This window comes from Mobula hypostoma, chromosome 6 (genome assembly GCF_963921235.1).
Source record: "Mobula hypostoma chromosome 6, sMobHyp1.1, whole genome shotgun sequence".
Classification (NCBI taxonomy): Eukaryota; Metazoa; Chordata; class Chondrichthyes; order Myliobatiformes; family Myliobatidae; genus Mobula; species Mobula hypostoma.
Window position 1 is genome coordinate 117,671,575 of NC_086102.1, and position 72,089 is coordinate 117,743,663.

General features: G+C 44.6%; 1 protein-coding gene across 3 annotated transcripts; it reads right to left on the reverse strand.

The window, feature by feature from the left end:
* Positions 1-35,137: 35,137 nt before the first annotated feature.
* On the reverse strand, positions 35,138-58,654 carry LOC134347627 (T-cell-specific surface glycoprotein CD28 homolog). Of its 3 annotated transcripts, none has more exons than XM_063049996.1 (5): positions 58,563-58,654; positions 50,241-50,606; positions 45,670-45,776; positions 40,109-40,241; positions 35,138-38,067 (listed from the first exon to the last, which is right to left on the reverse strand). In XM_063049996.1, the coding sequence occupies exons 1-5, from the start codon at positions 58,624-58,626 to the stop codon at positions 38,033-38,035; spliced, it is 705 nt and encodes a 234-aa protein (XP_062906066.1). In that variant the 5' UTR covers positions 58,627-58,654; the 3' UTR covers positions 35,138-38,032. The 3 variants fall into 3 exon arrangements, with proteins under 3 accessions (XP_062906066.1, XP_062906067.1, XP_062906068.1); XM_063049997.1 differs by having other exon boundaries at positions 40,105-40,241; XM_063049998.1 differs by lacking the exon at positions 40,109-40,241.
* Positions 58,655-72,089: the final 13,435 nt, after the last annotated feature.

Sequence of the window (72,089 nt, forward strand, 5' to 3'; positions counted from 1 at the left end):
GAGGCTAGAACTGCAGATTGGTGAGGTTTATAGCATGGAGACAGCCTCTTTCAACTCCCCACAACCTAACACTCACTTGCACACCGGGGACAATTTTCAGTGACCAATTACACCCTCCCCAAACTAACAATTAGTCTTCCTCAGGTCAGCTACTTTTTGAATAGTCGGTAAAAAGAACTTTTTTTTGTTGAAATGAAGGGCTCCTCATTCTGTTCGTAGATGTAAGAGCTGGGGTGAGTGTAGCCCTCTAGGAGGAGCAAGCATTGATCTGTTCCTGATGGAGAGTGGACTCACGAAGATGGGAGAGTGACCGATGGTGATCTCTGCTGCTGCCAAGTCACCCAGCAGTAATTACAGTGGATGCTACTTAATTGGGCCATTGGTTAATCAGGGCAGTTGTTTATTTGGGACAACTCTTAATGAGCAAAAACTAAATGAGAAAATAGCCGGGATTCCCTTTGTTTATTTGGGACACTATGCTGGGACAGGAGACTATTGCCAAGCAGTTTCTAACTACCGCCAGTCGCGTGCATGTGTGTGTCTATTAGACACTACACCATGCTTAGAGTGAACAGTTTCCTATTCCCATTCCCATTCCCATTCTGATATGTCTATCCATGTCCTCCTCCACTGTTGTGATGTGGCCACACTCAGGTTGGAGGAACAACATCTTCTATTTCGTCTGGGTAGCCTCCAACCTGATGACATGAACTTCGATTTCTCGAACTTCCAGTAATGCCCCCCACCTTCTCAGCTTCACCACTCCCCATCCCCTTTTCCCTCTCTCACCTTATCTCCTTGCTTGCCCATCGCCTCCCTCTGGTGCTCCTCCTCCCTTTTCTTTCTTCCATGGTCTTCTGTCCTCTCCTATTAGATTTCTCCCTTCTCCAACCCTGTATCTTCTTCACCAATCAACTTCCCAGCTCTTTACTTTATCCCCTCCCCCTTCAGGTTTCACCCATCACCTTGTGTTTCTCTCTCGCCTCTCCCCCAGTTTTTAAATCTACCCTTCAGCTTTTTTTCTCCAGTCCTGCAGAAAGGTCTCGGCCCGAAATTGGCTTGCTGAGTTTCTCCAACATTTTGTGTGTGTTGCTTAGTTTTTTAATAGCATCAGTTGTGTGTGTGTTGTGTTCAAAAACCAGTGATTTTTGTCATTGTCATTAGTGAGAAATAAGCGGTAAGACAATTCAAAACGGTTTTGCTCACTGTGGTTTCAAGCATTCAGGTTTGAAGATGCCAGAAACAGCTGGGAGTGTAATGAAACGACTTCACTTCTTCAACAAGTTAAGAATTATGAAGGTATCAACAATCAGCTTGGATGTTACAAGGAAAATGAAGATTTGGAGGATGCAATCATTTAAAGCATGGAGGCAGTCCATTATCTGCACAAGGTGTCGGCACTGATTTTGTTCATTTACAGTCAATCGAAAGAACACGGAAAATGAACTGCTCCGTCGATAACTGTTAGGAATTAATGCATGGTTTTATAGTACAGTAGAGGTATTGGCAGCATTCTAATTTGCTCTCTATTTTATTTAAATGCTGTACATTGTTACCCAGTTAAACAGTAGTTTGTTTTTTTATACCCTTTAACTATTTTCATAAAACTCCGACTAATTGGGCAGCTGCTTAATTGAGCCGAAATGTGCTGGTCCCGATGTGTCCCAATGAACTGGAGCCACTGTATCTGAATGGTCATGGAATGCAGTCTAGATTGCCGATGCCACCTCCAACGGGATCCCACCACTAAGCACATCTTTCCCTCCCCACTCTCTGCTTTCTGCAGGGATCGCTCCCTACGCGACTCCCTTGTCCATTCCTCCCCCCCATCCCTCCCCACTGATCTCCCTCCTGGCACTTATCCTTGTAAGCTGAACAAGTGCTACACATGCCTTTACACTTCCTCCCTTACCACCATTCAGGGCCCCAGACAGTCCTTCCAGGTGAGGCGACACTTCACCTGTGAGTTGGCTGGGGTGATATACTGCATCCGGTACTCCCGATGTGGCCTTTTATATATTGGCGAGACCCTACGCAGACTGGGAGACCGTTTTACTGAACACCTATGCTCTGTCTGCCAGAGAAAGCAGGATCTCCCAGTGGCCACACATTTTAATTCCACGTCCCATTCACATTCTGACATGTCTATCCAGGGCCTCCTCTACTGTAAAGATGAAGCCACACTCAGGTTGGAGGAACAACACCTTATATTCCGTCTGGGTAGCCTCCAACCTGATGGCATGAACATTGACTTCTCTAACTTCCGCTAAGGCCCCACCTTCCCCTCATACCCCATCCGTTATTTACTTTTATACACACATTCTTTCTCTCTCTCTCCTTTTTCTCCCTCTGTCCCTCTGACTATACCCCTTGCCCATCCTCTGGGTACCCCCCCCTTTTCTTTCTCCTGGGCCTCCTGTCCCATGATCCTCTCATATCCCCTTTGCCAATCACCTGTCCAGCTCTTGGCTCCATCCCTCCCCCTCCTGTCTTCTCCTATCATTTTTGATCTCCCCCTCCCCTCCCACTTTCAAATCTCTTACTCACTCTTCCTTCAGTTAGTCCTGACGAAGGGTCTCGGCCTGAAATGTCGACTGTACCTCTTCCTAGAGATGCTGCCTGGCCTGCTGCGTTCACCAGCAACTTTGATGTGTGTTGATGGAATGCAGTTTGCTTGGCGATTTCTGGATCTTAAAAAAAAGTAGCACAGTGGTCAGGAGTGTACTGCCTGACCAATACAGAGACACAATTTTCAACGTCCTTCCCAGTGTTCCTGCTCCACACTGACTGAGAGAAGCACCTAGAGGCTGCTCACCACCTCTGCTCTCTGGACAAAACTGTTGTCAATGCTTGTGGACAGCTCACCTCCTGCTTTCTGCGGAGGGCCCCTTCAGCGCCACACTCTGAGGCCAAGAGCAGCTGAAGGCCGGCTGACCTTCTTACAGGATTCCTGCAACCCATCTGTACAGGCAGTTGCTAAGAAGGACAATTTATTTCCCTCCCACGGATGCTGGTCCTCCACTGAGTTCCTCCAGCAGGTTGTGCTCCTCCATTTTCCAGCAACCGCAGTCTGTTGTGTCTTGTCTCTCCACTGAGAAGGGAGTAAGTTAGGGCCTTACACAGCATGGTGGGGACAAAGAACCCCTGTCTGTCCTCTGTGACTCCTCAACCAGATGGATACAAAGGTCACGCACTGGAAGCAACTTTTAATTCAAGGTATTAAGTAGCTCCAACATTTAAAAAATTTAGTTTAATGGATTGTATTGAAGGAACACTTGTGATGACTCAGTCATCTGAATGGAAATGAACTAGCTAACTTTTCAGGCCAATCTATTCATCTGCCCTGTTTCAGAAATAGTGGTTAATTTTTCCATCTTGCTGTGTGCAAAATACTGGCAATTTGTGTAATTAAATCTTTCATTTACAGAAGCATTTTAAAGGTCTTGATTGCCTTGGATTTAACCTTCTATGAGTCATACAGATCTAACTGCCAGTGTAGAATTTATGTAATGACCGACCTCAAAGTTCAAAGGAAATTTATCATCAAGCTACATATATGTCAGCACATGCTGCCCTGAGATTCATTTTCTTGCAAGCATTCACAGTAGATACAAAGAAACCTGATACAATCAGGTACATACAACTACATACAAAGACAGATAGACAACCGATGTGCAAAAGAAGTCAGGCAGACTGTGCAAATACAAGGAAAATGATCATGTTAGTAATACATAAATTAGTAGTAAGTATTATTGAGACCAACCTGGTCTGTTCCTCTCCTGAATGGGTTGAACATTTTCTAAAGATAGGCAGAAAATACTTCTTTTAATCTGTGGTCATTGAAGCTCAGGTGGAGGCTGTCCCTCTTAGAAAACTCAGCCAGACTTAGCAAACATATTTAAATTTTCCATTAGCCAGATCTGTTTGAAACGAAGATCTCCAAGGCAGGTAATGGATGTTTAATGCCAATTTTAATAACGGTGTTAATAATAACTGACTCAACAATTAATAATGTGGTTTTTAGAAGGAACGGTCCAAAGTGCATGGTTGATACATTAACTTACCTACCACAGGTGATGTCAAGGAATGGCCGAGGTGCTAGATAAGACACAGGTATGGGACTAGACAACAGTCCAACTGTAGTACTGAAGACATGCACTTCAGAACGAGATGTAACTGCATCCAAGCATTCCAATACAATATGACTCTGGCAACTGCTTAACAAAGTGCACAATTTCATGGGTATGTCCACAAAAAGGAGGACAAATCTTATCCAGCTGATTACTTGACGAACAGTCTAATCTCAGTCGCAGGTAAAGTGAGGGAAGCTGTCATTGTTAACTCCAGTTAATCATCAACAACTCCACAGTTTGGGTTTCTCCAGAATCACTTGGCTCTATATCTCAACCTTGTTTGAAATATAGATCAAAGAGCTGAAATCCATAGATGAGGGACAGACGTTACTGAGTGTGGTATCAAAGAACACTGTTGAAAATGAAGTCAACGAGCATCATCAAGCATCCAGTGATTGTAGCAGTACCTCACACAAATGGTTGTCGTTGGAGGCTGATCACTACAAATATTTCAGGGTTCAACTAACTTCAGCTGTTTCTTCAGTGGCCTTTCTTCCATCATAAGGTCAGAAGTGGAGATGTTCAGTGATGACTCAACACCAATTCCATTTTATTAGCAACCCCTCACTTCTGCAATGGATCTACAAAGGGTAGCTAAAACTACCCAACACATCACCAGCATTGGTCTACCTGCCATCATGGACATCTATGGAGGAAAGTGCTGGAAAAAGATCAGCAATATCTCAAAGGATCACACCCACCCTGCTTATGGACTGTCTGTCCCACTTCCATCAGGGAAGAGGCTACGCAGCATCCATAATTCAAAAACAGTAATTTCCCCAAAACCCATTAGGCAGATCAACACCTCTCACCTCTTTAGCAAGTATCACAGCTCGTAAACACTTTTTGTAGCCAGCTAAGAGTCTTTCAATTCTTGTTTGGAGGATTTTCACCCATTCTTCCTTGCAAAAGGCTTCTAGTTCTGTGAGATTCTTGGGCCGTCTTGCATGCACTGCTCTTTTGAGGTCTATCCACAGATTTTCGATGATGTTTAGGTCAGGGGACTGTGAGGGCCATCGTAAAACCTTCAGCTTGCGTCTCTTGAGGTAGTCCATTGTGGATCTTGAGGTGCGCATAGGATCATTATCCTGTTGTAGAAGCCATCTTTTTTTCATCTTCAGCTTTTTTACAGACAGTGTGATGTTTACTTCCGGAATTTTCTGGTATTTAATTGAATTCATTCTTCCCTCTACCAGTGAAATGTTCCCCATGCCACTGGGTGCAACACAAGCCCAAAGCATGACCGGTACACCCCCGTGCTTAACAGTTGGAGAGGTGTTCTTTTCATGAAATTCTGCACCCTTTTTTCTCCAAACATACCTTTGCTCATTGCGGCCAAAATTCAGCGTCAGAAGTTTGCAAAGGAACATCTAAACAAGCCTGATGCATTTTGGAAACAAGTCCTGTGGACTGATGAAATTAAAGTAGAACTTTTTGGTCATCTGGCTTCCTTGCTGGTCATGTAGGTGAGTTAGTGGTTGACACAGTCTCTCTTTGTATCTCCTGGTGTCTTAGTTCCTTCAGTATACTCTGAATTGCTGTCAAGTCATCAGCTTTTACAGGATAATGCTTATGGGGTTTAATCATGTCCCCCTCTATCTTAACGCCGGCAACTTTGCTTCTGTCTATCCTACACTGCTGGGAACTGCTGGCAAAGTAACCTGTAGACACCATCCTTGCTCCAGTCTCTGGTGATTGGAGTGGCTATGCTGGCTTGGTTGGAACTCAGCTGGTTGTACGTTTGCTACCCCTAACTTGTCCATGTTATTTCTCCCTTTCCAGAATCGATAATGGCCCTTTCCTCCCTTAGGGTGTCTATTCCAAGGATAGTACCCTCATTATTTGGACAGACCCAGAAATCTACAGGAAGCTGCAATCCCTCAATCTCAAGTACCTAGCACTGAAAACTCTCTGCCTTCATTGTTTTTCCTATGACAACACTGCTGTAGAAAAGCAGCATCCGTCATCAAAGATCCTCACCACCCAGGCCATGCTCTTCTCTCGTGCCTGCCATCAGGTAGAAGTACAGGTGCCTCAGGACTTGTACAATCAGGTTCAAGAACAGTTAGTGCCTCTCAACCATCAGGCTCTTGAACAAAAGAGGGTAACTATACTAATCTATTGAGATGTTCCCACAACCAATGACCTTACTTTAAGGATTCTTTATCTTCTTATTTCATGTTCTTGTATTTATTATTATTTATTTATATTTGCCTCTGCACAGTTTGTTGTCTTCTGTGGTCTTGCTCTTTCATTGATCCTGTTTACAGTTACTATTCTATAGATATGCTGAGTATGCCTGGAGGGAAAAAGTCTCAGAGTTCTACGTAGTGACATATATGTACTCTGATAATAAATTTTATTTTGAACTTTCACCTCCCACACTGGTAATGTAAATCACCTCTCCAGTCATGGGCAAGGGTAGATCAATTATTGATACTGACGAACCCGTGTCCACTAACATTTCACATTGCTGGCTGCCTAATAAACCTCTTGTGTACGTCTGTGGATGACCATTACTGACAATCCATAATCCATAATCTGGTCAGCAGTAAAATCAGAAAGAGAGGGTGCTGCTGTGGACTCTGCCTGCTTTGGTGAGTGATTTTCACACTTCCTCGATTTTCAGGGCACTGCCTCCAACCATGGCCTGACAAGCCACAGCTGTAACAAATCCTCTCCTTTACCCTCCCATGTCTATTCCAGCAGTTCCTTGCTACGTGTCCCGGCTGCCAACACAGAAAGCAAGTCCACTGTGACGTCATGCCCTTGACCCTTGACTATGTTTGCTACAGCCTTCTTATGACTTCTTTTGCCTTTCCTCTGGTCTATCGCACTGGCCCATGAAACTATTGCAGAGATGGTCGATCTCACCACTCTCCCCAAATCTAAAGCTTCCTGGTGGGCTGACCTCAGGCCTTCTTTCAGAGCTTTCAGGAAGACTAGGTTGCCCCTTCCCACTGGATTATCCAACCCGGAATACTCCTCATGTGCTCAGTATTTACGTTCTGCGTATTCGTGGCTGGCTCTTCAGCTCTCTGATTTATTGACATTGTCGTTCCCCTGTTACTCTCACCTTCCCCACTTGCTGCCTCACTTCCCCTTTAAAAAAGCAATCTCTCTCTTTTGGCTGGCATTCCCCGCAGTTGCCCACGTACCATCCTGCACACCCTGGCCATTCCGTCAAATATATTCCTCGGGCACTTCCCTTTTACCACCACATGTATATCTTATGGTGCATCTAGTGAATTTCAACCATTCCTCGAGCTTGCACCAGAATTCTGAATTCCCATATGTGAGTTTAAGTGAGGGCAAATCTGACAAAATGCACTGCTTCTCCCCGGGAGTGAAGGGCTTATGAATGGTCATAATCAGGGTCAAGGGCTGGCTCGGATCATCAGGGTTCTCAACCTAACATTGCCTGACCTCAATAGGTGCCATCCTGACAGATACATCTGGGTAGATCCTCTCTCTGAAATATCTCCACACTAGTTTGAACACTCCTCAAAATATAATTGACGGGTACTGGTTAAACAGTACGCTCTTAACCACAGGTTTCTTAAGGTTGTTGTAGCTGGGGGTTGTAATAGGGACAAGCTCCCACTACCTATTAAATGCTCCCAATGGTGTGTGCACCTCAAATAACCTCTGACAGCTCCTGGTCTTCACGTGTGGTTTAGTTACTAAACCTAGTGGATTAGATTATATTAGATTATGAGGACACGCAGTCCTCTTTTATTGTCATTTAGTAATGCATGCATTAAGAAATGATACAATGTTTTTCCAGAATGATATCACAGAAACACATGACAAACCAACTTAAAAACTAACAAAAACCACATAATTTTAACATATAGTTACAACAGTGAAAAGCAATACTGAAATTTGATAAGATCAGACCATGGGCACGGTAAAAGTCTCAAAGTCTCTCGAAAGTCCCATCATCTCATGCAGATGGTAAACCTCCAGCGCCGCCAACTTGCCGATGCAGCATACTGGAAGCATCTGACCACAGTCCGACTCCGAGTCCGTCCAAAAACTCTGAGCCTCTGACCAGCTCTCCGACACCGAGCACCGAGCACCATCTCTGCCAAGTGCTTCGACCCCGGCCCCGGCAACAGGCAATAGGGCAAAGCTGAGGATTTGGGGCCTTCGTCTCCGGAGATTTTCGATTGCACAGTAGCAGCGGCAGCAAAGCGGGCATTTCAGAAGTCACTCCAGGTGTTCCTCCGTGCTTCTCACGGCTGTCTCCATCAAATCCGGATTGAGCACGGCCCCCTAGTTAACACATACGATATCATTCGGAACGGCCGCACGCGCTGCATCACGCCGCCATCTTCTCCTCCCTCCTTGGAGACCTTTCTACTGACAGGAAATGGGCAAAGGCAGGTTACTGGTGTCTTAAAACCAGTCACTTTGGGCAGATGGGTCTCATCAGCCATGGTTGTCAGCTCATCTAGGGGAAGGAAAACTCTGATCTCAACCCTCCGCTGCCTTGCATCTATACTCAGTCATAGGGACCCTACGTTGAGTTCAATGTTGACTGGCAACTCCTGCGACACTGCTGGGGCCAGACTGTATCGGTCTCTGCCGTTACTTTGGGTTCACCAGATGAGTGGAAGTGCGAAGCTTGCTACATGGACAACAAGCTTGGTCTCCGTATCGTACTGCCTTGGCTTGCGTATCTAAACAACTAGGACACAACATCCGCGGTCGACCCTGACTGATGGAGGCCTCACACACTTAAAACTGCAGAGGATGTATTAGACAATAGAATAGAACAGTACAACACAGGAACAGGCCATTCGTCCCACAGTGTTGTGCTGAACCAGCTGAAAAGCAAATCAAAAGCACCCAACACTAACCTCTCCTACCTACACCATGTCCACATCCCTCCATCTTCCTTACATCCGTGTGTTGATCTAAATGTCTCTTAAAGCGTCTAATGTATTCACCTGTGCCACCATACCAACAGCACATTCCAGGCACCTATGATTCTCTGAAACTCTCACACCCCCCTTGAACCTCCCTCCTCTCACCTTCAGTGCATTAGACGTTAGTATCAGATATTTCAACCCCGGGAAACAGATACTCTCCGTCCACTCTATCTATGCCTCTCATAGTCTTGTAAACCTCTGTCAGATCTCCCCTCAGCCTCCGCTGCTCCAGAGAAAACAACCCAAGTTTATCCAGCCCTTCATGATAGCACATGCCCTCTAAACCAGGCAGCATCCTGGTAAACCCCTTCTGCCCCCTCTCCAAAGCCTCGACATCCTCCCTATATTTGGGTGACACCAGAATTATACACAATACTCTAGAGCTTTATAAAGTTGTAAAGTAGCATCTTGACTTTTGAACCCAGTGCCTCGACAAATAAAAGCAAACATACCATAAGCCTTCTTAACCATCTTATCAATTTGTGTAGCCACTTTCAAGAAGCTACAAACTTGGATACCAAGATTCCTCTGCTCAGCAACACTGTCCTTGCATTTGTCCTATCGAGGTGCAACACCTCACATTTATCTGGGTTAAACTCCATCTGCCTTTTCTCTGTCCATATCTGCAACTGATCATTGAAAGTACTTAAGGCAGAGATTGATTAGTTCTTGATTGGTAAAAGTGTTAAGGATTACAGGGAGAAAGTAGAGGAATGGGTTTGAAAAAAAACCTCAGCCAAGATTCAAATGCAGAGCCAACTCAACAGGCTGAACGGCCTAATTCTGCTCCGATATTTTCAGGTCTAAGAGATGTCCGCAGAACAAGGAGAGACAGGGAAGGAAGGTCAGCAATCAACACATGGTCAACTTAACTGAGAAAGCTTTACAGCATGGAAGGTGTTGCTAGAAGAATTGTGAAGCTAAAGAATTAGTGTGCTCGTTAGAAACTACATACAGAGTAGTTTGAATTAATTTTGATTAATGAAGTCCTTCTCTGTCGTGTTTTATCGTGAGAAGTTCAAAGTAAATTCATTATCAAAATACTGTACGTATATCTCACCGTATACTACCTTGAGATTCATTTGCTTGCAGACATTCACAGTGGAACAAAGAAATACAATAAAGTCAATGCGCCATGATAATGAAGCCGTTAGCACGACGCTATTATAGCTCAGGGCGTCAGAGTTTGGAGTTCAATTCCGACATCCCCTGTAGGGAGATTGTACATTCTCCCTGTGATTGCGTAGGCTGCCCAAAGGTGCTCCGGTTTTGTCCCATAGTACAAAGGCATACCGGTTAGTCGGTTAATTGGTCATTGTAAATTGTTCTGTGATTAGGCTAGGGTTAAGCAGATGAGTTGCTGGGTGGTGTGACTCATTGGGACAGACGGGTCTGTTCCACACTGCATCTATAAATAAATACACAAATTAAATTAAAAACTGCTCTCAAAGACTGAAAAACAACCAACGTGCAAAAAGGACGAACTGTGCAAGTGATAATAATAATAATTATAGACATGAACTTTGGATTGGATAAATGCAGAACATTAAACATAAAGAAATGAGCAATAAAGCTAATGGAATACAAAACAGAGCAGCCGGATACAATACAACCGATGCGTGAATATGAAACATATAAACATCCGGGATATCAGCAAGGAGAGAAAATAGATCACAGTGCAATAAAGGAAAAACTTCTGACAGAATTTACTTCAAGGCTTAAGAAGATCTGCCCAACAAAGCTCAACAGTAAAAATGTTGCAAGGGCAATAAACTACTTCGCTGTACTTACATTAATGTATTCTTTTGGCATAATATATTGGGCCAAAACTGATCTGGAAAATTTACAAAGAAAAATAAGAACTGAAATGACAAATTTCAGAAAACATTATGAATGTGTGTAGGTTAATACTTCCTAGGACAGAAGGGGAAAAAGGAATAGCAGACATTAGAAATTTACACAACAGTCAGATAAAATTTCTAAGGATATGCTTTCACCAACAAAATCAGGTTTCAGCACTCCACACAAGCATATGCAATTCTGATAAGAAGCACACACTACTAAACTTAAATGAGAGCACAACCCAGAAAAATGAAGAAATTAACACTAATGAAGAAAAAGTTAACCAATGGAAGAACATGACCCTCCATGGAAGACATCCCCATGATCTGAGCAGACTAGATGTTGACAAGGAAGCATTGAACGCCTAGCTCAGAATTGGAGAGCTTGACCCAGAAACAGAAGGGTTGCTTGTGGCAATACAGGACCAGGTGGTTAACACAAAAAATGGTCAAAAATACATAATAAAAGACCAACAAATTCAAGATGTATGTAGAAAATGCGAGAAAAACTAGAAAAATCCAATAAATTACAGGATCCTGTAGCAATTCAATATGATCTGATTACTTATACAGACACAATCAAGTGGCAGACATCATTCATCAAAATCTAACTTTATAATTATAAATCAAAATCACTTTATTATCAATACAAGCCTGATCTAGTTTTAGAGTCAGAATACCACAAATTATATTATGATCAGTTATTACAGATAGGACAATCCATAACATCTGTCTGGATATTTTACTATTACTACGTCGACTCAGGCCTAGGGGGCCGATGTCGGGCACGATAAAGGATTCTCCACTTCTCCCTCTCCCTCATCAGTGTGTTCAGTTCATCTACATTAGATGCACCGCTGTCTTCTAGGACCGTGTTGACCATAGTCTTGGGAGGGTACCCAGGGTTCATCCTCCCGTGCTTGGGCTCCCATATGATGACTAGGCTGGCAGGTAGCTTGGGGTGGCGTAGACATTGCCCCGCTAGTTGCAGTCTTCTTGCCTCTATTTTAGTGGTGAGTATCGGTAGGTCATCATAGAGCTTGACGTTCGTCATGTGCTGTTGCCAACTCACGTCAAGAGCCATCTGGAGCATTCGTGTATAGCAACCATCTCGAGACTTTCGCATAGACTTGATGAGTGTCCACGTCTCGCATCCATTCATGAGAATGGACTCTATGACTGCTATGAAATTCCTCTTTTTAAGCCCTCTGGTCAGGTTCAACTTCCAGATTTCCTTCATGTTGTTCATAGCCCTCCACGCCAGCGTCTTCCATATCTTTATGTCCTTCTCCGAACTCATCATTCTTGACCTGAGGTACTTGTAGTCAAAGATTTTCTTAATAGTATCATTCTTTACGGTCTTGAGAGTACCTTCGTTGCATGTACTCTGTCTTTTTAGCGTTTAAGTGAAGTCCAACTTTATTGCACTCAATTTCCACTTTTGTCAGTAGCTGCTGTGCTTCCTCCATCTGCTCAGAGAGCAGGACTATGCCATCTGGAAAGTCGAGATCTGTGAGTGTAACTGGTCTGACCCTTTCGGTTCGTCCTGGTTTTATGGTAAAACCAAACTGGATATAATAATATAGGATAAACAAGCAAGAGCAATTTATTTAATAGATATAATCTTTCCAAACACACATAACTTACAGAAATCAGAAAGTGAAAAACACCAGAAATATGCTGAATTAAAAGAAGAAATTGAAAGACTTTGGAACATTGTCCTGATAATAAGTGGTCTTATCCCAGAGGCACTACACAATAGCATTAAATGATAAGGACCACACAGTAATATCTATGTCAATCTTCAGAAAGCCACAATACTAAACACTACTAGAATAGTCCAAAAGTTCTGAGCAATTGACAGATGCGTCTGTTTCGCTATGCCCATACCTCAGGTTTGACCAGCTTGAGCTGAGAAAAAAAATAACAATAACAAAGAAATAAATCATACTGAGAACATGAGTTATAGAGTCCTTGAAAGTAAGTCCATAGGTTGTGGAATTCAGTTCAGTGTTGGGCTGAGTGAAGTTATCCTCACTGGTTCAGGAACCTGGTGGTTGAAGGGTAATAATTGTTCCTGAAGCTGATGGTGTGGGACCTAAGACTCCTGTCCCTCCTTCCCAATGGTAGGAGCGCGAAGAGAGCAATGGTAGGGGTCCTTTTTGTAATTGGCAATAAGAATATTCCCTCAGATTCCTGACAAGCCTCATAGATAGTGGAAAAGACCTTGAAGGTCAGGTGCAGCAGGATATCTAGTAGCCGGCCTGCTCTTTTAGCCGCTGCATTTTGATGGCTGGTCTAGATGAGTATCTCTTAAAACTGAGTCCCCAAAGGCAATGATGATGGAAAATCTAGCAATAGCAAAGCCTGTAATGCATGGGTCTATTTCTGTTACAGCAATAGAGCAATGTCTCCCTCCCAATGACTGCACTGTGTATTGATCTGTTGTCTATGCATGTACATGGTTCTCTCTCTCGTTGCAATGTGAATCCACCAGTTACATCTCCCGTGTACGTGCTTTTACTTAATCACTATGTAGTTGCACAGACACAACAAATTGGTGACAAATATGGACCTGAATGTCAGAGATTATCACCAACTGCACTGACAGTTACAGGATGAAACAGCAAGAGTTAACCAGTACGAAGGCCGTTATGGATGCCTACGAAGAGACACATGATCAACTGCCTGCGTAGCACACAGTGAAAGATGCAACTAGCAAAGTTAAAGTGAAAATAACTTGGCGATGGCTTCAATCGGGAAAGCTGACAAATTTGACAGCACTAATGAAGTCTGGGAGTGATGGAACTGTATTGTAATGCAAACAAGATGGAGGAGCAAAAGAAAGCCTCTATGTTTCTTAGCTTAATGGGCCCAAGAACGTACAATCTCTTATACAATGTAGTAATCCCTGCAAAGCCAACAAGCAAGACATTCAATGAAATTGTTACAATTTTACCAACTCACCTGAGCCCTACACCACTGGTAATAGCTGAGAGATTTAAATTTTACAAAAGGTATCAGTAAAAGGAAGAAAGCATTTCTGAATACATTGCTGATGCATTAAGGGATAGGCTTGCATGTGACATACATAGTCAAAACACTCAGAAGAGGCTGCTGTCAAAAAGAGACCGACTCTTAGAACGGGCATTGACCATTGCAATATCATTAGAGACTGTAGCAAAGGATGCAGCAGAACTACAGAAAAAAATGTTCCTGAATGATGCAAAAAGCCAAAAATGTTATCGATGTGGCAAATCCCCTCATGATGCAAATGACTATTGGTTCAAAGAAAAGGTTTGCAGAAAGTGTCACAGACAAGGCCACATAGAGAGAATGTTCAAGGCAGACAAAAAGGCAGACAAAAAGTCCAACTGAGTGAAAAGTCTCAAACACAAAACTAAGCAAATGCATAAAGTGACCGAATGTAAAACAGAATCAGACAAGATAGCGTCTGACAAAGGTGAGCTGTCATGCGTAGAACTGCATAGTATTACTGAAGCAGATCACAAAATCACCTGGATCACAATAGATGTGTCTGGTGTAAAATTGAAAATTCAGCTGAATAGATGGTCAGCTTTGTCTATAATTCCAGAGGCTGGCTACAACAAACTGCTTTCTAAGAAGACTTCAGTGATGCTAAAGACCTACATAGGCGAAAAAGTGTCTGCCAAAGGCAAACTGAAAGTAAATGTGACACATGGAGGTAAAACACAACAGTCAAAGCTTTATATATTGAGAAGTGGAAGGCCAGCACTTTTTGGACATGACTGGTTGAGAAAAATCCAACTAGACTGGCACACAATCAAAGTTCTCAATGTGTCATTAGCAGGCAACTGCAGCCCAAATGGTAGCACTAAACAGAGACTGGCACAGCTACTTGATGCTAATAAGATGGTGTTTGGGAAGGGGATTGGTAAACTCAAAGGTATTAAGGCCAGAATTGAATTGAATGAAGCAGCAACACCAAGATTCCATAAAGAGCGTCCAGTGCCTTATGCACTACATCCAAAAGTGAATACTGAACTTCAGAATTGGAGGAGTCTGGAATTCTTTCCAAGACTGAGTGGAGCGATTGGGACACCCATTGACCCAGTGATCAAGAAAGGGAAGACTGGAGCTGTTCGCATATGCGGGGATTTCAAGTGAGCAGCAACCCAGTGCTGCATACTGTGCATCCTCTGCCACGAATAGAAGATATTTTTGCATTTTTGGCAGGCGGAGAGAAGCTTTTCAAAGATTGACTTGTCACAAGCCTATTTGCAAATGGTGATTGAGGAGTCAAGCGGGAAGTTCCTACTCGGCAAAAGGCAATGAACCAAGTGCTCCAAGATATCTCAGAAAACAATGTTACCTTGATGACGTCATTGTGGCTGGCAAGAATGATGAAGAGCACTTTCAGAACTTTGCTAAACTGCTTATCAGGCTGAGTGAGTCTAGTCTGCGGGCAAAGAGAGAGAAATGTGAGTTTTTCAAGAATGAAATCTCTTTATTGTGAACATGTTATTGATAAACATGGCTTACATAAGTCACAAGAGAAGATTGAAGCAGTGCTACAGGCACTCAAACCGGAAAATGTGTCACAACTCAGGTCATACCTGGTCCTTGTAAACTACTACCACCAGCTTCCCCCAAACATAGCAATGGTGCTGCATCCATTGAACACACTGTTGCAGACAGGAGCAAAGTGAGAATGATCAGAAAGATGTGAGAAAGCATTCAAGGAAACAAAGAGACTAATAACAACAGGTGAACTGCTCACCCATTATGACCCATCGCTACCCATCAGACTGGCATTCAAAGTGTCCCCTTATGGCATTGGAGACGTTTTCTCACACACTATGAAAGATGGATCTGAACGTTTGCTTCAATATCACTGACGAGTGCAGAACACAACTACGCACAGATCGACTGAGAGGCCCTCAGTCTAGTATGGGGAATAAAGATCACCAGCCCCGTGTGTCCATTTTCAATCCCAGGAAGTATAACCTCTGGCCACTTCGAATGAGCATTCACAGTGATCAGAAAGATGGAGTCCATGAATGGCCCAGAAAAGTCAATATGTACTCTTTGCCATAGGGAAGGCGGCCACTCGTAGGAGTGTAACAGTGCCAATGGGTGTGCGTTTTGAACTTTTTATCATCTAAAACAAGTTTTGGCCAAGTCTTCAATCTGTTTATCTATTCCCGGCCACTATGCATAGCTCCGTGTGAGACTCTTCACCTTGACTATACACAGGTGTCCTTCATGCAGCCTCTCTAACACTCTGGTGTGCAGTTTAGAGGGAACCACAGAAGGAGATCCACACATCAGCATTCTTTGACATACTGGCAATTGGTCTTGTCTCACTGAGAGGTCTGGGAACATAGGATTACCATGAGCTGGCCATCCTTGCATGGTGATGCCATGGACTTTTGACAATATTGGGTCCCTCATTGTTTTTCTTTGTATTTCCGAATTTCCCAATGCTGTGTGGAACAACTCTGCTGGGTCACAGTATGAAGATTTTCTTCTTCAGTTGCCAACAGTGGAAGATGTGACAAGCCATCAGCGTTGCTGTGTTGTTTGGTACTCTTGAAATCTATGTAATAAGAGTGGGCTCCTAGGAACAGTGCCCAACATTGTAACCAGGTAGTAGACATCACTGGAACTTCCACCCAAAAGACTGAACCTTCAAAACTATGAAGTTGTTATGGACTGTTATTGAGAGGGCATGTTTGTTTGGAATATGGGTTATGAGAGGGAAATGGAATGTTTTTTACATACAGTATACAGTTTTATGTTGCATTAATCTAAAAGGGAAGGAAGTGTAATGTATGGATCTACTTCTTTTAGAGCAATGACCCCCTTAGCACTACATATTGATCTGTTGTTTAAACATGTGCATGATTATCTCTCTCTCTCACTGCAATGTGAATACTCCAGTTAAAGCTATTTCCCCCATGTGTGCTTTTATTTAATTAATATGTAGTTGCAGAGACACAGCAAGGTGGGTTAAAATTGTACTCTTGATGGAGTTGATTATTGCCAGGTGAGTGTGCTGTACATGTTCTTTGGTGTATCAGCAAGTGGGGATATTCCTTGCCCCACCTCTCTCTCCTGCTTTTCACACTTTCAATATTGTATTCAGTTCTGTTCACCCCATTACAGGTGGAAGCTTTAGAGTCAATGCAGAGGAGATTTACTAGGGTGATGCCTGGACTAGGGGACATGAGGATATGTTGAGTGAGCTCCAGCTTTTCTCTTTGGAGCGAAAGAGGATGAGAAACAACTTGATAGAAATTGCAAGATAAGAGACATAGATTGAGTAGACAGCCAGAGACTTTTTGCCAGTGCGGAAGTGGCTAATACAAGCGGGCATAATTGTAATGTAATTGGGGAAAGTATAGGAGGATATCAGAGGTAGGTTTTTTACACAAAGAGTGGTGGGTGTGTTGATCGCACTGTTGGGGATGGTGGTAGAGGCAGGTACATTAGGGAAATTTAAGAGACTCTTAGATAGGTACATGGATGATAGAAAACAGGATGGCTATGTGGGAAACAAGGGTTAGATTGATCTTGGAGTAGGTTATAAGAACATAAAAAATAGGAGCAGGAGTAGGCCATCTGGCCCATCGAGCCTGCTCCACCATTCAATAAGATCATTGCTGATCTGACCATGGACTCATCTCCACCGACCTGTCCTTTCCCCATAACCCTTAATTCCCCTACTAGGCAAAAGTCTATCCAACCTTGTCTTAAATATATTTACTGAGGTAGCCTCTACTACTTCATTGAGCAGAAAATTCCACAGATTCACCACTCTCTGGGAAAACAGTTCCTCCTCATCTCTGTCATAAATTTACTCCGCCAAATTTTGAAGCTGTGTCTCCTAGTTATAGTCTCACCTACCAGTGGAAACAACTTTCCTGCCTCTATCTAATCTATCCTTTTCATAATTTTATATGTTTCTATAAGATTTCCTCTCATTCTCTGAATTCCAGTAAGTACAGTCCCAGGCAACTCAATCTCTCCTCATAGTCTAACCCCCTCACCTCTGGAATCAACCTGGTGAACCTCCTCTGCACCGCCTCCAAAGCCCATTATATCTTTCCTCAAGTAAGGAGACTAGAACTGCATGCAGTACTCCAGGTGCAGTCTCACCAGTACCCTGTACAGTTGCAGCATAACTTCCCTGCTCTTAAATTCAATCCCTCTAGCAATGAAGGCCAACACTCCATTCTTCTTTTTGATAGCCTGCTGCACCTGCAAACCAACCTTTTGTGATTCACGCACAAGAACTCCCAAGTCCTTCGGCAATGCAGCATGCTGCAATCTTTTGCAATTTAAATAATAATCTGATCTCCCAGTTTTCCTTCCAAAGTGGATGACCTCATATTTACTAACATTGCACTCCATCTGCCCACTCACTTAACCTATCTATATCTCTCTGCAGACTCTATGTATCCTCTGCAGTTTGTTTTCCACTCTATTTAGTGTCATCAGCAAACTTAGATACATTACACTCAGTCCCCCTACCAGATTGTTAATATATATCATGAACAGTTGTCGGCCCAGCACCCACCTCTGTGGCACACCGCTTACCACTGATTGCCAACCAAAGAAACACCCATGTATCCCAACTCTCTGCTTTCTATTGGTTAACCAATCCTCTATACATGCTAATACATCACCCCCAACTCTATGCATCCTTATCTTATGGATACGTCTTTTATGTGGCACCTTACCGAATGTCTTCTGGAAATCCAAGTAAATAATGTCCATCTGTTCCCCTCTATCCACCGTGCTCGTTATATCCTCAAAGAACTCCAGTAAGTTTGTCAAACAGGACCTGCCTTCGCTGAATCCATGCTGCGTCTGCCTGATGGATCCAGTTCTTTCCAGATACCTCGCTATTTCTTCTTTATTTGTAGCTTCAAGCATTTTCCCAACTACAGATGTTAAACTAACTTGCCTATGGTTACCCGCTTTTTGCCTACATCCTTTGTTGAACAGTGGCATGACATCCACCTTCTTCCAATCCGCTGGGTCCTGTCCAGAGCCCGGAGAATTTTGGTAAATTATCACCAAAGCCTCTACTATAACTTCTGCCATTTCTTTCAGTACCCTGGGATGCATTCCATCAGGACCAGGGGACTTATCTATCTTCAGGCCCACAAGTTTGCTCAGCATTACCTCTTTAGTGATAGCTATTGTATCCAGCTCCTCACCTCCCATCACACCCGTGACATCTCTCTTTGGCATGTTAGATATGTCCTCCACCATGAAGACCAACACAAAATAATCAGTCAAAGCCTTGGTCATTTCCTCATTACCTAATATCAATTTCCCCTTCTTGTCCTCCAAGAGACCTACATTCATTTTGGCTACCCTTTGCCACTTTATATAATTATAATATGTTAATAGGTCAGCACGACATACTTAACATGAACATTACCATGCGCTATAATGTTCTAGGTCTCTGTTCTGCGGACTCCTTTTCATCTGTCTCCTGCTTTGATTTCTGAACAGAAGAATGACCTATTTATTGTTGCGATGTCAATATTTAGGGGGATGGCTGAGAGGGTTTGGGTTACAGCTGAGAGAGAATAGGCAACGTGGACACAAGTTCTACCCACAGGATCATAGAGTAGTAATTCTGAATTGCAAAATGTAAATCTGCTTAAATGTTGCAATCTTCCAACTCTGACATCGAACAAAGTTGTAGTCATTGCGAATAGTGAACCCAAGACTGAACCAGTTCCTAGGGCTTTGGGAGTTGAATCAATCATTGAAGGGAGAACTGAGGAGTTGGGGTGATAGGGGACAGTGGACAAAAAAATACAGTAGAATCAATGAAAAACTACACACATAGACAAACAACCAAAGCGCAAAAGAAAGCTAACTGTGCAAATACAAAAAAACGAATACTGTAATAAATACATTTTACTGAGAACATGAATTAAGGGGTTCTTGAAAGTGAAGCTGTAGATTGTGAAATCAGTTCGGAATTGAGGTGAGTGAAGTTACCACATTGGTTAAGGAGCCTGATGGTTGAAGGGTAATAATTGCTCCTGAACTTGGTGGAGTGGGAAATGCAATACTCTTGGGTAACATACATCAAAGTTGCTGGTGAACGCAGCAGGCCAAGCAGCATCTATAGGAAGAGGCACAGTCGACGTTTCAGGCCGAGACCTTTCGTCAGGACTAACTGAAGGAAGAGTGAGTAAGGGATTTGAAAGGGGGAGGGGGAGATGCAAAATGATAGGAGAAGACAGGAGGGGGAGGGATAGAGCCAAGAGCTGGACAGGTGATAGGCAAAAGGGGATACGAGAGGATCATGGGACAGGAGGTCCGGGAAGAAAGACAAGGGGGGGGGTGACCCAGAGGATGGGCAAGAGGTATATTCAGAGGGACAAAAAGGAGAGTGAGAGAAAGAATGTGTGCATAAAAATGAGTAACAGATGGGGTACGAGGGGGAGGTGGGGCCTTAACGGAAGTTAGAGAAGTCGATGTTCATGCCATCAGGTTGGAGGCTACCCAGACGGAATATAAGGTGTTGTTCCTCCAACCTGAGTGTGGCTTCATCTTTACAGTAGAGGAGACCGTGGATAGACATGTCAGAATGGGAATGGGACGTAGAATTAAAATGTGTGGCCACTGGGAGATCCTGCTTTCTCTGGCGGACAGAGCGTAGATGTTCAGCAAAGCGGTCTCCCAGTCTGCGTCGGGTCTCACCAATATATAAAAGGCCACATCGGGAGCACCGGACGCAGTATATCACCCCAGTCAACTCACAGGTGAAGTGATGCCTCACCTGGAAGGACTGTTTGGGGCCCTGAATGGTGGTAAGGGAGGAAGTGTAAGGGCATGTGTAGCACTTGTTCCGCTTACACGGATAAGTGCCAGGAGGGAGATCAGTGGGGAGGGATGGGGGGGACGAATGGACAAGGGAGTTGTGTAGAGAGCGATCCCTGCGGAATGCAGAGAGAGGCGGGGAGGGAAAGATGTGCTTAGTGGTGGGATCCCGTTGGAGGTGGCGGAAGTTACGGAGAATAATATGTTGGACCCGGAGGCTGGTGGGGTGGTAGGTGAGGACCAGGGGAACCCTATTCCTAGTGGGGTGGTGGGAGGATGGAGTGAGAGCAGATGTACGTGAAATGGGGGAGATGCGTTGAAGAGCAGAGTTGATAGTGGAGGAAGGGAAGCCCCTTTCTTTAAAAAAGGAAGACATCTCCCTCGTCCTAGAATGAAAAGCCTCATCCTGAGAGCAGATGCGGCGGAGATGGAGGAATTGCGAGAAGGGGATGGCGTTTTTGCAAGAGACAGGGTGAGAAGAGGAATAGTCCAGATAGCTGTGAGAGTCAGTAGGCTTATAGTAGACATCAGTGGATAAGCTGTCTCCAGAGACAGAGACAGAAAGATCTAGAAAGGGGAGGGAGGTGTCAGAAATGGACCAGGTAAACTTGAGGGCAGGGTGAAAGTTGGAGGCAAAGTTAATAAAGTCAACGAGCTCTGCATGCATGCAGGAAGCAGCGCCAATGCAGTCGTCAATGTAGCGAAGGAAAAGTGGGGGACAGATACCAGAATAGGCACGGAACATAGATTGTTCCACAAACCCAACAAAAAGGCAGGCAATAGCTAGGACCCATACGGGTGCCCATAGCTACACCTTTAGTTTGGAGGAAATGGGAGGAGCAAAAGGAGAAATTATTAAGAGTAAGGACTAATTCCGCTAGACGGAGCAGAGTGGTGGTAGAGGGGAACTGATTAGGTCTGGAATCCAAAAAGAAGCGTAGAGCTTTGAGACCTTCCTGATGGGGGATGGAAGTATATAAGGACTGGACATCCATGGTGAAAATAAAGCGGTGGGGGCCAGGGAACTTAAAATCATCGAAAAGTTTAAGAGCGTGAGAAGTGTCACGAACATAGGTCGGAAGGGATTGAACAAGGGGGGATAAAACAGTGTCGAGGTATGCAGAAACGAGTTCGGTGGGGCAGGAGCAAGCTGAGACAATAGGTCGGCCAGGACAGGCAGGGTTGTGGATCTTGGGTAGGAGGTAGAAACGGGAAGTGCGGGGTGTGGGAACTATAAGGTTGGTAGCAGTGGATGGGAGATCCCCTGAGCGGATAAAGTCAGTGATGGTGTGGGAGGCAATGGCCTGGTGCTCCTTAGTGGGGTCACGATCGAGGGGTAAATAAGAGGAGGTATCCGCGAGTTGTCGCTGCGCCTTGGCAAGGTAGAGGTCAGTACGCCAGACTACAACAGCACCCCCCTTATCAGCGGGTTTAATAATAAGGTTAGGATTAGTGCGGAGGGAGTGGAGAGCAGAGCGTTCCGAAGGAGTGAGGTTGGAATGGGGACAAGGTGCGGTGAAGTCGAGACGGTTGATGTCCCGTCGGCAGTTAGCAATAAAGAGATCCAGAGCAGGCAGAAGACCAGAGCGGGGTGTCCATGAAGAAGAGGAGGGTTGAAGACGGGAGAAGGGGTCATCGGTGGGGGTGAAAGAGTCCTTGCCGAAGAAGTAGGCTCAGAGACGGAGACGGCGGAAGAGGAGTTCCGCATCGTGGCGAACACGGAACTCGCTGAGGTGTGGGCGAAGGGGGACAAAGGTGAGGCTCTTACTGAGAACAGAGCGTTCTGCCTCTGACAGTTGAAGGTCGGAGGGGATGGTAAAGACCCGGCACGGATGAGAGCTGGGATCAGAGGGGGGAGGGGGGAGGCTGGGGGTGTCAGTGGAGAGGGGAGGGTTGCGGTGAGAGGAAGATGGAGCCTCTGAGGGCCCAGGAGCTGACGATGGGATCTGAGGGAGACGGGCTGCGGAGTGGTGGTGGGGGAAGGGGAGACTCTTGGGTAAAATAGATTTGACCTTTTAGCATCTTCAGTGGGATTCTTAAAGAATTTTTATTTGCTGCTACGAAAGATAATGGGTGCAGAATAACATATCAACCTTGATCTCAGGATGTGACATTTTGTTTGATTGAGCTTAACGGAAAGTTATGATTGTCAGTTTGATAACAGATTCTACTTTGTCAATGCTTATCTTATTGAACAGTGCAATGCCTGAAAACAGAGATGTTATCCAGTGAATCTGAGGGACCAGTCCTTAAAGCTTGAGGTAACTCTTTCTCATGCATCAAGGTGGTCACGGCTCTATGAGCTGTGTGGAGTGTGCAGAGCGGTCATCAGTAAGATCAATCCTCTACAGACCTCCAGTCAGTTCTTGCCACGTGTCGTCCCCTGCAAATGCAGTTTTAGAGACAAAGCCACTAACCAAGCCTTGGGGTTGATTTGAAAGTTCTCACTTTATATCTTGAGCTCATAACCACAGCAGGAGTTGAAGAATCTCCCTAAGTTTGACATCTGATCTAACCCGCAAGGGTAGCATTTTCTAACACAAGAGATACTGCAGATGCTGGAAGTCCAGAGCAACACAATTATTCCCCCTCCCTCTCGTCACTTTTTCCATTTCCCTATTCTGGCTCTTCTCTCACCCCTTTCTCTTCTCCTCTCCTGCCCATCACCTCCCTCCTCCTCCCATCGTCCACTGTTCTCTCCTATCAGATTATTTCTTCTTTAACCTCTACATTTTCTACCTATCATCTCCTAGCTTCTCACTTCATTCCCCACCCTTCCCCACCCACCCAACGCCTCCTTCACCCGGTTTCACCTAACATATGCCTGCTTGTCCTCCTAATATACCCCTTCCCCAACCTTCTTATCCTGGCTACGTGCCCCTTTCCTTTGCAGTCCTAATGAAGGGTCTCAGCCTGAAATGGTGACTGTTCATTCCACTCCAGGGACAGCTGTTGCTCACTTCTTCCTCATATGTCATTATTATGAAAGAAATAGTTAATATTTAAATGCAAGAATTAAACCTATACAATAGAGATGGTCCATGAAGTGACTGAATCATCATGAAAACCACCCCTGGTTCAGCAACGTCCTTCTCTGGAGGAAGCAGCTGGTGAGGCCCTGCTCCATCACAGTGCTGGCCATCCTGGTTCAGCTCTGACAGTGTGGAGTTTGCACATTCTCCTCGTCACCCTATGCATTTCCTCCCTCATCCCAACCAGTTGGTAAGTTTATTGCCCTCTGTAATTTGCCCTTAATGTGTAGATGAATGAACACAGAACACAGAACATAGAATGTTGCAGCACAGTACAGGCCCTTCAGCCCACGATGCTGTGCTGACTTTTTAATCTACTCAAAAATCAATCTAACCTCTCTCCTACATACTGCAACTCTTGATTTTTTTCTTTTCAAATCTTTTTATTATTAGTATCCAAAATTAACACGAGTACATCAAAGTAAGCAACACTTACAGTGACTCAGGAGAAAAAATATTATTTTAAAGACTGAAAAAATTTTGGTGATAAAAAAAACACCTACTAAGCAAGAAAAGTGGGAAAAAAAAGAAACCCCATTAGGTGTTCAACCCCAGAGCCATGCGTCATACAAAATGCTTCTAAAGATAAACATCAAACTGCCAGCAAGAAAATAAAATGTGCCAAAAATTTACAATTAGATCATGGAGGAAATCTATTAATTAACTCAAATGATAATAACGAGCAAATGAACCCCATCTTTTCTCAAAATCAAACATAGGTTCAAAGGTTCGACTTCTAATTTTCTCCAAACCAAGACGTAGCATCACTTGAGAGAACCATTGTGACAAAGTGGGAGCTGATGTATCCTTCCACTTCAACAAAATGGCCCTCCTAGCTATCAATGTAACAAATGCAATGACATGTGGGCATGTGGCCAAGTGGTTAAGGCATTGGTCTAGCGACCTGAAGGTTGTGAGTTCGAGCCCCAGCTGAGGGAACGTGTTGCGTCCTTGAGCAAGGCACTTAATCACACATTGCTCTGCGACGACACTGGTGCCAAGCTGTATGGGTCCTAATGCCCTTCTCTTGGACAACATTGGTGTCGTGGAGAGGGGAGACTTGCAGCATGGGCAACTGCTGGTCTTCCATACAACCTTGCCCAGGCTTACGCCCTGGAGAGTGAAGACTTTCCAGGCGCGGATCCATGGTCTTGCAAGACTAACAGATGCCTTCTTCTCAGACACAGAAATACCACAGATATTTTGAGGAATTATTCCAAAAAGCACAGTTAATCTGTTAGGTTGTAAATTAATTTTAAGTGCTTTAGAAATTGTCGAAAAAACTGACTTCCAGAACTGTTCCTGTATAGAACAAGACCAAATCATGTGTGTCAGTGTAGCTGTCTCAGTTTTACATCTATCACAATAACTATCAACTTTAGGGAATATTTTAGACAGTCTCTCCTTCATCAAATGGTAACGATGTACAATTTTGAATTGAATCAGTGAATGACTAGCACAGATCGAAGAAGAGTTAACCAGCTTCAGAATCCGCGTCCAATCCTCCATCATAAAAGTCAAATTGAGCTCCTTTTCCCAATCTAGTTTAATCTTAAATAAAGGACGCTTATCCCATTGTAATAGTAATTATAAATTCTTCCAATAGAACCCTTCGTCGAAGGGTTCATACTCATAATAGTATCTAACAGGTCAGCATCCAATCTATAAGGAAAATTACTTAAGTATTTTTGTAAGAAATGTCTAACTTGAAGGTATTGTAAAAAGTGTGAGTATGAAAGAGAATATTTATCCATTAATTGTTCAAAAGACATCAGTCTATCTACTTTAAATAAATCCAAAAAAAAATTTTCCAAAGTAAAAAAATTGGATCACTCAAAGAAGGCTTAAAAAAGTAATTTCAATAAATTAAACTACAAAGTTTAAATTTTCTAAGAATAAAAGAATTGTGGAACTGGAGCCAAATTTGTAAAGGATGCTTAATCACGGGGTACAAGTTTAAATTAACAACTTCAGCTAATTATATAGGTAAAGCAGCTCCCAATAACGAGGTTAAATAAAACTGTTTCACAGCTTTCAATTCCAAGTCTACCCAAATCAGCCAATCATTCTTATCAACCCAATACTGTATAACCAAAAGGACATATATCGCACATTAACAGCCCAGTAATGCATTCTTAAATGAGGCAAAGCTCCATCCTTTTTCAACTTTTGTAAGTGACATTTGCTAATTCTTGGTCTTTTATTATTCTAAATAAAAGATAAAATAATAGAATCAATCCAATCAAGAAACTTCTTAGTCAAAAAAACAGGGATATTCTGAAATAAATACAAAAACTTTGGTAAAATCATCATTTTGACTATATGTCTGCGACCAACAAGTGAAAATGTAAGTGGACTCCATCTACTAAATAAATACTTCATAGAGTCTACCAAGGGAACAAAATTGGCTTTATAAAGATCCTTAGCAACACACATCAAAGTTGCTGGTGAACGCAGCAGGCCAGGCAGCATCTATAGGAAGAGGCGCAGTCGACGTTTCAGGCCGAGACCCATATAAAGATCCTTATATTTTTTAGTGATTATAATACCTAAATATCTAAAAGAATCCGTAAATTGGAAAGGAGTATTCTAAAAGCATCGGTAACTTTGAAAGGAGTATTATCATATATAGAAACAGATTCGTTTAAAGGAAACAATTCACTTTTACTCAAATTTATTTTATATCCTTAAAAATCTCCAAATTCATTAAATAATTTTAGCAAGGCAGGAATAGATTCCTTGGGATTAGATTTATAAACCAATAAATCGTCAGTGTAAAGAGAAATCTTACGAATAGTCTCGTTCACAAAAATCCCATAAACATTTTTAGCTTTACGAAGAGCAATAGCAAGGGGTTCTAATATTAAATTAAATAACAAAGGAATAAATGGACAACCTTGTCTTGTCCCTGTGAAAGCTAAAAAAAATGAGACCTACAGTTATTAGTAATAACAATAGGTCATCCATGTGCCTATCTAAGAGTTTCTTAAATGTCCCTAATGTACCTGCCTCTACCACCACCCCTGACAGAGCACTCCACACGCCACCACTCTGTTTAAGAACTTACCTCTAACATACCCCACCCCATACTTTCCTTTTTAAATTATGTCCCCTGATGTTAACCATTTTCACCCTCTGGTGCTATTTGGGGGCTGTTGATGGGAATGTGGTGGAAATAAAATGGGCCTAGTGTAGGGTAGCTTTAGCATAAATGGGTGGTTGATTCGGGCTGACCAGCAGGCTGAAGCTGTTGTCTCCATGTTGCATGGTTTGATGACTTGCCTGCTCTAGCCTGTAGGTGACTCCACATCACTGATTGGATTACAGTGATGACTGGCAGCAGACTGTAAGCATGTAGATATTAAGAAAGAGGATGCGCTGAAGCTTTTGGAAAGAATCAAGCTGGATAAGTCACCGGGACCAGATGAGGTCTTCCCCAGGCTACTGTGGGAGGCAAGGGAGGAGATTGCTGAGCCTCTGGCAATGATCTTTGCATCATCAATGGGGACAGGAGAGGTTCCGGAGGACTGGAGAGTTGCGGATGTTGTTCCTTTATTCAAGAAAGGGAGTAGAGATAGCTCAGGAAATTATAGATCAATGAGTCTGACTTCAGTGGTTGGTAAGTTGATGGAGAAAATCCTGAGAGGCAGGATTTATGAACATTTGGTGAGGTATAATATGATTAGGAATAGTCAACATGGCTTTGTCAGGGGCAGGTCATGCCTTACGAGCCTGGTTGAATTTTTTGAGGATGTGACTAAATACATTGATGAAGGAAGAGCAGTAGATGTAGTGTATATGGATTTCAGCAAGGCAGTTGATAAGGTACCCCATACAAGGCTTATTGAGAAAGTAAGGAGGCATGGGATCCAAGGGGACATTGCTTTGTGGATCCAGAACCAGCTTGCCCACTGAAGGCAAAGTGTGGTTGTAGATGGGTCATATTCTGCATGGAGGTCTGTGACCAGTGGTGCCTCAGGGATCTACTCTGGGACCCTTACTCTTCATGATTTTTATCAATGACCTGGATGGAGGAAGTGGAGGGATGGGTTAGTAAGCTTGCTGATGACACAAAGGTTGGAGGTGTTGTGGATAGTGTGGAGGGCTGTCAGAGGTTACAGCGGGACACTGATAGGATGCAAAACTGGGCTGAGATGTGGTAGATGGAGTTCAACCCAGATAAGTGTGAAGTGGTTCATTTTGGTAGGTCAAATATGATGGCAGAATATAATAATGGTAAGACTCTTGGCAGTATGGAGGATCGGAGGGATCTTGGGGTGCGAGTCCCTAGGACGCTCAAAGCAGCTGCACAGGTTGACCCTGTGGTTAAGAAGTCATACAGTGTATTGGCCTTCATCAATCATGGAATTGGATTTAGGAGCCAAGAGGTAATGTTGCAGCTATATAGGGCCCTGGTCAGACCCCACTTGGAGTACTGTGCTCAGTTCTGGTCGCCTCACTACAGGAAGGATGTGAAAACTATTGAAAAGGTGCAGAGGAGATTTACAAGGGTGTTGCCTGGATTGGGGAGCATGCCTTATGAAAACAGGTTGAGTGAACTTGGCCTTTTCTCCTTGGAGCCACAGAGGATGAGAGGTGACCTGATAGAGGTGTATAAGATAATGAGAGGCATTGATCGTGTGGATAGTCAGAGGCTTTGTCCCAGAGCTGGAATGGCTAGCATGAGAGGGCACAGTTTTAAGGTGCTTAGATGTAGGTACAGAGGAGATGTCAGGGGTAAGTTTTTTACGCAGAAAGTGGTGAGTGTGTGGAATGGGCTGCCGGCAGCGGTGGTGGAGCCGGAAACGATAGGGTCTTTTAAGAGACTCCTGGATAGGTACATGGAGCTTAGAAAATTAGAGGGCTATAGGTAAGCCTAGTAATTTCTAAGGTAGGGACATGCTTGGCACAACTTTGTGGGTCGAAGGGCCTGTATTGTGCTGTAGGTTTTCTATGTTTCCATGATGCAGTTGACTTCCTCTCCTCTGATGTGGCCCAGCAAACCACAACAAACAGATCAGGGGGCAGTAAATATCAGTCAGCTAAACCACACCCCCCTGGCGGAATGAGAAAGCTTTTGTCCAGTTAGATAGGTCAGGGTGTATTAAGGGACTAAATTCTTGAAGTGCAAATCTGAACAGGACATGGCAGAGGAAGACTTATCATGATGTGGATAATGATTCCTTCAAGAGAGGACTGGACCTGTCTGCATAATTAATACACACAAGATGCTGCAGGAGCTCAGAAGGTCGGGCATCATCTGTGGCAAAGAGTAAACAGTTGACCTTTAGGGCCGAGACCCTTCATCAGGACTGAACGTCGACTGTTCACTTTTTCCCACAGATGCTGAGCTCCTCCACTATTTTGTGTGTGTCACTTTGATTTGCAGATCGTCTCTTGTCATTTTAAAATCTTTTTATTAATATAATCTTCTACAGCTATAAAATACAGAAAGTCAGCAAATTAATATATATATAATTAATAAAGCTGAAAAAAACCCATATATATGCAAATGAAAAAAAATCTTATAACGGAAAAGGAAAACAAGAGAACCCCAGCTAACTAAAAAAAACCCCACTCACTATAAAACAAAAAAAAGGGAAAAAAAAACCCATTAAGAACCAACTCCCGGAGCGATACATCTTACAATCATTTTTATATATGTATAAAAAAAGGAAAAGAAAACAACAACACGAAATCACATTTATACAATATAAAATTGGAAGGAAACAATGTAAATTGATTCAAATTAAATGATAATGTTTAGCAAAAGAGCCCCACCTTCTCTCAAAATCAAATCGGGGGCCAAAAGTTCTACTTCTAATTTTTTCCAAACTAAGACTTAACATTACTTGGGAAAACCATTGAGTTAGTGTAGGAGCAGAGATATCTTTCCACTTCAATAAAATAGCTCTTCTTGCCAACAATGTGACGAATGCAATTACATGTTGGTTTGATTGTCTCTTGTCTGTGCACCTATCTGTTGTTGAGGCAGGCTGCAGACGCTGGGTGTTCAGAAACAGACACGGTTCCTGCCCGCCATTCCAGCTGCATGATGAGTCTGAGAGGAAATAGACATTTGTAAATAGGCCTGGGTCTTCTCCATTTTTTTTCCAGGAGAGAATTTGGGAGGGATCAATGAGCACGGTAGCCTAGCAGTCAGCACATCAGACAGCAGACAGCTGTAAGATCAGGGTCGATTCCTGGGGCTGTCTGTAAATTCTCTCTGTGACTGTGTGGGTTTCCTCCTACATTCCAAAGATATACTGACTAAGCTTAGTGAGTTGTGAGCATACTATGTTTGTGGGCTATCATCCAGTACAAACCTTGTCATCCTCACAATCAGCACCTTTCGCTGAATATTTCGATGTACATGTGACATACAAAGCTAATCTTTAATCTTTAAATGTGCATTGTGGAAAACAATAACTCCCAATTATATGTTCATTGTCTATGTATTGATTGTACATATTGATGACATGGGTTCAGGTCGCAAGTTAACAGTAATTCATGAAGATCAATCTGATCTGCACAGACGTTATTGAAAATAGACACATTCTCTTGGTCCCATCTGCCCCTTGTTCACCTTCTCTGTACCTGAAAACTGGCATGCTTTTCTTCTTAATAACACACACGAAATGCTGGAGGAACTCGGCAGGTCAGGCAGCATCTATGTTAAGGAATAAAGAGTTGACGTTTCTGGTTGATACTCTTCATTAGGACTGGAAAGGAAGGGACACAAAACCAGAATAAATAGGAGATGAGAGAGGAAAGAGTACAAGCTGGAAATTGGTGGGTGAAGCCAGGTGAGGGGAGAATATTGGTGGGTTGGGGAGGGGGGATGAAGTGGGACATTGGGAGATGATAGGTAGAAAAGGTAAAGGGCCAAAGAAGGAATCTGATAGGAGAGGAGAGTGGACCATGGGAGAAAGGGAAGGAGGAGGGGCACCAGAGGGAGGTGAGGATAAGGGAAGGGGTAAGAGGGGAGCCAGAGTGGGGAACTGAATAAGAGGGAAGAGGGAAGGGGGAACACATTTCCAGAGGTCAGAGAAATCCATGTACATGCCATCAGGTTGGAGGCTATACAATTTGAAGATGAGGCGTTGCTCCTCCAACCTGAGAGTGGTCTCATCATGGTGGAAGAGGACACCATGATCTTCTTCCTACTTCTGACAAAGGCTCTTGGATCTTTAGTATTAAGCCTACTCCTCTCCACAAATACCATCAGATTTGCTGACCATTTCCACGCTTTCTACTTTTACTTCAGACATGCAGCATCTGTGGACATTATCTGTACATAAAATGTAAATGGAATATTGGAATTAGAAAGTAAATGAAATTTCTCTAACTTTCATCAAGGTCTACCCCCTCTCTGTTCTTGTCTTTTCATTCTCCATTCTGGCTCCCCTCTTACTCCTTCTCTTCTCTTCACCTGCCCATCACCTCTCTCCGGTATCCCTCCTCCTCTTTCTCCCATGGTCCAGGTGCCTCTCCTAATAAATTATTTCTTTGGCCCTTTACCTTTTCCACCTATCAGCTCCCATCTTCTCACTTCTTCCCTCCTCCCCCTACCCACCTATCCCCCCACCACCTGGTTTCACCTATCACCTATCGCCTTCTAGCTTGTTCTCCTCCCCCTCCACCATTTTTTATTCTGGCTTCTTCCCCCTTTCTTTCCAGACTGATGAAGAGTCTCCACCAGAAATATCGACTCTTTATTCCTTACCATAGATGCTACCTGACCTACTGAGTTCCTCCAGTATTTTGTGTATGTAAATGGAATATTGACCTTTCTTTCAAAGGAGTTGAGGTACAGGGTCTACAGTATGGAAGCGTTTCCTTCACCAACCAAGTTCATGCCAACCATCATTTAACTAATAATTAAGTAAATGGTCACTTAACTAATCCGTTATTAATTCCATTTATTTATTCTTTTTTCTGGCATGTGCTTGCGTGCGTGTGCGTCTGCCTGTCCGTCTGTGCGTCCGAGATGACGTCTTTTTCATGGCTTTTACAAGGCGCAGAGCGAGAGAGAGAGAGAGAGAGAGAGAGAGAGAGGCTGTGTGGGGCGCCACTCATCACACAGACATTTTCGCAGTATTTTCCCTTTATTTTACGAGGTCGAGTTGCGATCTCGACACTCAACCCGGCACAGATGGAAAGCATACTTGGGGGTGGACCCGACTGGTTTCGAACCTGGGAACCTCCGCTCCCGGGTCCAGCACTGATGTCGTTGAGCCACCAGCTGGCCCCCATTTATTTATTCTTGACATTCCTGTAAACTCCTCCCAGATTCTACTCCTCACCTACATGGGGGGGGGGGGGTTGCAATTTAGAGCGACCAATTGACCAACCAACCTGCACGTCTCTGGTCTCGGCGTGTGTGTCTGGTGGGGTGGGGGGGGGGTTGGAAATCCAAAGCTCACGCAGTCTGGGGGAGAACATGCAAACTCCACACGGACAGTGCCCGAGATCAGCATCGAACCCATGTCTCCGGCATGGTGAGCCAGCAGCTCTACAGCTGCATTACTGTGCTGCCCTCTCCTAAAATGTGAATTGTCATTGCTGTTGTCCAAGGTGCTACTGAGGCAACATTTACAGTACTCTGAGCAATGTTGGTTTCCCTGTTTATGGAAAGATATTGTTTCATTTGAGGCAGTTTAGAGAAGTTTCACTCGGAAGGTTTCCAATTTGGAAGGCTTCTCCTACAAGGAAGGGTCCTACAGACTGGAAATCTGCTTGTTGAATTACACTCAATAGCCACTTAGCTAGCTACCTCCTGTACATAACAAAAAGCTAAATGAGTGTATGTCCATGCTCTGTTGCTGCTGTAGCCCATCTGCTTCAAGGATCGACATGTTGTGCATTCAGAGATGTTCTTCTGCACACCACTGTTGTAACATGTGGTTATTTGAATTACTAAACAAACTCTGCTAGATCTTAAACGTGAGGAGATTCTGCAGATGCTGGAAATCCAGAGTAACACACACAAAATGCTGGAGGAACTCAGCAGGTCAGGCAGCATCTATGGTAGGGTTTCCCAGACTGGGGATACACAGATCCCTCAGTTAATGGCATAAGAAAGGTTGGGAACCCCTGATCTATGGAAAGGAATAAATAGTTGGCATTTCAGGCCGAAACTCTTCCTCATTTATTCTAGATTTGAACTTTTGTTACAGACCTTGGTCAGACCCCACTCAGTTCAGTTCTGGTCACCTCACTACTGGAAGGAAGTGGATATTATAGAGAGAGTGCAGAGGAGATTTACAAGGATGTTGCCTGGATTGGAGGGCGTACCTTATGAGAATAGGTTGAGTGAACTCAGCCTTTTCTCCTTGTAGCGACGGGATGAGAGATGACCTGATAGAGTTGTATGGGATGGTGAGGGGCATTGATCGTGTGGATAGCCAGAGGCTTTTTCCCAGGGCTGAGATAGCTAGCATGAAGGGGCATAGTTTTAAGGTGCTTGGAAATAGGTACAGAGAGGATGTCAAGGGTAAGTTTTTCACGCAGAGAGTGGTAGGTATGTGGAGTGTGCTGCTGGTGGTGGAAGCGGATACAATAGGATCTTTTGGGAGCCTCCTAGATAGGTACATGGAGCTTACAAAAATAGAGGGCTATGTGCTAGGAAAATACTAAGCAGTTTCTAAGTAGGTTAAAGTGGTCGGCACAACTTTGTGGGTCGAGGGGCCTATAATGTGCTGTAAATTTCTATGTTCTATGTCACCTTCCTGTCAGCTTGAACCAGTCTGGCCATTCTCGTCTGACTTCTCTCATTAACAAGGCAATTTTACCCACAAAACTGTCGCTCACTTGATTTTTTTTTTGTTTATCACACCATTCTCTGTAAACTTCAGAGCCTGTTGTGTCTGAAAATCCCAACGTTTTCTGAAATACTCAAACCACTCTGTCTGGCACCATCAATCATTGCACAGTCAAAGTCACTTGGATCACATTTCTTCCCCATTCTGATATTTGCTCTGAACAACAACTGAACCTCTTGACCATGTCGGCATGTTTTTTTAATGCATTGAGTTACTGCCACATGATTGGCTGATTAGATATTTACATTAACGAGCAGGTGTACCTAATAAAATGGCCACAGAGTATATAAGAATGAAAAGCGAGCTTGCTGAAACATGCAGGGTACTTGGGAGCTGCAGAGAGTAAATGCGAAGTAGATGTTTCTTCTAATGGGAGAGTGCAGAACCAGGCACCGTGGCCTCAGGATAAAAGGCACCCAGTTCAGACTGAGATGAAAATATCTTTTATAATGTATAACTTTAGAATTATTTGCCACAGGGATCCATGGGTTATTTAAGGCTTTCTAGTCAATAAATAAAAGTCAAATACAAGGGGCGATTGCTAAGTTTGTGGCCTAAGGTAGAAGGAGTCAATTTTAGAAAACCTAGCACATTTATTTTTCAGCATAGTCCCCTCCTACATGTACATACTTAGTCCAGTGGTCATGGAGCAGACGGATCTTGGACCTCCAGAAAGTGTCCACAGCAGGGGTGATTGATAAGTTCGTGGCCGACAGTAGAAAGAGATGAATTATACAGCTCTTGTTACATGCATGTGCAGTTCAACTCTTTCAGTGAAAATGCAGAAAGTTTGAAGCTAATAACTCATCTCCTTCTACCTTGGGCCACAAACTTATCAATCACCCCATGCTGTGGACCACTTCTGGAGGTCCAAGACACCGACTTCTACAAAGAAGGGATCTGTATGCTCCACGACTGCTGGACTAAGTGTGTAAATGTAGGAAAAATAAATGTGCTAGGTTTTCTAAAATTGACTCCTTCTACCCTAGGCCACAAACCCTAGTTACCCTTTGCAAGTACAAGTTAAGGATTTTTAGTCAATAAGTAAAGTGAGGGTGATGGAGATCATGGTCTTGAGGGATGTTGAATCAGCCATGATTCTGCTGAATGGTGGAGTTGGCTCGGGGACCAGATAGCCTACTCCTGGTCTACGTCTTGTGCATCCTATAAATGGATCTGGAATCATTGATCAGCATGGACTAGATCCAGAATATTCACTGCATTCCCCTCTCAAATGCCCCACCAAGAGCACTCAGAACTGGAGTGATGCAAGTTATGTGCCCCTAAACCGACCCCATGAGGTGCTTTCAAAAATGTTTGGTTTTGAATGCGACTGGCATGTATGTATTTAGACTTTGAAGTAGTTTTGCAAGGTAGTGAGCTGCTGAGATTCCATGCAGCCAGGCTGACTTGCAGTCACCGACACACCATTAAATCTGGTTATATCTCCCTTTTCCCATTTGAGGTTGGATTTGTGAGGCAGCACTCTGCAAACAGTACAAAGAAATCAAGGCATTCAGGTAAACCCAAAGATCTGTTTATTCTTAGTGCATGGGATAATCAATGCAAATTTACAGTCCTGATGATCAGAACGTGTAGAACATCATGTCTAAAATTTGCAATAAACGTGCAATGACACCAACAACAAATTGGCTGCAGAAAAGAGCATATAATTTAGATGCATCCGAAAACAGTGGTGGACAAAGCCCTTGTTGTATTAGTTTTGTGTGTCTTTGAAGGTCCCATAGTCTTGGAGGTGGTCTTCATGACTTTCCTCCTCTGTCCCGTTTGAGGACGCCGTAGTGGAGTCTCTTGCACTCTCTGGGTAAGGACGTGTTCACGATGCCGGATTGTCAGAGAACTTCCCTCTGCACAGCCTCTTCTGTGCTGGGCAGGTGTGTTGCTGCTCACCAGGTAGCGTATACCTCAGGGGTGGTGACTATCACTCAGAGGCGAGCATCAGTGTCCTGCTCATAAAATTTCACAACAAGAGGACCATTTCCAAGCAAGTATACTGCACAATGATTCTGGTATTTACAGACAGCTAATGCTTTATATAGTTTTGAAGGATTTAAAAAAAACTTGTCAGGTTTTGTTATGATACTTGTAGCTATATACACATGCACATTGTCTGAAGGTCACAGAACTAGGGAGATCTGAAGGGGAGTCTGAATTCACTGACATGGTTATAGACACAACAGAAAGCTCTGCATGCTGAAGCACTCACTCCATGTGCATGCAAGATATCACACAGATGATGGATATATTAATACAGTTCTAACCTGAAGACCAGCAGAACACAATCTCCTCTTGACTGCAATCCGATGAGAGCTTATTAACTTAAAACACTGCTTCCCTCTCCACAGACGCTGCCTGACCAGCTGAGTGTTTCCAGCATTGTCCGTCTATATGTAAGATTTTCAGTATCTACATATCTAGCATTTGCTGTTATGTTCTTGTACCAGAGTCTATATATGGGTGTATCGTCTTATGAACAGGAGTGGGAGTGGACCATCAGCCCCTCGATCGTGGCTGATCTATGGGCTGGCCTCAGTTCCTTTTATGTACCAGAAACCCACAACCCTCAGATCCTCAGTCTTTCAAACAGTCATCCACATTCACATTAAATACACCTAGTGATCTGCCCTCCAGACCTCCAGGGCTTCACTAGTAGGGCAGCGGCCATGTTTTAATATACCGCACAAGGTTTATGAGGATGGAGCCTGGATTAGAGGGCATGTGCAGTAAGGAGAGGCTGGATCTGGAGCAGTAGAGGCTGAGGGGTGACCCAGTAGAAGTTTATAAGATTATGGGAGGCATAGACAGTATCTTTCTCTCAGGGTCAAAACATCCAATAATGGAAAGCATGCATTTAAGGTGAAAGGGGGAAGGTTCAAAGGACATGTGCGGGGCACCATTTTGTTTACGCTGAGAGCGGTTCATGCCTGGAATGTGCTGTTCGGGTTTGTGCTGGAGGCAAATGTGATAGAAGTTCATAGATAAGCACATGAATGTGCTTGGAATGGCAGGATATGGACATCATGTTGGTAGAAGGGATTTAAGTGCTTGTTTAATCAGGTCAGATAGCATTGTGGGCATAAGGATTTGCCCCTGTGCAGTTCTATGGTCCAATGGTTTTCATGGTAATATACTTCAGTTGTTTCTTTCTATTTTAACTGTATCTCTTAAAAGCATTGCTTTTATGGGGTTCATTTCCGCAGGAGGCCAGTGCCCTGTGGTTGATCATCCTTCATCCCGATCTCTAGTAGGTTGAATCACAGTAGGAAATGGGCCACTCAAATAGACGTGCGGTTACAGCAGAACCAAAAGGATTTTGATGTCAGTGTTTCTGAGTATTCATTATGGCTCACTTCAGATTTTCCTTTAAATGGTGAACAATTTTAGGAGAAAAGGCCTTGGAAATTTCAAGTACTCATTTTGTGAAGTACCATAAAACAGATACAGAATCCAATTCAACATTATTGCTCTTGAGCTGAAGGACTGGAATACAGATGGGGATTCATCTCTGGAACTGAGGGAAGATACTGAGGCAGAATATTAGCTACAACTTCAACGAATGGCATGGCACCCTCAAACAACTTCTTCCTGCCTTCGACAGTGCTTGTCTATAAAACGCTGAGCACTGTCGGCCCCAGGCACAGTTCCTAAAGAGGTGTGCATTGGGCTTGGTGTGGCTGCAGCACAGATTGGTTAAGTGACATGGAGGGGCTTTACAGAAACAGCTGGGACTCCTTTGAATTCAGGATGTGCAAGAAGGGGAAGGAAGGAGAGATGGAAGAAGGCAAAAACAATCTCTTTCTCACTTGTGCAGTAACTGGGTGGAGAAATCCTCTTCCTACCAGGTCACTGCCAGATGCTGGAATGACACGTGGAGGAAAGGATACAAAAGGGAGGCGTGGAAAGAAGCAGAATAAAGTCAGATAATTATCTTCTTGCAACATGGCTCCCACACCAATGCGTACAGACACTTGTACCAAGAGAATTCCCATCAGCCTCTGCTGCTCCGGAGAAAACAGGCAGGAGTTTGTTGGAGTGCAGGATGTGGGAGGGTCTGGTGTGAGCCTAGCCTCTGACAGGATGTGCCCATTCTCCATCCTTCAGAGTGATGGAGTTGTAGCTGGGATTACACTGTGCCTTGGTCTCCTTGTTCGATCCCAACCCACGCTTTGGCAGGCACTGAGAGAGTTAAACTAGCAGTGTTTGTTTTCCCTTAGGTTTGTTATCAAGGCAAGAGACAGGAAGGAAGCAGAAGGGAGTGTTTCATCAGGGACCCTGCTCAGGTCTCTTCAGGAGAAGTCTCAGATACATTCCTGGCTGGTGCTTCACATGGCATTGGGCTTATGTGCGATTGACTGCAATTTTCGTTTTCTACCAGAGGCGTGACTGGGAGGTTCCATATTTACATATTCACTGTTCTGTTCCTCTTGGTCTTTTTTCATTATCTAGAGAAAGAGGGAAACAATAAAGACTCTGTCAGTGTGGGTGTGTCCCTTTCCCTTGACAGCCCTTCAAACCCAAGTGGCAGATGACTAGCAGACTCCCACCATCACCTGACTGCTCTTAACTGTCTCTCTACACCTAAAACAAGTTTGAGCTCACTGCCTGGAGAGGAGACAAGGAGCCCAGATTGTGATTAAGAGGTAAAAGAGCCTGCTGATGCTGACTGCAATCTGCTACTACATGTTGTGATTAAACAGGCTGCAGAGACGTGCTCCAGTAACTTCACGTTCACAAGGGCATCAGAAATGCTCTGAGCTGTCTGACCATTCAGTTATGACAGGCTCCATTTTCCTTCCTGAGTTCCATATCCTGGTATCTTAACCCGATAAAACCCCTGTCGATGTCAGCCCTGAAAGCCCAATGAGTCCCCAGTATCCCAGAGCTTTGAGGAGCAAAACTTCAGGATGTCTGCTCCACTTTCATGGGCAAGATGCTTCTCGACATTTCCTGCTCAATGCCCAGTTCAAAGGTGACAGATCTTCCCACCAGGCGAAGCTTTGTCTGTCCCTGTCCTGGACTCGCTCACCAGAGGAAATGGTTCCCTATCAAACCCTAATGCAACATACACCGTGGCCATTCTTTGATCTTTGAGTTACTGCTGCTCTCCTGCCAGCTTGAACCAGTCTGGCCGGTCTTCTCCGGTGTCTTTCATTAACAAGGTGTTTTCACCCAGAAGTCTGCCACTCACCGGAGGTTTTTTCCACCATTTTCTGTAAACTCTAGAAACTGTCGTGCATGATAATCCCAGAAGATCTGCAGTTTCTGAGATACTCAAACCCCCTTGCTTGGCACTGACAATCATTGGACGGTCATCAAAATCACCATTCTGATGTTTGGTCTGAGCAATAACTGAACCTCCTGACCACATCCATATGCTTTTCTGCATTGAATTGCGGCCACGTGATGGGCTGATTAGTTATTTGCATTAATTAGCATGTGCATAGGTGTACCTAATACAGTGGCCAGTGAGTGTATGTGACTACATTATGCAAATGATCCTCAAACAGCTAAAGTTAAAGCAAAAAGGCTTCATAATTCAACTTTTTCAGCCCTGAACCCTAAATATTATTGCTGGCTTGCCCAGCTGAGATAAGTACTGTCAGAGAGCCATTTCTGATTAGCTATAGCTGAGCACTCAAACCTCTTTACTTCCCTGAGTCCCCTGATTTTCTTGTCCAAAGTACCTGCAAGTTCTGAAAGATCTTTGTACAGTGAAAGATGCTGGCAAGCTGCCAGGTTATGAACAAAGGGGGTGTCTCCCATACAAGAGAGGACTTGTACACTAACCTCCCCCACCCCCCACCTCACATATCAGGATGTGACTCCAAGTTCATATTCTTTGGTTCTTGTAAGGATAACAAGTGTCGGAGATCATGGGTCAATTTGCCTCATAATGCTGAGTAGACAGAGAGGGCAGGGGAAGGAGGGAGGGACAAAAAGCCAGAAGTTTAAATTAAGTGCGCATACTATTCCTGGGAATCTGGTGGTATTCCCTGTCCAACCCAGACTGAAGGTGAGAGTAAATAAAGGGAGAGTCAGCAGTGAGCTGGCAAAGGGTGTTGGTTATTGCATTGATGATCTGGTAACCTAGAGAATGACAGCTCAGATCCCAGCAGGGCATTGGAGCTTTGGAATTCCATGAATGGAAATTCTGGGAATCAGACGCTAGCACTAGTTAGTCGTTGGCCCAGCAAGTCCAGTCACCCATTATAATCGAGGGGTCTGTCTTCCTGACCTGAATTCTGGGGTACAGGCTTGTCCAACTGGCCAGGGATGGCAGCTGGTTTGAAACCAATGTATGGGGCTTTGAGCTGCCTTCTATGGCTTTACAAGCCACTTGGTCCTGGTGGTTTGGGAAGCAACCCTTAGGACATCTTCAGACAGGGAGTCTGGCTCACCAAACTGTGGCGGGACAAGGGTCGGGTGGAGTGGTTGTGGGGGGAGACTGCAGCGCTAGGTCAAGTGTGCCTCAGACGTACTTGCCTTGCCTTGGGCCTGTCTCCCAGCGCTGGCCATTCCACGTAGCAGTAGCGGGTTCGTCAAAATTGTGAATCAGTTCACATTTCATGTCAACCGCCTCCTTCATCCCGAGAATGCACGCAGTGGCGCCAAGAGGCTGTGGAGGGGGAATCGAACACAGAGCGGAGAAACAGGTTAGCGCGGGAGAAGCCACTGGAGAGGCAGAGAGCAGGGGGTTGTGGGAGGAGGGATGTGCTGGGGAGGGAGAGGACTCCCTCAGAAATCTTATGGTTTCATTTTCAGGTATTCACACTCCGCTCTGCTTGTGCTGAGGGATCTCCACTGGGCTTGGATGTATGGCCTTGAGAGTGAGCACATTTGTTCTCGGACCAACTGTGGACTGGCAGGGGAATGATGAGAGCAGAACTAGTAAACTGATACAGGATGGTTGCCCTCTCCTCTCTGCATCTCCCAAGCCTTTCCTCTGGAAAGCTGGCGTTGAAAATGCTGGGGGCATGAGAAATGCCAGAGACTGGCCCCACTTCATGTGTGTGTGTGCCTATGTCTGTGCAGATGTTTATGCATCTGTGTGCTTATCTTTCTGTGTCTGTGAAAATGCACGTGCGTCTGTGTTTGAGTATCTGTGTTAACATGTGTGTCTCTGTTTGTGTTAATGGATGTGTGTCTGTGTCTATGTGCCTCTGTCTCTGTGTGTCCGTACGTGTGTGCGTGTGCGTGTGTGCGTGTGTGTGTGTGTCTGAGTGTGTGTGCGTATCTGTGTGTGTGTGTGTATCTGTGTGTGTCTGTGTGTGCGTGTGTGTGTGTGTATCTGTGTGTGTGTGTGTGTGTGTGTGTATATATCTGTGTGTGTGTGTGTATCTCTGTGTGTGTGTGTGTGTGTGTGTGTGTGTGTGTGTGCGCGCGTATCTGTGTGTCTGTGTGTGTGTGTATATCTGTGTGTGTGCGTATCTGTGTGTGTGTGTGTGTGTGCGCGCGCATGTCTGTGTGTGTGTGTGTGTGTATCTGTGTGTGTCTGAGTGTGTGTGCGTATCTGTGTGTGTCTGAGTGTGTGTGCGTATCTGTGTGTGTGTGTGTGTGTGTGTGTGTGTGTGTGTATATCTGAGTGTGTGTGCGTATCTGTGTGTCTGAGTGTGTGTGTGTGTCTGTGTGTGTCTGTGTCTGTGTTACTTTGTCCCTCTCTCTTTGTCTCCCTATCTTCGTCGTCTTGAGTTTGACCTATTAGAAAGGGGAGAGAATGATAGCACTTTCTCTAATCATTTGCCCGTTTAAAAAGTTTGATGGTATCTGCCAGGTTGGGCTTGTTTCTGGAGTTGTGTATGTTTATGTTGTGCCTGGAACAATTGCCAGTAAATTAGCCTGCAGTAGGGCACGAGAGGGGTTGGTTCTAACGTCTGTGATTCCGGTAGCTGACAGCATCCTCCTGTCCACAAACATCTCACCCTCCAGGCCTCTGTTACCCCGGCGCTCACCTTCATTGTATGTGTTGTATGTTGCAGGTGAATTCAGAATTAGTCCATTGTGACCAGAGTCGCGCCCCTTGGGATTTCAGGTCGGGGGAGGGGGTGGGGGCTGTGGGATGGTGAAGAATTCAGTGCATTTGGAGTCACGGCTCCACATCAAGTCTCCCCAGTTTTATCACAGTATTTTTCTCATTTTCTGGATAGCAGCGCGCCAATGGCCGTTCCACCTCCCTTAAGCAGCCTGTAAGACCCATCTCTACAGGGTGAGGTGAACAGAGCCAGACCCTTTTGCCATGAAAGATATTGCAGCTGACCCTTTCCCCAGCTGTAGTTGTTGCTGATGTGTGTTTGAGCCGGTCATTACACTCAGAGGACACTTTATTAGGTACGCCTGCTCGTTAATGCAAATATCTAATCAGCCAATCACGTGGCAGCACCTCAGTGCACAAGAACATGCAGGCATGGTCAAGACGTTAGATGCTGTTCAGACTAAACATCAGAATGGGGAAGAAATGTGATCTGATCTAAGTGACTTTGACCATGGAATGATTGTTGGTGCCAGACAGGGTGGTTTGAGTATCTCAGAAACTGCTGATCTCCTCGGATTTTCGCACACAACAGTCTCTAGAGTTTACAGAGGATGGTGTGAAAAACAAAAACAAAACTTCCAGAGAGTGGCAGTTCTATGAGCAAAAATGCCTTGATAATGAGAGAAGTTAGAGAGAATAGCCAGACTGGTTCAAGCTATCAGGAAGGCAACGGTCACTCAAATGACCACACCTTACAACAATGGTGTGCACAAATGAATCTTTGAATGCACAACACATCGAACCTTGAAGGGAATGGGCTAGAGCAGCAGAAGACCACTCCGGGTTCCACTCATGTACTTAATAAAGTGGCCTCTGAGTGTAATAGACCATAAGACACAGGAGCAAAATCAGTCAAGTTCTACTCCGCCATTCCATCAAGGCTGATTTATTATCCCTCTCAGCCCCATTCTCCTGACTTCTCCCTGACTTCCTGACTAATCAAGAACCTATCAACCTCTGCTTTAAATATACTCGCTGACTTAACCTCCACAGTCGTTTGTGGCAATGAGTTCCACAGATTCACTACCCTTTGGCTAAAGAAATTCCTCATCTCTGTTCTAAGTGGATGTCCTTCTATTCTGAGGCTGTGCCTTCTGTCTCTAGACTCATCCACCATAGGAAACATCCTCTCCACATGTTCTCTTTCTGGGCCTTTCAATATTTAATAGGTTTCAGTGAGATTCCACCCCCTTTCCCCACCCCCCCCCCAAATCTTCTAATCTACAGTGAATACAGGCCCAGAGCTTTCAAAATATCCTCATATGTTAACCCTTTCATTCCTGGATTCATTCTCGTAAACATACTCTAGACCCTCTCCAATGCTAGCATATCTTTTAGATAAGAGGCCCAAAAGTGCGCACAATATTCCAAGTGCAGACTGAGCAATGCTTTATAAAGCACTAGCATTACATCCTTGCTCTTACATTTTAGTTCTCTTAAAATGAATGCTAGTGATTTATTTGTTTTCCATACTCAACCTGCAAGTTAACCTTTAAGGAATTCTGTACAAGGACTCCCAAGTCCCTTTGCATCTCTGATTTTTGAATTTTCTCTCCATTTGGAAAATAGTCTACGTTTTTATTCCTTTGAGCAAAATGCATCGCATACACTTCCCAACACTATATTCCATCTGTTACCTCTTTGCCCATTCTCTCAACCTGTCTGAGGCCTTCTGCTTCCTCAAAACTACCTGCCCTCCACTTATCTCCATATAGTGTGCGAACTTGGCCACAAAGTCAGCAACATCATCCAAATCAATGATATATAAGGTGAAATGGCGTGTCCCTGCGGAACACCCCCTAGTCACCAGCACCCAACCAGAAAAGGGTCCTTTTATTCCCACTTTTTGCCTCCTGCCATTCAGGCAATCTTCTATCCATGCTAGTGTCTTTCCTGTAATACCACGGGCTCTTATCTTGTTAAGCAGCCTCATGTGCAGCACCTTGTCAAGGTCCTTCTGAAAAGCTAGGTAAACAGCATCCACTGACTCGATCTACCCTGCCCATTATTTCCTCAAAGAATTCCAATAGATTTGTCAGGCAAGTTTTTCTCTTAAGGAAACCATGCTGATTTTGGTCTATTTTCTCATGTGCCCCAAGTACCCTGAAACCACATCTATCATAATGTACTCCATCATCTTCCCACTAAAGTCAGGCTAGCTGGCCTATAATCTCCTTTCTTCTGCCTCCCTAGAGTGGAAAGACATCTACAATTTTCCAGTTCTTCGGTACCATTCCAGAATATGAGCCAACTCAAGTCTACGCAAAGGGGAATGAGCTTTTAGTAGTGTAACACGCTGTAAGGGTTTCACTGCTAATGTAATGGCTTCTCTGAAATGTTCCACTGCTAACGTAATAATTTCTCTGCAGCAGCAATGTTTGGGTTATGACTAGAGATAACTGGGCATGCTAGCCAATGAGTGGGATGTTGTTCTTTCTTGTGTGTCTTGGAGCCAGGAATTAACAGTCTTTTGCCGGGGAGAGGTGAGGAGAGAAGATGCGAATGGAGAGAGTTGGTAGACTGCCAGATGGAGTGGACCTGGAACGAGGGTCCGAAGGTCAGCGACGCTCAGAGGTCGATGGTGGACCAATGGCCTTATCAGTGAGCTCCAACTTTGTACATTGGACTGTTTCATGAGAATGGGCTCTTCTTCTTTTTTGTTTTCTTTACTAACCATATAGTCAAATTAAGAATTCTATAGCTCAATCGTTTAATCGCATATTGTGTACTGTTTGTTATTTCGTGGTACTGATTTGTAACAGGAGACACATCGCACAGCATCCACCCAAACAAGATTTCTTAAGTTTGGCCAGGCCGGAGGGGGCTATCATCCCCTAGATTAAGCTGCTAGCCGAACTGAGAGTTACAGTAGCAACATAACTTCCAGCCCATTTACAACTGGGAACTCAGACCAGATTCATCACGAACGATAGCCCTCATTCATTACCTCAGGATTGACGTGCAGTATCCTGTACTGGTTAATGTGTTTTTGAATGACTTGGCTCAGTAATTTGCACAGATCTCCGTAATACATACACAGTATTCTCTAACCCATTAACAAGTATTTAATAACCGGTACACCAGAGCCAATCACCTGTATGCAATAATAAACTAATTGTGCTGATTAAGAGTACACATTGAATCTGTACTCGTTAACCCGTGCTGCACAAAATTCAATAACTTTACTAATTTTGAGATACAGTATGGACCAGGTCCTTGCAGCCCAACGAGCTGTGCCAGCAACCCACTGATTTAACGTTATCCCAATCACAGGACAATTTACAATGACCAATTAACCCGCTAGCTGGTGCGTCTATGGACTGTGGGAGGAGGCGGAGCACCCGGAGCAAAACCCACGCGGAAAGAGGGAGAACGTACAAACTCCTTACAGGCGGTACCGGAATTGAACCATGAACTCAGGAATGCGCTGGGCTGTAATAGCGTTGCGCTAACCACTGAACTACTGGGGTATTGTGTGCTTAGTAATCAACACCTAGTACTTACGAGCTGAGCACACTTCCGTATTTGGTAACTTTAGGACCTAAGTTATAGAGAAAGGTTGAGCAGATTAGGGCTTCATTCCCTGGAGCGTAGAAGAATGCAGGGAGATTTGATAGAGGTATAAGCAAGTATGAGGGTCTCAGATAAATGCAAGCAGGCTTTTTCTACTGAGGTTGGGTGAGACTAGGACCAGAGGTCATAGGTTAAGAGTGAAAGGTGAAATATGTAAGGGGGAGCTTCTTCACTCAGGAGGCGATGTGAGTGTGGAATGAGCTGCCAGTGGGAGTGGTGGATGGGGGTTCAACTGCAATATTTAAGGGAAGTTTGGATAAGTACATGGACGGGAGGGCTACGGTCCAGGTGTGTGTCAAAGGGACTAGGTAGAATAATAGTTCGGCTTGGACTAGATGGGCTGAAGGGCCTGTTGTCTGTGCTGTAGGGCTCTAGAACTCTACTTGTAGTTTGTCGAGGTAAATCCAGTGCTAGCAGTGCTCCAGTTCCCACCAGTCCTTACCCAGTGCAGGTAGGTGATGATGATGCTGTATAGCAGGAGAATTCCCACGAGTCCTAGGACGATCAGAGTGGCATGGGTGACTTGAGGACACCGCCTCGGATTTCGATCTGGCGGGAAAAAAATGAACACAGTATATTGCTTAGACACCCACCCCATAAAACAGTGAGCACAGGGTCAGCAGGAGCTTCAGACGCTCAGAGAATAGGGAAAGGTTTGTGGAGAAAATGGAGAACGGGGTCAGGGAAACACTGATGAGGTGTCAGTGCCAGTGTCTATCAGTGTTTTCACAAGAGATTCTGCAGATGCTGGAAATTGTCAAAGTCAAAATAAATTTATCATCAAATTACTGTATATGTCACCAGCTACTACCCTGGATCCCCATCAATTTGCCTATTGCACCAACAGGTCAACAGAGGATCCCATCTCCACAGCACTTCACTCTGCCCTGACCCACCTGGACAGCCCCAACTCTTACATCAGAATGCTGTTCATTGACTTTCGTTTGGCATTCAGTACTGTGATCCCCTCCAAGCCGATCGCCAAACTTCGCCAGCTTGGTATCAGCTCATCTCTCTGCAATTGGACCTTGGACTTTCTGACTAACACACCACAATCAGTTAAGTTAGACAACCTCTCCTCCCCCTCCACTCTCACCCTGAATACCGGCGCGCCTCAAGGCTGTGTGCTGAGCCCTCTTCTGTACTCCCTTTTCATCTATGACTGCGTTCCTGTACATGGTTCTAACTTCATAATCAAGTTCGCAGACAACACCACGGTGGTTGGCCTGATCAGAGGGGATGACAAGACAGCCTACAGGGACGAGGTCCAGCACCTGGCCGTGTGGTGTGCTGACAACAACCTGACCGAGAAGACCAAGGAGATCATTGTGGACTTTAGGCATGCTAGGAGTCACACTCACGTCACATCTACATCAATGGAGCTGTAGTGGAGCGTGTATCAAGCTTCAAATTCCATGGTGTCCACATTTCCGAGGATCTCACCTGGTCCCTGAACTCCTCCATCCTGATCAAAAAGGTGCAACAGCACCTTTATTTGCTGCGGAGCATCAAGAAAGCTCACCTCTGTCCCAGGATACTGACGGACTTTTACCGCTGTACCATTGAGAGCATACTCACCAACTGCATCTCAGTGTGGTATGGCAATTTTCCCATATCGGACCGCAAAGCACTCCAGCGTCTGGTGAAAACTGCCCAGTAGATTATCAGCACCCAATTGCCCACCATTGAGAACATCTACCATAAATGCTGCCTGGGCAGGGTGAAAAGCATTATCAAGGATGCATCTCACCCTAACCATGGACTTTTTACTCTCCTCCCATCCGGTAGGTGTTACAGGAGCCCCTGCTCCCACACCAGCAGGCACAGGAAGAGCTTCTTCCCTGAGGCTGTGACCCTGCTGAACCTCACATCACAGCGCTAAGCAGTATTTCACCCATATTGTGCTGTAGCACTTACTTTTTATTCGCAGTTATTTTGTAAATAACGCTATTCTTTGCATTTCTGGTTAGATGCTAACTGCATTTCATTGGCTTTGTATCTGTACTCAGCACAATGACAATAAAGTTGAATCTAATCTAATACTACCCTGAAATTAATTTTCTTGCACGCATTTACAGGAAAGTAAAGAATACCATAGATGTATGAAATCTATACATAAATAAAGACTGGCAAACAATGTGCAAAAGAGATCAAATTGTGCAAATGAAAAAGAATTGTGTGTGTGTGTGTGTGTATACACAATACGTATATATGTCTATTATGTGTATATATGCATGGTATATATATTTTTGCACACATATACTGTATATAATACACACATGAACTGGAGAGACCTTGAAAGTGAGTCTGTAGGTTGCGGAAATGTTGAACAACACCCACAAGTTACTGGAGGAACTTAGCAGGTCAGGCAGAGGCTTTTCCTCCGTCTCTGCTCTCTCCACAGCTGCCCGGGCAGGTCTGCACGAGCCGTAAGAATACTTTTTACAGTTGAGCCCCGTGGCTGTACAAGTGCAGGTGGCTGTTTGCTCTGAGAGGTAGCTGATGCTCATGCCAGCACTGGTGTGTGGTTGAGCAGGACTGGAGCATTGCCAATGTGAGCAGATCCGCACCTGCTCAGGGGAAAATAGGCCTTCTCAGTGAGCTAGCTTTGAACCTGGTGGAAACATTTCAAACCATGAAGGTGTATATAATGTTTTGTAATATTTTTATAGGACATAAAAAGGGGCCATGAGGCCCTCACAGCACTCTCATTGACCTTGTGCTCAGCACACCAGATCCGGTGGAAAGGTTGATGAGCCAAGGCGCACTCGAAGAGAACTCCATCAGAGCCAGGTTATTGTGATCTGCTGTGCACAATCAGCAGCTTGATGGAGTTTGATTCAGGACATAGAACATTGCAGCACAATACAGGCTGTTTTGGCCCACAATGCCTTGCCAACCTTTTAACCTACTCTAAAATCAATCTAACCCCCTCCATTTTTCTGTCATCCATTGTACCTACCATTGGGCACGTGGCCAAGTGGTTAAGGCTTTGGACTAGCGACCTGAAGGTCGTGAGTTCGAGCCCCAGCCGAGGGAACGTGTTGTGTCCTTGAGCAAGGCACTTAATCACACGTTGTTCTGCGATGACACTGGTGCCAAGCTGTATGGGTCCTAATGCCCTTCCCTTGGACAACGCTGGTGTTGTGGAGAGGGGAGACTTGCAGCATGGGCAACTGCTGGTCTTCCATACAACCTTGCCCAGGCCTGCGCCCTGGAGAGTGAAGACTTTCCAGGCGCAGATCCATGGTCTCGCAAGACTAATGGTACCTACCTAAGTGTTACTTAATTGCCCCTGATATATCTGCCTGCAGCACCACCCCATGGCAGGGCATTTCTTGCACCCACCACTCTCTGTGTAAAGAACTTACCTCTGACATCCCCTCATACTTCCCTCCAATCACTTTACAATTATGCCCCTTGGTATCAGCCATCCCCTCCTCACAGGCTTGGAAAAGTACAGTATATGGCTATGCATGCTACCTAATATTATAATCTGAAACACCTCTATCAAGTTGCTTCGCTCCAAAGAGAAAAACCCCAGCTTGCTCAACTTATCTTTATCTCTCTAATCCAGGCAGCGTTCTGGTAAATCTCCTCTGCACCCTCTCTAAAGCTTCCACATCCTCCCTGTAATAAAGGAGGAAGTTGATAAAGAGCAAAAACACCTGGGAGCCAGTGGAAAGGAAATGAGGGAGCATGGCCAGGGGGATAATATTGCCAGAGTCCACATGGTGAGCCAGTATTCTGCATGGTCATTGCTCTTCCTAGTGAGAAGGACAATAGGTTATGGGAAGCTTAGAAATTACAGGAGCAGGCTGCTGGGGCACTGAGAACAGATCTTCCAGTAATTCTTTCAGTTAGTCCTGACGAAGGGTCTCGGCCTGAAACATTGACTGTACCTCTTCCTAGAGATGCTGCCTGGCCTGCTGCGTTCACCAGCAACTTTGATGTGTTTTGCTTGAAAGTCCAGCATCTGCAGAATTCCTCGTGTGAAGGACAGAATGCAGGTAAAGCATACTACCATCTCAAAGAAAACATTACTTCAGCCCAGTTTCATTTTCTTTCCTCCTCTTAGACCGTAAGACATAGGAGCAGAATTAGGCAATTTGGCCTATCATTCCATTATGACTAAGTTGTTATTGCTCTCAGCCTCATTCTCCTGCCTTCTCCCCACAACCTGTGATGTCCTTACCAATGAAGAACCCATTAACCTCTACTTTAAATGTACCCATTGACACCCTCCACAGCTGTCTGTGGCAATGAATTCCACACATTCACTATTCTCTAGCTAAAGAAATTCATCCTTATCTCTGTTCTAAAGGGATGTCCTTGTATTCTGAGATTGTACCACCTTGTCCCAGACTCCCCCACTATAGGAAACATCTTCTCCACATCCATTCTATTTCGATCTTTCAATATTTTGTAGGTTTCAATTTAATCCCCCTTCATTCTTTTAAATTCCAGTGAGTATAGGCACAGAGATATCAAATGTTCCTCATAGGTTAACCCTTTCATTCTTAAGATAATCTCGTGAACCTCCACCTGATCCTTTTCAATGCTAGCACAAAACTGCTTACATTACTCCAAGTGTGATCTGACCAAAGCCTTTAAAGCCTCATCATGTAACAACCTTTTCTTATCTTTTACTTTCTCTCTAGCATGCTCCATTTCTCTCTCCACTGTGTCTCTGGCCTGATCCTTGCTTTTCATTGCCTTCTTATCTTTCAGTCTCTGTCCTTGACTCCATCAAACCAACCTCCCTCTGGAAATGGGTCTCATAAGCTCTTTGTACAAAGCCCTAAACAGTCTACTGTACCTAGGCTGAGGGAAAGACCACAAATACTTCTGAGAATTGGTCTCCACGTACTAGTCATTTAATCACCCTACTCCCCATGCCCTATCGTAGCCCCTTCCTTTCATTCTTACCCTCTCCTGCCTCTTGCTCAAAAGCTAACACTTGGGGTTTGTGTTCAGGCCACGGGTTTGTTCTCAGTTTTTCTACGGACTTACCAATCACATCTGGCTTGATGAAAATCCAAGACCCATTCCCGGTGTCCTCTGTGTAGGGAAATGGATGCATTTTCTCCACGTGGCAGAAGTACCAGCCAGACCTGTTCATGCCAATGAATCTTATCAATATGCTGCCTTCGTCTGGCTGAATCTCACACAGCACAGCACCTTTCGACTCGAAGGGCAGCATGCTCGTGTTAAAAGAGCCAGAGCAGACTTCATTTCTTTTCCCCGGCTTATCTTTGAAAATGGTGACCCGGAATGTCTCGCCTCTCTTGTCTCCAGTGATGTTGTACTTGCACTGCAGAGTGACGTTGTGTTTTTCAACGATGACTTCTCTGGGCTGAGAAACTTTCATCGCTAGTGCTAGTGCAGAGGATGAGGTTGTTGGAGAAAGGAAAACAAAAGCACAACTTAACATTAATTAAAAGTGGTCACTAAACACTGAGGGTGATATTACACAACAGCTCAAGGAGTGTAGTTCAAAATCAGTTGTCAGTGAGAAACCAGTGTATGTGGTTTCAAACTCCTGGGTGTGCACATCCCACACAACCTCTCATCCAAAACACAATCAAGAAAGCTCACCAAAGCCTCTATTTAATGAGGAAGCTGGAGAGCAGGACTTCACACATCGATACTCACATCGCTGGTGGTGACGAGAGGGTGTACAGGAGTGAAATATGCCATAATCTTATCTCATATTTGGAACAATAAAAATCCTAGATTGAGTAAACCCTTATTGCAGAAATTAAAAAAGAATGGTGGTATGGCATTGCCTAACTTTAGAATGTACTATCAGGCAATTAATATTCGATATATTACTTTTTGGATTCACTATTCAGATATACATGAATGTCCTTCATGGTTGGATTTGGAGGAGAAGATTATGGCATATCTCACTCCTGTACGCCCTCTCGTCACCACCTGTGATGTGAATCCTGGTCTAATTAATGTTACCCTCATCAACCAGCACTGTCTAAATCAGTTGCTTTGGCACAATCCAACTGGACCAACCCAAGTCAAAAGCAAACTGCTTGCCATAGTCTACCTTCTCATGGGCCTTGCTTTTCCATTTCCTTTTCTGCTTCCTTCATGTTTTAAATGTTTTTAATATGAAATGTTAGCTGCATCTCTCTCCAAAAATGCTAGGTATTTAACAGCAAATTTTGCTTCTCATTTCAGATTAAAGATGTAGCAAGTTTTAAAACAAGGTGCAGAGAGGAGGGGCAAGAAGAGGAGAGCGTGACAGAGGACTGCAGGGAGGTGAAGGAATGGTTGAAGGTGTAACCTACAGTGAGGTTGGTACTGGGCCATTAAAGGAGACAAGTGATGGGCCCAGAGCAGTTAAAAGGAGGCGGTAGATCAGAGCACCTTCTACCCACCTCATGAGTAGCAAGGTCTGTGAGAGGGAAGGCTGTGGCAAGCAGATCGGCTTCACCTTGGGTCAGAAAGTTAAGGGGAATGAGGGAAGATGATGACAGATTATCAAAGAGAGAGTAGTGGGATTGTGATCTAATCTAGTGTTAGTCACTTCAGAGAACCGGTTTTCTGCAGCTACTGTCCGCTGGCACAGAGACCAACAACAAGGAATGAGCTGTGTGTGGACAGGCTGATCCTCGTTGTATTGATTACTGCTGGTTAACTTTTTGAGATCTGGACGTTACCGGCAGGGCCGGCAGCGTTCGATGTAGAAGGTGTGGCGGTAGTTTGAACTGTTGCTGTGCTGCTGGTGAAAATGCTCCCTGCCTCCTCACATTCAAAAGTAGGCCAGTAAACCACACACCTGAGATAGTGGTCAAGGCAATTCATACAGATGGTTTAAATTCGCAACGTTTGGGGTATAAGCACTCCAGTAAGGAATGGACATTCACCACTAACAAGGCTGCTGGAGAAGTTGTGCTGGCATGTAAGGTCAGGTGCGACAGTAGACTGGGAGACGTATTTCTGAGACAGAGAGCCGTGTGATGAGGGGCAGCCTACAACTGGTGGTTTCACATGCATGTCACACTTTTCACTGTATCTTGAGACATGTGACAATAATAAGCCAATACCAATGCTAATACCCAAGGTCTCTGTCCTCCATGCTCTTGTTGTAGTGAAGGTTGTGAGCTGGGTAGCAAGGGTACATTTTGTAGACTGTGTGCACTGTTGGCACTAATAGAAACATACAAACATAGAAAACCTACAGCACAATACAAGCCCTTCGGCCCACAAAGCTGTGCCAACCATGTCCCTACCTTAGAAATTACCTAGGGTTACCCATAGCCCTCTAATTTTCTAAGCTCCATGTACCTATCCAGGAGTCTCTTAAAAGACCCTATCGTTTCCGGCTCCACCACTGTTGCCGGCAGCCCATTCCACACACTCGCCACTCTCTGTGTAAGAAACTTACCCCTGACATCTCCTCTGTACCTACATCTAAGCACCTTAAAACTGTGCCCTCTCGTGCTAGCCATTCCAGCCCTGGGAAAAAGCCTCTGACTATCCACACGATCAATGCCTCTCATCATCTTATACACCTCTATCAGGTCACCTCTCATCCTCCGGCTCTCCTAATCATATTATGCCTCTCCAAATGTTCATAAATCCTGCCTCTTAGGATCTTCTCCATCAACTTACCAACCACTGAAGTAAGACATACTCGTCTATAATTTCCTGGACTATCTCTACTCCCCTTCTTGAATAAGGGAACAACATCTGCAACCCTCCCTCCAATTCTCTGGAACTTCTCTTGTCCTCACTGATGATGCAAACATCATAGCTGGCTCAACAATCTCCTCCCTCGCTTCCCACAGTAGCCGAGTTCACTCAACTTATTCTCGTAAAGTATGCTTCCCAATCCAGGCAACATCCTTGTAAATTTCCTCTGTATCCTTTCTATGGTTCCACATCCTTCCTGTAGTGAGGTGACCAAAACTGAGTGCAGTACTCCAAGTGGAGTAGACCAGGGTCCTATATAGATGCAACATTTCCTCTTGGCTCCTAAACTCAATCCCATGATTGATGAAGGCCAATGCACCTACAGTGTATTGTATTCAGTGTTCACATTATGGGCTCCAACCTGCCTGCACATGGTCCATATCCCTCCAATCCCTGTTTGCTCATGTACCTGTCTAAATACCTCTTTAATATTGCTATCATAGCTGCTAACATCACTTCTCTGACAGTGTGTTGCCTCTCTCTATGTAAAAACAATGCTTAATAAATCTCCGTTCACCCTCTCACATTAAGGTTTTGACCTCTGGTACTTTATCATTTCTACTCTGGTGTGTGATTTTTCACTGACTCAATTGTTTCTTTGTATTTTCTGTGAATGCCCAGTATGAAGATGAACCCCAGCATAGTATGTGGTGACGTACGTGTGCTTTGATAAAATATTTACTTTGAACTTTGAAAGAGACTCTGACTATCTACCCTATCTATGCTACAAATACTTATAAATAGTTTCCCCTTAGCGTCAAACAATTCAAGTTTGACCAACCTCTTCTCATAACTAGTAAGCTGTAATCCAGGTGATATAGAAACATAGAAACATAGAAAACCTACAGCACAATACAGGCCCTTCGGCCCACAATGCTGTGCTAAACATGTACTTACTTTAGAAATTACCTAGGGTTACCCATAGCCCTCTATTTTTCTAAGCCCTTTGTACCTATCCAGGAGTCTCTTAAAAAATCTTACTGAATCCGCCTCCACCGCTGGCAGCCCATTCAACGCACCCATCACTCTCTGTGTGAAAAACTTACCCCTGACACCTCCTCTGTACCTACTTCCAAGCTCCTTAAAACTATGCCCTCTCGTGTTAGCTATTTCAGCCCTGGGGAAAAGCCTCTGACTATCCACACGATCAATGCCTCTCATCATCTTATACACCTCTATCAGGTCACCTCTCATCCTCCATCGCTCCAAGGAGAAAAGGCCGAGTTCACTCAACCTAAAAACAGTATAAAATCAAGGAGATAATGCTGAAGCTTTATAAGACACTGATCAGGCGGCACTTGAGACCCATCTTCTCCAGATAGCCATGAAGCAAAGGAAAACCATGGGAGTCGTTCAAAGAGAAACATCAAACCCATTCCCCCGCACAAAAAAGAATGGCAACATGATTGTCAACCCCCCCAATCCCCCTCCCCTGCACAAAATACAACAAGAACATTGACCCCCAAATCCCCTCCCCTGAACAAGAAAAAACCAACAAACTGCAACCCATCAACCCCAAACCCCCATCCCTCACACATAAAAACAATCAGAAAGAACGGTATCTTTGTAAACATTTTCCGTTTTTTTTCCGAAGCCTTGGTATCCTTCCTGTAATGAGTTGACCAGACCGCACACAATGTTCCAAATATAGTCTATTGAAAGTTTTATATAGCTGCAACATGATTTCTGGAGCTTTATACTCAGCACCCAGACTGACGACAATTATGCCTTATCTCTCCTTTGTCATCATATCTATGTGTGTTGTCACTTTTAAAGAGCTACGGGCATGCACCCATGATTCCTCTGTACATCAGTGCTCCTAAGGTTCCCACCAGTCACCTAGTTAAAAGGAAGATACAAAGATCTCTTTAAGACCCCAGCCATCTCCTTTCTTGCCTCTCTTACTTGGGATCATCAGGCCATTAAGATTCATCTATCTGCTGTTCTTCAAAAGCCTCAAATCCACCATTGCCAACATGCTGTAGAGCATCAGCGTACCCCTCTCTGATCTCAATATCCTCCATGTCTTTCACCTTGGTGAAATACTCATTTAGTACCTAGCCCACTTCCTCTGGCTCTAGACGGAAAATATCTGCTTCCTCCTTGAGTGGTGCTACCTCCTCCTTAGTTGCCCTCCTACTTTAATGTATGTACGAGGCCCAGCTTTTGCCTCTTCAAAGTAATCTCCACTCTGATAGTAAACGCCTACATTGGAGCAGGTTGTTCACTTAACGGGATAGATTGCAGTTGAACTTTATGTAACTCTGTGGAGCTGCATTTTCTCCCATATCTGTGATACTCTACTTGGTAGAAATGTCTCAGCTGTAGGCATTGAAGTGGAAGGTCTGTGCAATGTACTTTAGTGAGATATCAAACCAAAGATTCCATTGCATGTTTCTCTCATCCTACAAACTAGACATCTATTGGGACGTAACCTGACTGGAAACCAACTCAGTTACGGGCAATCCAAACCAAATCAAAACTAGCTCAAAACCCGACTTGAACAGCCAATCCTAACCAGAAGGAGCTAGGTACATTCTGAACCCAACCTGAATCAAAATAACCAACACACACATGATGCCGGAGGAACTCAGTAGGCCAGGCAGCATCTAAGGAAAAGAGTAAACAGTTGCCCTTTTGGGCTGAGACCCTTCAGTTGGACTCATCTATGGAAAAGAGTACAGTCAACGTTTCGGGCCGAGACCCTTCATCAGATGCTGCCTGGCCTGCTGAGCTCCTCCAGTTTTGTATGTGTTGCTTGGATTTCCATTATCAGCAGATTTTTCTCTTGTTTGTGACTCAATCAAACTAAACAGATTTGTTTAATTTGATCTAATCCAGACTAGATCATACCATAGCCAATCCGAACCAGAGTGAACCAAGGCCAGTCTGAAACCAAACTGAACCAATGCACATAACCAGGTCCTGCTGGCTGCAGTCAGGTAGCCAGGCCATAACAAAACAAATACTGAGCCTTACAGTTTTACTTCACAAAGAGCAAGCCTGAGCCAATTTGGACCAGACCTGAGGATTTATGCCAAAACTTGCAGTTAGGATACCTTGGGCTTGTGTCAGGTAACTAGGTACTGCAACAAACTGCTGATTTCCAATTTTTTGGGGGGATGCTCTACAATTGTTCATAACTGCCTTGGTCCAAAATTCCACTGGGCTCCTTGGTCAGTTAATCCTATAGGACTGTGCTTGTACCCAAGGTCAGAGAGCAGTTTCTTATTCATGTGACTGTGAACAAGGGTCTGCCAATATTCCCTGTCTGGGAGCTTCCTATGGGAAGGTGCTCTAGGCTATCCATGGGACTGCATCCAGGCAGGGACTCAAACCATAAGGAGAGGAGGGAAGAAAATGGATCTGATGGTGTGATGTAGGCCATTACCTAAGCACAGCTGGTTTGCAGAGGGGAGGGAGAAACCTCTTGGTGCATCACCGATTCCTGTGCTCAGCCAACATTCCCAACACCTTGAACCAAGATCTAAGCTTCCACAGAGCCACTTATAATAATAGATAATTTCTCAAACATTACACTGACATTATCCAAGGGTATTTTTAGAAACATGATAGGCGTGGATAATTTTCATCAGCTTCCACTGAGCTCCCCAATTACCTCACACATTCCCATTCCTGTCAATGCCTTTAGCTAGATGTCAGCCATTTCCCAGTGGTTGTCGGTTGCTGACCTGTTCCTGGGAATTGAATGCAAATCGGTGTTGTTATTGCAAGCTTGGAGTAGCTCTCTTTTGGACGAGTCATTTATCTTCTTGGATGTATGTATAAGACCCAAGAGATCAGAAAGGGGATTGTTCAGTTATTCTGGTCAATACTCATCTCTTAGTCAACATTAGAAGTATTGGTCACTAATCTCATTGCTATTTGCTTGCGTGTGTACTTGGGCACACTGTTGCCCTAATGCGATGTGTTTCCATCGACTGTAATGTGAATTTGGAAGGCCGGAATTTATGAAAGCTGCTGTAGGGATGCAATCCTTGGGCTTTACTGAGTGGCAAGTGGAGAAATAGGTTAATGCTTTTAAGAAATGCACAATTTTGACTTCTGCTCACATTTGAAGTGCACAACAGCAAATATTTCTTGAGAACCATTTGGACCAAGACTCTCAAAGTGCTGAGATTGATTGGTAAATTATTGAAAATGCAGTGTGGGAGATCCAATGCTAACTCTCAATTTGGAGCTATTGTTCAAGTCAAGTGTTTTTGCCCTTTCCACTTATTTCTGGAAAATTTGCTTTTCCCAGTATATCTTAGTTCCAGAAGTGTGAAATCTCTCCCTCAATGACCATTTGTGGTACATATTCCAATGACAGGCGCAAAAAGTGTGTTTATCACTTTTCCTCATGGATTAGTTTCCTAGTTACCAATCACCATCTGATCAATACAGCCCTACGTTACTTATCATCTCAAAACCGTCCAGATTTTCGAAGTACTCCAATAATTTTCCCTTAACCTTTTCTTCTGGTCTGGCCAAAACACAAGAGATGCTACAGATGCTGGAAACCCACAAATGCTGAAGGAACTCAGCAGGCCAGGCTGCATTAACGGTTTGGGACCGAAGACCGTCAGAGCATCCTAATAAACCTTTCATCAGAACCCTTATGCAGGACAGAAACAGGCCTTTCATCGCCAACCATTAATTATCCATCTGCACTGATCCCATGTACCATAGCCTTCTGTGGATATAGATACTTCTTAAATATGATTTAGTACGGTACTTTTAAACTCCCCCCAAGAGATTCCAGCAAACCAGCGTTGCTTTCTTTCCCCAGCCCAATATTGTAGGTATACAACCAACCTTGGAGCATCTTGCCATTTTCACATAAGGCTGGGCAAATTCGCTACAGCCTCACTACCACTTCAATAAAGGGCCGTGCGTCATGTCCCTGCAGAAATTAGAGCATCTGTCTTTTCCCAGTCCTGATGAAGGGTCGGAACTCAAAACACTGACTCTTTACTCCTCTCTATAGATGCTGCCTGACCTGCTTATTTCCTCCAACAGTTTATGCGTATTACTCTAAATTTCAAGCATCTTCAGAATCTCTTGTGTTTATGTCTTTTCCGAGCACCTTTTAATAGCTGGAAATGCTCTATTTGAATATTCTGATTCTGATATAACTTCTAAAACAGTCCAATCTTGAGAGGGCCACTCAACAACTCGTGATCACCACTACCCCCGACACAGCAGCACTTGGGAGCATCTGCCCTGGACTATGGGCTCAGATCCATAGAATGAAGTTAGATGTCGTAATTCAGGCAGACACCTCTGCGTCGCATCCCACCGTTTACTGATGAGGATGCAGGACAGCTCCTTTAATTCACCTTTCGGATAGCAAATATCTCTGACCAGGCCTATCCTTCATTGACTTTATGAATTTGGTGGTGACATACCACCGAGCTGAGTCTAGCACCGATAAGGCCTGATGATGTCCTGCCAGGAGACTATCCAAGCCCATATGACCCCAGCCCGATTATTCACAGAGAAAAGAAGCACATGGCAGAGATGTAGGAAACCGGAATGCACATCATTCCCAAAATGGATGAGGTGCCTGATCTCCGCCGAGTACATCCTCAGAGGAGACTAAAAGAGAGGTAAAATTACCTGGGGCCTTCAGGCCAGTTAGAAGGCAGATGAGCGAAATAGCCAGCTGATACAGGTCCTTCATGATGCCGGTGGTATATTGTTCTCTGGGTGGAGTGACACAATAAGTACTGCACCCTCACACCCTTACAAACACTTGGCAGCTGACAGGATGTGGTCTGTCAGGGCTCCTTTGTCCTAGTTATCAGCAGTACGGGGGAGGCTGATGCAGGAGATTTCAGTTCAAAAATTTTGATAAACAGCATGTGGTGCAATTCAACATTTCCTCTTCGGCTGTAAATTTGGATTTTCAACTGATTTTTGAAGGACCCAAATTGGAAGGCATAACTGTTGTAACGTGTGCACTTATGTATAAGACCATAAGGCATGGGAGAAGAATTAGGCCATTTGAGCCATTGGGTCTGCTCTGTCATTTCGTTATGGCTGATTTATTATCCCTCTCAACCCCGTTCTCCTGCCTTCTCCCCATAACCTTTAATGCTCTTGCTAATCAGGAGCCTATCAAACTCCGTTTTAAATATACCCTCCGACTTGGCTTCCAGAGCCATCTGTGGCAAAGAATTCCTCAGAATCACCACCCTTCGGCTAAAGAAATTTCCCCGTATTGCACGTATGCCAAACTCCTGTCTATAACATCACCTGCCCGAGTACTGGCCACCCATTCATCTCCTGGTATTGCACTTCAGATCCTCCCATCTTCCACTGCCTCACCTACCTGTGCTGGGAGGGGTCTTCACCTACTGGACTGGGAGGGGTCCTCACCTACCTGTGCTGGGAGGGGCCCTCACCTCACCTCCCTGTGCTGTCCTGCTGAGCTCCTAGGCTCTGACTTGAGTTGCTTCATCTAAACTCCATCCTTCACCCTAACCCTTCCCCCACCCTCCAACTCACAGACCCCATCCTCAAAAAAAAAACAAGAAATTGGTCATTCATGAGTTTCCTTGATGCATTCATGCTGACGCTGTTCAGTCCTTTTATTCTATTCTATATATTCTGTTACAACATCCCTCATATTCAATTTTCCCTTCCCTTGACAGGCTGGTAGTTTCCTGCTTTCTTCCTTAAATAGAGGCTTCACATTGGTCACTCTGCACTCCATGGAGCCCATTCCAGAATCTCTATAGCTCTGGAAGATGATGACCAATGTGTCCACTTTCTCTAAAGCCATCTCTTGCAATGTGCTGGGATGTACTGTAGATTTAAAGGTTAGCTTTATTTGTCATAGGCACATCGAAGCATATGGTGAAATGAGCCGTATTGCGTCAAATGACCTCAGAGAGGATGGTGCTGGGCAGCCTGCACAGTGTCGCCAAGCTTCCACCACCAACATAGCGTGCCCTCAACTTACTAACCCGGATGTCGTTGGAATTTAGGAGGAAACCAGGCTCCCTGTGGAGACCCACACAGTCACAGAGAGAGTGTACAAACTCTTTACTGACACCGGTGGGAATCAGACCTTGAGGTAAAGCATTGTGTTAACTTCTACCATTGTGCCACTCTTGCTTATCAGGCCCTTGGGATTCATTGGCTTTCAGACTCATCATCTCTTGTAGTAAACTTTTTAAATTAATTCGAATTTCCTTCAGTCACTTGTTCTCACCAGACACTTTATTATATTTTCTTTTGTGAAGGTAGACTAAAAGTTTTCGTTGAATTTCTCTGCCATTTCTTTGTCTCCATTACAAATCTTCCTATCTGGGTCTGTCGGAGGGCTGTATCTGTCCTTTACCCTTCAGTGTTCACATCATCACAACGGTAGACAAAACCACCCAACACATCACTGGCACCAGCCTATCCAGCATCACGTCCAAGTCAGTGATGCGGTAGCCTAGTGGTTAGCACAACACTTCACAGCACAGGCAACGCAGGTTCAATTCCCGCTCCTGCCCGTAAGGAGTTTTGTATGTTCTCCACATGACCACCTTGGTTTCTTCTGGGTTGGTAGGTTAATTGGTCATTGTAAATTGTCCCATGATTAGGCTAGGATTAAATTGGGTCATTGCTGGGCTGGAAGGATCTATTCCACTCAATAAATAAATTTAAATAAATACAGAAAGGTGCCAGAAACAATTCCTGACAGATCCCACCCACCCTCATGGACTGCTTGTCCCATTCCCAACATGGAGGAGGCTACATTGCATTCACTGTCAGGACCACCAGACTCAAAAACAGTTACTTTCCCCAAGCAGAAAGGCTGATCAATACCTCCACCCATTAACCCACCCCACCACACCCCAGCCACAACTGCTTTATCATTTCCTGTCAGAATCGCCTTACGTACAGACACTCCCGTGTATATAGGCTATCTTTATTATGCTTATTGCGTGTTTTATATTATCGTGATCTTTATCTTAATGTGTTTTTATGTGCTGCATCAGATTTGGAGTAACAATTATTTCATTCTCCTTTACACTGGTGTACTGGAAATGACATTAAGCAATCTTGCATCTGGTTTTCATGTATCTGTCTATTTGCTTTCGTTGAGGTTGCAGAGCAGGACATTGGTTGGAGCAATGTAGTTCAGACTCAACAAAAGGAAGGCAATATCATTGGTACCAGGGCCAGAGACACTTGACATTTTGGAGAGTTTACTAGAGCTGCAAACTTTATGAAGACGTTGTGAAGGCCTCGAAGAGACATTTGACCCCAGCGCCTTCATGAATTACAGGTTTGGCTGTAGCAACAGGGACCAAAAGGAACAAGGGGTGACTATGGCATCAGTAAAAAGAGCATTGGCAAGAAAGTTGCAATTTCTGCCCAGCTTTTGACTGAGTATTGTGGGATCGCTCAATTAGCAGAATGATCGATTGGAGAATTTGATGCTTTTTAACTGGGTGGACCTAACATTTGAGGGAGTTTAACTGTAAACTGGAGACTATTCTGGGTTGTAAGGAGACAAACTCATAAGAGATAATGGTGGCATGATGGTCTTTGTGGACATCTTCTGCACTGACCAAACCCATATGCAGCATGCTCAGAAAAGGAAGCAGTCCTTGTTGTGAGTTTTATGGAAATCACACAAAGTAATGTGCCCATTCCAGATGGTCTAATGCTACAATTGTCATGGAAGTATATGCTCCACTTGTTTGTTAATGCAAATATCTAATCAGCCAACCAGCTGGCAGCAATTCAATGCATAAAAGCATGCAGACATGGTCAAGAGGTTCAGTTGTTGTTTAAACCATACATCAGAATAGGGAAGAAATGTGATCAAAGTGACTTTGACCATGGAATAACTCTGGGTACCAGACAAGATGGTTTGAGTATCTTAGAGACTGCTGATCTCCTGCAATTTTCATGTATAAGTCCCTAGAGTTCACGTTAAAAGGTGCAAAAAAACAAAAGAGACATCCAGTCAGTGTCTTGTTAATGAGAGAGGCAGAGGAGAATGGCCTGTGGTTCAAGCTGACAGACCATAAGACCATAAAATATAGGAGTAGTAGGCCATTTGGCCCATCGAGTCTGCTCTACCATTTCATCATGGCTGATCCAATTTTCCTCTCAACCCCAATCTCCTGCCTTCTTCCTGTATCCCTTCATGCCCTGATGAATCAAGAATCTATCAACCTCTGTCTGCCTTGGTATACATAAAGAGTTGGGCTCCACAGTTGCCTGTGGCAAAGAATTCCACTGATTCACCACCCTCTGGCTAAAGAATTTCCCTCTTTATCTCCATTCTAAAAAGGTGCCCCTCTATTCTGAGGCTGTGTCCTCTGGTCTTAGACTCTCCCACCATAGGAAACATCCTCTCCACATCGCACTCTGTCAAGGCCTTTCACCATTTGATAGGTTTCAATGAGATCACCCGCCATTCTTCTGAATTCTAATGAATACAGGCCCAGAACCATAAGACCCTCTTGATAAGACAAGCCATTCAATCCTGGAATCATTTTCATAAACTTCCTTTGAACTCTCTCCAGTTTCAGCCCATCCTTTCTAAGGGGACCAAACCTGCTCACAATACTCCAAGTGAGACCTCACCAGTGCTTTATGAAGTTTCAACATTACATCCTTCCTTTTATATTCTAGTCCCTATGAAATGAAGGCTAACATCGCATTTGCTTTCCGCACCACAGACTCAGCCTGTAAATTAACCTTTATGGAATCCTGCACATGAACTCCCAAGTCCCTTTGCACCTCAGTTTTTGGTATTTCCTCTTCATTTAGAAAATAGTCAACCCTTTCATTTCATCTACCAAGGTGAATGACCAAACACTTCCCGACACTATTCCATTTGCCATTTCCTTGACCTTTCCCCTAATCTGTCTAAATCTTTCTATAGCCTCTCTACTTTTCAAAACTACCTGCCCCTCCAGTTATCTTCATATCATCTGCAAACTTTGCAACAAAGCCATCAATCCCATCATCCAAATCATTGACAGATAACTAAAAAGAACTAGTCCCAGCACAGACCCTGTTGAACACCAATAGTTACCAGCAGGCAGTCAGAAGACTCCCTTTACTCCCACTCTTTGCCTCCTGCCAATCAGCCACTGCTTTCTCCACGCTAGAATCTTCCCCGTAATACCATGGGTTCATAGTCTGTTAAGCAGCCTCATGTGTGGCACCTTGTCAAAGGCCTTCCGAAAATCCAAGTACAACAACTTCTTTGTCTATCCTGCTCATTACTTCTACAAAGAATTCCAATAGATTGGTCAGGCAAGATTTTCCCTTGAGGAAACCATGCTGACTATGGCCTATTTTATCAGGTGCCTCCAAGTACCCTGAGACCTCATCCCTAATAACAGGCTCCAACATCATCCCAACCACTGGCCTATAGTTTCCTTTCCACTGCATCTCGCACTTCTTGAAGAGTGGAGTGACATTTGCAAAGTTCTAGTCTTCTGGAACCATTCCAGAATCTAGTGATTCTTAAAAGATCATTACTGATGGCTCCACAACCTCTTCAGCCACCTCTTTCAGAATTCTGGGGTGTACACCATCTGGTCCAGGTGACTTATCAACCTCCAGACTTTTCAGTTTCCTAAGAACCTTCTCTCTAGTTATGGTAACTTCACACACTTCATATCCCCTGACACCTGAAACTTCCACCATACTGCTAGTATCTTCCACAGTGAAGACTGATGCAAAATACTTATTCAGTTCATCCACTACTTCACTGTCCCTCATTACTACCTCTCCACTATCGTTTTCCAGTGGTCTGATATCCACTCTTGCTTCCCTTTTACATTTTATGTATCTGAAGAAACTTTTGGAACCCTTTTTAATATTATTAGCTAGCTTACTTTCGTATTCCATCCTTACCTTCTTAATGACTTTTTTAGTTGCCTTCTGTTAGTTTTTAAAAGCTTCCCAATCCTCTAACTTCCCACTAAGCTTTGCTCCATTATATGCCCTCTCTTTGGCTCTTATGTTGGGTTTGACTTCTCTTGTTAGCCATGGTTGTGTCATCTTTTCTTTAGTATACTTCTTCCTCTTTGGAATGTATCTATCCCATGGCTTCCGAATTGCTCCCAGAAATTCCAGCCATTGCTGCTTCGCCATTATCCCTGCCAGTGTTCTTTTCCAATCAATTCTGGCCAACTCCTCTCTCATGCCTCTGTAATTCCCTTTACTCCACTGTAATACTGATACACCTGACTTTAGCTTCTCCTCAAATTTCAGGGTGAATTCAATCATATTATAATCACTTGCCCATAAGGGTTCTTTTACCTTCAGCTCTCTAATCAATTCTGTTTCACTGCACAACACCCAATCCAGAATAACTGATCCTCTAGTGGGCTCAGCCACAAGCTGCTCTAAAAAGCCATCTTGTAGTCATTCTAGAAATTCCCCCTCTTGTAATCCAGTACCAACCTGATTTTCCAAATCTACCTGCATATTAAAGTCCCCCATGACTATTGTATCTTTGCCCTTTTGGCATACGTTTTCTATCTCCCGTTATAATTTATAGACCACATCCTTATGACTACTTGGGCTCTGTAGACAACTCTCATCAGGGTCTTTTTACCCTCACGGCTCCTTAGCTCTACCCTTCTGATCCTATGTCCCCTATTTCCAATGATTTGATTTCATTTTTTACCAATAGAGCAACGTCACCTCCTCTGCCTTCCTGCCTATTCTTTTGATACAATGTGTATCCTTAGACATTAATCACCCAGCTATAATCTTCTTTCAGCCATGATTCAGTGATGCTTACATCATTCCTGCCAATCAGCAACTGCGCTGCAAATTCATCGACCTTATTCCATATAGAGCGCACATTCAGATACAACACTTTCAGTGCTGTATTTACCCTTTCTGATCTTGTCACACCATGCTCAACCCTTCGATTCCTATCTTTGTCTGAGGTCTCACCGACATCTGCCTTCACAACAACTTCACTAACTGTTCTGACACTGTGGTTCCCATCCCCCTGCAACTCTAGTTTAAACTACACCATGCAGCATTAACAAACCTTCCCACTAGGATACTAGTCTCCTCCAGTGGAGGAGACTAATCAGTGGAATCAGTGGAATCAGATCAGTGGAACCTTGGCTGTTTGGATAAAAAATTGGCTTACAGGAAGAAAACAGAGGGTAGTAGTGGAAGGAAAGTATTCTGCCTGGAGGTCGGTGACTAGTGGAGTGCCGCAAGGATCTGTCCTGGGACCCCTGCTCTTTGTGATTTTCAGAAATGACCTGGATGAAGTATAAAGTATAAAGTATAGGATGAAGAGGCGGAAGGATGGGTGAGTAAGTTTGCGGATGACATAAAGATTGGATGAGTGGTGAATGGAGCTGTAGATTGTCGAAGATTACAAGAAGATATAGACAGGATGCAGAGTTCGGCAGAAAAGTGGCAGATGGAGTTCAATCCGGATAAGTGTGAGGTGATGCATTTTGGAAGGACAAACCAGAAGACTGAGTACAGGGTTAATGGTCAGTTACTTAAGAGTGTGGATGAACAGAGGGACCTTGGGGTTCAAATCTATACATCCCTCAAGGTCGCTGCACAGGTTGATAGGATAGTTAAGAAGGCCTGTGGGGTGCTAGGCTTCAATAATAGGGGGATTGAGTTCAAGAGTAGAGAGGTCATGTTGCAACTCTACAAATCTCTAGTAAGACCACACTTAGAGTATTGTGTTCAGTTCTGGTCACCTCATTATAGGAAGGATGTGGAAACTATGGAGAGGGTGCAGAGGGGATTTGCCAGGATGTTGCCTGGATTGGAAAACAAGTTTTATGAGGCAAGGTTAGCAGAGCTGGGACTTTTCTCTTTGGAGCGTAGAAGGATGAGAGGGGACTTGATAGAGGTCTACAAGATTATGAGAGGCATAGATAGGGTGGATAGCCAGTACCTGTTTCCCAGGGCACAAATAGCAAACACCAGAGGGCATTTGTACAAAGTCAAGGGAGGGAAGTTTAGGGGAGACATCAGGGGTAAGTTTTTTACACAGAGGGTTGTGGGTGCCTGGAATGACTTGCCAGGGATGGTGGTGGAGGCTAAAACATTAGGGGTATTTAAGGGCCTCTTGGAGAGGCACATGGATGAAAGAAAAATAGAGGGTTACGGGGTAGTGTGGCTTTAGTACTTTTTTTTAGGAATATATGGGTCGGCACAACATCGAGGGCCGAAGGGCCTGTACTGTGTTGTAGTATTCTAGTGTTCTAGTGTTCAGTTCAGGTGCAAACCATCCCTTCTGTACAGGTCCTTCTTACCCTGGAAGTGGGGCCAATGATCCAAAAATCTTACGCCTTCCCTCCTACACCAACTCCTTAGCCATGTATTAAACTGCATAATCTTCCTAGTTCTGGCCTTGCAAGCACATAGTACAGGTAGCAAACCTGAGATCACAACCTTGGAGATCCTGCCCTTTAATTTAGCACCTAACTCCCTGAACTCTCTCTCTGCAGAATCTCGTCACTTGTCCTACCCATGTCATTGGTACCTACATGGACCATGATGTCTGTCTGTTCACCCTCCCACTTAAGAATGGTGGGGACTCGATCCGAGATGTCTGGATCTGACACCAGGGAGTCAACATACCATCTGGGAATCTCATTCTCGCCCACAGACCCTCCTGTCCATTCCCCTATAATGAATCGCCTATCACCACAGTATGCTTCTTTCTCCCCCTTCCCGTTGAGTCACAGAGGTAGCTTCGGTGTCAGAGACCCAATCACCGTGACTTTCCTCTGTTAGGTAATCACCCCCGACAGTATGCAAAGTGACATACCTGTTGTTGAGGGGGGTGGCAACAGGGGTACTCTGCACTGGCTCCTTAACCCCTTTCCCCTTCCTGGCTGTCACCCAGTTTCCTGTCTCCTGCACCTAGGGTGTAACTACCTCTCTACATATCCTATCTATCACTCCCTTCAGGCTCCTGAAAGGTCTGGAGTTCATCCAGTTCCAGCTCCAACTCCTTAACGCAGTTTTGTTAGAAGCTGCAGCTGGATGCATTTCTTGCAGACTTAAAGAAAGAAGAAGAGACATTAGCTTTATTTGTCATATGTAGATCGAAACATAACGTACGATGAAATTTGTTGTTTTGCGTCAAATCAAATCACCACAGATTATGCTGGTGGCAGCCCGCAACCTTCGCCACGATTTCGGCGCCAACAGAGCGTGCTGACAATTCACTAACCCTAACCCGTACGTCTTTGGGATGTGGGAGGAAAACGGAGAGCTCAGAGGAAACTCACACAGTCATGAGGAAAACATACAGGCACTTTACGGATAGCGGAGGGAATTGAGTCCCAGTCTTACAGCTAGTGCAGTAAAGCATGTCACTATCTGCTACGCGACATCGCAGTCACAGGAACATTGTTAGGACTTGAGGGCTTGAGTTATAGGGATAGGATGGGCAGGCTGGCACTTTATTCATTGCAGTGTAGGAGACTGAAGGGTCACTTTATGTAAAGTCATGAGGGGATTAGATTGGGTTAGAGAACTCAGTCTTTTTGCCAGAGCAAAGGAATACAAAAACTAGAGGGCACAGATTTAAGGTGAGAGGAGAATGATTTTAAAGTGACCAGGGGTTCAACCTCTTCATGCAGAGGGTTGTCAGTGAATGGAACCTCAACCTTGAACCGATTCCACAACCTATGGACTCACTTTCAAAGGCTCTACAACTAATGATCTCGGCAATATTTATCTATGTATGTATGTATGTATTTATTTATTTATTATTATAACAATTATTATGAAACACCCTGGTTTCCTTGGCAACGTAAATCTAGGGAAGACACTCTCCTGTCCCGCCAAACTAAGGAGATTGAGGCTGCTCGCCTCACCCCAAACCCCGGTTTGTGTGGATGCTGTGTAATTTGCTACCCTGTTACAAATTAATGCCGCAACATAACGGACAGTACACTGCATACGATTAAAGGAATTATATTTACGAATCTTAACTAAAGGATTAGTAAAGAAAAACAAAAAGAAAAGGGCCCATTTTAATTAAACAGTCAAATGTGCACAAGTTGGAGCTCATCTTGAACTTCTCTGTCACTCACTCGCTGGGTCCTCGGTCAACGTGAAAGCACACACCACCTTTCGAACGTCACTCACAAACCATCTCGAACAAACGGGTCTTCCACTGGGTCGTATTCTATGACCGGCTTTCCCCAGCGTCTTCTCTCTTCATCTCCTGCCATACACCCAGCCCAAGCCCAACCTTATTGTCCCTCACCAAGACAAACCTCCCACTGTGGCACACATTCCACGTCATCCCTCATCTTCAACAATAACCCAAGCGGGCTGAAAGCCGAAGAAATCGCTCCCTCAGAGCTGCCAAATGAGACACCCTCAGCATAACAGTACAGATGCGAACCCAGGCATTACACTCTCCCCCCAGCACAAATAGTCACGTCCTTGTGATTTTGAAATAATTTGCCATCCCGTCATTAATAACACTGTTCTCAAAGGAATTTTGTGATGTCAGAACCTCCAATCCATTTGTAAATGGTAGTGACATATCTCACTAGGGGGAGGGGGATGGTCGCAGCCCTCTGTTCCCCCAGTGCTACATAGGCCAGCCTATCTGGGGGTCTCCTGACTCTTTGAGACCTCCATATCCCATCATCTAAGTCTTCAGTTTCAGACACTCTTTGGGATACTTCTGGTCTACATGGCGAGGTCTTCCCCAGTATATTACTCGTGTCTTCCAGCATCTCAGGTCCCTCTGCCACTTGGCTGAGCTCAGCTTCATTCCCAGTTACTTTAGAGCCAGGCCCCCCCTTTGTGGTCCAACTGCAAACCTGCCTGTCCACAGATAATCCCCCTGACTTCACCTGCCTCAGTGCGAGAAGGGTTGGGAATCTCTTCCTCCATCAGTGGGGAGTTAGCAAAAGGCAGCATATACCGTACCCCCATTGCCTCATCCTCCGAGTCCGTATCCCATTCAGGATTGGAGGTCGGTCTGATCATTCCTGCTGCTGGGCCTTCACGTCTCTGCAGAGTCCTCTTACTAGGTGTTGGGTCCAGGTGAGGCTCTGTGTCAACACGCACCTCTTGTCCCAGAGGCAGAAGGTGGTTCCAATGGAGAATCTTGACAGGCCATTCCCATCCTCTGGTTTCGCCCGGAAAGCTGGTACGTTTGGCATCTGACTCTCCACCACATAGGGTGTAGCCGCCCAACAGTCAGCCAACTTATGCTTCTCAGGTAGCCCCAAATTCTTCATGAGCTCTTGGTCTCCAAGCATGAGTTGGGAGAGCCCAACCTTTTGATCATACCTCCTCTTATTTCCTTGATTCTGCTTGATAGCTGAGACCTCAAATAATTCAAAAGCCTTTTTCAGCTCCCTTCTCATATCAGACACATACTTCAGATAAGTCTTCTGCGATAGATCTTCCTCGCCAGTCCCAAAGTGGATGTCAGCAGGCAACCTCGCCTCACGCCCAAACAGCAGATAATATACCGAGTACCTGGTAGCTTCATTCTGTGCACGGTTGTAGCAGTGGACCAGATGTCCAACATGTTGACTCCACTTGTTCTTCTTGCTGATCTCCAGGGTTCCGAGCATGTCTAGCAAGGTCCAATTGAACCTCTCGGGCTGGGGATCACCCTGAGGGTGATAAGCCGTAGTCCTCAACTTCTCGACTCCAACCATACTCAGTAAGTCATGGATGAGCCTACTCTCGAAATCCCATCCCTGATCGCTATGTATCTGCCTGGAGAGCCCATAATAAATGAAATACTTCTCCCATAACACTTTGGCCACTGTGGATGCCCTCTGATCCTTGGTAGAGAAAGCTTGTGCATATCTGCTGTAGTGATTCATAATAACCAAGATATTCGCCTGTTGCTGGCATCTGGCTCTATTGACAGGAAATCCATACATACCAGGTCAAGGGGCCCCGCAGTCTGCAAGTGGGACAAGGGAGTGGCCCTCGCGGACAGTGTCTCCCTTTGTATACATTGAATGCATGACTTGCAGTACTCTTCGACCTCTGTCTTCATTCGGGTCCCGTAGAACCGATCTCTGAGCAATCCATAGGTCTTCTCAATGGCCAGAATCATCATGAATTGACTTCAGCACAATTCTCTGATACTTCTCAGGCTGAACCAGCTGGGAACGCTGAGGCTGGTCTGGAGGCCATGTGACCTGGTATAGGATCTAGGTTCCTCAACTGCAGTCCGGGCCATTCTCTCAGTAGAAGAGACACTGCAGATGGTTTTGTCTTGTCTGCTTGGGTCATGTCCCCTTTTACAACCACTGACCAAACAGTACTGATGCCTGGGTCATCTCACTGAGCGGCTGCCACTTCCCCAGGGCTCAATTCTGGCCACTGCTTCATCTTCACAGCAGTCAGGTTGCAGTAAGCCTGTGGAATGGCGTCATCAGAAACTCCCAAATGATTTACCACCCAATTCTGCCCTTGCCTTTCCTCTGCCTTCCCCATGATGGAAAACTGGCACATGGCTTTCACTTCAGGGCAGGAACGCTCTCTCACTCTCCGTCCCTGTCCAGCCCCTCATGCGCATGTTGGGACAAAGCATAGGCATCAATGTTTCTACTTCCTGGCCGGTACTTCAGACTGAAATCATAGGCAGACGCCATCGACCACTGATGGCCTGTGGCATCCAATTTCGCTGAGGTCAGGCTATAAGTTGTTGTTCATCCTCATCTCGAACTTGGCACCATATAGATAGTCACTTAGCTTATCCATCACAGCCCATTTCAATGCCAGGAACTCCAGTCTGTGCATGGGATAGTTTCGCTCAGAGAGTGACAGACTCCGACTGACAAATGCGACAGGTTTCAGCCCTATGTCCTGATCCTGATACAGAACACCCCCTAAGCCCTCTCGGCTGGCATTCGCATGCAGTACATATGGCAATCGGGGGTCTGCAAAAGCCAGTACCGGCGCCTGGGTCAGCAGCTCCTTCAGCGACTGGAAGGCCTCTTCACGTTTCACATCTCATCTTGCTTCAGAAAGCTCTGAAGTGCTAAGCTAATCTTTACCATCCTCTCATTTCAACCTCCCTTTCTTCTTCAAGAGAGGGTAACCGCACAGAAGCTGATTTAAAGGGTGACTCACTTTAGTCCTTCACGAATCTCTGATAGTACGCACAGAATCCAAGGAATGAGTGCAAAGTGCTCATAGTCTGGGGTCTTAGTCATATGGTCACCGCCTCTATCTTAGATGGATCTGTAGCTACTCCATCCCATGAGACTAAGTACCCACCATAGTTGACAGACATCTTGGAGAACTGGGACTTGTCCAGGGAAAGTTTTAACCCTTCAGCTTTCAGGTGGCCCAGCACCTTCAGTAGCTTTACTTCATGTTCCTTCAAGGTGGACCCAAACACTATGAGGTCATCCAGATACACCAATACCTCAAGCAAGTTCATATCCCCCACTGTTTTCTACATGATACGTTGGAAAGTCATGGAGGCTCCCGATATGCCCTGGGGCATCCTTTCACACTGGAAGAATCCCAGTGAATGCTGTCTTCTCTTTATCAGCCTTACTCATGGGGATCTGGTAATACCCACTCCTCAAGCCAGCACACTGAACCACTTCGCACCATTCAGGCAGACCAGCGCATGCTCAAATCTTAGGACTGTATACTGGTCGGGGACAGTATGCCTGTTCAGAGTCTGATAGTCCACACACATCCGTACCTTCCCATTCTTCTTCCTGGCCACTACTATTGGAGATGCGTAAGGGCTTCTGGACTCAGTGATGATCCCAGCTTCCTTCAACTTATACAAATGCTGCCGAACGTCTTCCATGTCTGCAGGGGCCAGTCGCCGTGACCTTTCTCTGATTTGGGTGTCCTCAGTCACCCGGAGAGTGTGGCGAGTGCTCTTGGAACAACCCACATCAAACTCATCAGTAGAAAAGACATGTTCCAACTTCAACCTTTTCTCCATCAGCCTCTCCTTCCAACCTCCAGGTATTGGGGAGTCCCTAAATTTGAATGACTTGGCAGTCATCATTCAGAAAGTTTCTCCCCCTCCTCCTGAAACATGTTCTGAAACCCCGTCATAAGCTCCATTACGCTTCCCATCATGCCAAACACATTTTGTGGCGCTTGCATGTCGGCCGCAGAGGTAGCAACAGGGTTCTGTCTTCACGG

Bases quoted from the DNA above. Each gene is read 5' to 3' on its own strand.
- LOC134347627 (XM_063049996.1), bottom strand. From the start codon at position 58,626: ATGAAGGACCTGTATCAGCTGGCTATTTCGCTCATCTGCCTTCTAACT. The intron at 50,607-58,562 runs GTAATTTTACCT...CCTCTGCACTAG, and splicing joins AACTGGCCTGAAGGCCCCAG to CACTAGCGATGAAAGTTTCT. The intron at 45,777-50,240 runs GTAAGTCCGTAG...TTTTCCCGCCAG, and splicing joins CATCAAGCCAGATGTGATTG to ATCGAAATCCGAGGCGGTGT.